At 39.9% G+C, this 60,948-nt stretch overlaps 3 protein-coding genes across 5 annotated transcripts in view; 2 read left to right on the top strand and 1 right to left on the bottom strand.

The window, feature by feature from the left end:
- Positions 1-2,274: 2,274 nt before the first annotated feature.
- LOC5577256 (dnaJ homolog subfamily C member 25 homolog) lies at positions 2,275-8,244 on the top strand. Of its 3 annotated transcripts, none has more exons than XM_021849337.1 (4): positions 2,326-2,959; positions 7,520-7,970; positions 8,043-8,093; positions 8,230-8,244. In XM_021849337.1, exons 1-3 carry the CDS (start codon positions 2,441-2,443, stop codon positions 8,066-8,068), a joined length of 996 nt encoding a protein of 331 aa, XP_021705029.1. In that variant the 5' UTR covers positions 2,326-2,440; the 3' UTR covers positions 8,069-8,093; positions 8,230-8,244. The 3 variants fall into 3 exon arrangements, with proteins under 3 accessions (XP_001656359.2, XP_021705029.1, XP_021705022.1); XM_021849330.1 differs by having other exon boundaries at positions 8,227-8,244; XM_001656309.2 differs by lacking the exons at positions 8,043-8,093; positions 8,230-8,244 and having other exon boundaries at positions 2,275-2,959; positions 7,520-8,021.
- A 477-nt stretch (positions 8,245-8,721) lies between these two features.
- LOC5577255 (GPI inositol-deacylase) lies at positions 8,722-42,477 on the bottom strand. Its single transcript, XM_021849320.1, has 17 exons — positions 42,045-42,477; positions 41,762-41,984; positions 29,503-29,651; positions 29,093-29,437; positions 28,847-29,029; positions 28,628-28,789; positions 28,208-28,296; positions 27,852-28,141; positions 27,636-27,765; positions 19,546-19,668; positions 19,280-19,473; positions 19,032-19,218; positions 18,818-18,971; positions 13,766-13,895; positions 13,520-13,700; positions 13,358-13,456; positions 8,722-10,503 (listed from the first exon to the last, which is right to left on the bottom strand). The coding sequence occupies exons 1-17, from the start codon at positions 42,177-42,179 to the stop codon at positions 10,344-10,346; spliced, it is 2,934 nt and encodes a 977-aa protein (XP_021705012.1). The 5' UTR covers positions 42,180-42,477; the 3' UTR covers positions 8,722-10,343.
- A 16,681-nt stretch (positions 42,478-59,158) lies between these two features.
- Positions 59,159-60,948, top strand: part of LOC5577254 (acidic repeat-containing protein) — a 21,401-nt gene continuing 19,611 nt past the window's right edge. Inside the window, exon 1 of the mRNA XM_021849310.1 lies at positions 59,159-59,337. Coding sequence (XP_021705002.1) covers positions 59,316-59,337 — 22 coding nt within the window. The 5' untranslated portion in view covers positions 59,159-59,315. The remainder of the gene's footprint in view (positions 59,338-60,948) is intronic.

The raw sequence follows: 60,948 nt of genomic DNA, 5'->3' as shown, positions 1-60,948 counted from the left end.
ATCTTCATCCTACAGTACAAAAAATATGTTACGAAAAGAGAATCAGTTTTCTACAATAACGCAAAGAGAGCAACGGTGAAGAGAAATCGATGAATGCAGATAAGCCCTTATGAAAAAACAACACAGAATTATAAATACCTTTCTGTATTTACCAATATTGACCATGATGTCTGAGTTTCATTAATTTGAAATTACAAGCTGCAAAATGGCTGACAAAACGAATGACGGGCTACAAAGCCTTAAGTCTGCTTCGACGGTTTAACGAGAAACTTGATAATGTTTTTGCGTTTGATTACGAATCGAAAACTGTTTCAGTTTCAGGTGAAGATGAATCGAAGCCAAACTTCAAATTTTCAAGAGCACGGATCTGGAGAACCAAACATCCGTTTAAGCTGAAAACTTAATCGATTGGTCACTCGCTGGTGGTGACCAATCGTTTAAGTTTTCAGTTCAAACGGGTGTTTGGTTCTCCAGATCCGTGCTCTTGAAAATTTGAAGTTTGGCTTCGATTCATCTTCACCTTCAGGTCCAAGCGCTTCCTAAGTTGTTGATTAGACTTTTATAACATAAAAATGCTCGCAAGGTCGTAGTCGGAATTGCAAATATGAATATGTTAGAAACTTGAATAAATTAGTAGACCAGTTTTAAATATGCTCTGACAGTAGATCATGAAAAAAATTAATTCTATTACAATACCCGTGAACCTCAACTGATTTTCTTTCTCCAATAAACCTTGTACTAGTTCACATTCTCAGGTTAAGGTGATACATCTCGGAATCTAATGATGGTCGGCACAATGGACTTCTCTTCCTACTCACGTTTTCAAAGGCACAATACTGGAGAAATTGATAACAAACGATCCTGAACTTCTTATTTTAAGCTTTCTGCTAGTGCACAAAGCCAGCATAAAAAGTGCAGTTTTGTGGGAAGCTTTATTCGCGAGATTTGTGCCTTTGAAGTTTTAGTGCAATCTTAGAAGTTGATTCCAAACTGTTTCACCTTAACATGTTTCTTATCAGAATCTAGGACAGGACGTGACAGTTCAACTAAGACTGCCCCGTTGTGTTTCAGTCGTTAACCTTGACGATACAAAAGCCAGTGTTACCAGTATCCTTTTGAAGCAAATCTTGTGAACAAATTCAAATATAAAGGTTCATAATTTAGTTGTTTCTTGTGCGATTCATTCATTTAGTGCATTAAGGATGCTATATTAAAAAAAAATCAGGCTTTAATGGATCATTAAAATAACCAAAACGGCCGCTATGGAAAGGATAGATAGCGCCACCGTAGCCTTGTGTGTTTGACAGAACAGCAATGCTGTCACAATGTTAAATCCCATATAAAGTGGCGCCTTTGTTTTGATGCGGTGAACACTTGCAAAAACTACCTTCAATGATCCATTCAAGACCGACGATATTTTAGAAAGATTTGACTCAATTTCCATTACATTGGTCTCAATTAGGCATTTTTATGTATTTTAACATTGAAGAAGCACATGCTTTGAACCTAACATCGAATATGAATAGATTATATAATAAGATATCGAATATGAATAGATTATAGAATAAGATTTTATTGAAAATTTCCAAATTTTTGATGAAAACTCTAACCAATGAACTAGCAACACGGCAGGGCTAGCAACAAAGTGCCCTGTTGCAATTAAACTCAACGATGTGAAAGTAGGCCTTTGCCAAAACGACCAATGAGAAGTGGTCTTTTTTGACAGGCAATTGGTTTCATTTTTGTACTTTGACCTGTCCGGTCTTGTGTTATTTATGTGGCCATGGCAACAAGTGAATTCGGCACAGCTCGAACGTCAAATTAGTGAACTCGTGCAAAGGTCCATAAGTCTTTATCATTGTAGGTAGTAGCAACTTTACCTACGCATGCTATCTTAAGAGTTTTGCTTAATAAACTTAGCATCTCTGATAATAATTAATATAATAGATTATTAATATATTATTAATTAAGTATAATGTATACACAAATTGCGGCGAATATTTTTAAGTTGTATTTAAATATAAATTCCTTCACAGTATGCTGTTCCGCTCAAGAAAAGTAAAAATTTCTGCCCAAGAAATGGTCAAGAAATTTCCTACAATGAGCTCCATTTGAATTGACATTTCTTTTCAACTGCGTACTGCGATCAAAGAAAAATGCTTTTCTTGAGCATTTCTTGCAAGAAATTTCCCACGCATCGAGATAGGCGATTACTTTTCTGCTGAAGTGCATACTTTGCTTTACATGGGACACTCTTGCTATTATCGTTATACGCTCCACAGCTGTTGAGCTGTCAGAATACGGTGGAATGAAAGATTAAAAATTCCTCACGCGTCCGTCTGTCAGTGGCGATTTCTCGCGGAGGCCGCACAACGTCATCAAGCGCAGCAACCAGTGAAGTAAAATTTAGTTCATATGTAGTTAGAAATCTAGCAGCAAAATGAGGCTCTATTATTTGCTCCTGTTGAGTCCGTTTTTCCTCGGATCGCAGGCCCACTTACTGGAAGGACTGTACTGCGGGAAAGAAAACTGTTACGATGTCCTGGGAGTGACACGGGAAACGTCCAAGCAAGTAATCGGCCGTAACTATCGCCAACTGGCCAAAAAGTACCACCCGGATTTGCACAAAGGCGAGAAAGCGAAACAGGAAGCCGAGGAACAGTTCAAACGGATTGCCCGGGCCTACGAAATACTCCGGGACGATGAATTCCGAGCGGACTACAACTACATGCTGGACAATCCGGACGCGTACTATTCGCATTACTATCGGTACTACCGGCGCCGTACCAAGGTGGACGTGAGGTTGGTCGTGTTGGCCACAATCAGTGTCATCTCCTTGGTTCAGTACTTTTCGCGCAAACAACGCTACGAGGAGGCCATCAAGTACTTCATGACTGTGCCAAAGTATCGCAACAAGGCGCTGGAGATCATCAACCAGAATGGTTCTGTTACAAAAAAGGTAAATTTATGTCCTAAATTATAGACGAGCAGCTGAGCCAGCATTTGCTTAACTTGAGCTAGCTACACTGAGTCAAAAGAACCTAGGTTTTCCATAAATGAACCAGTACAAGTACAAGCTTCAATTGAACGAAGTTTGTGAAGGTAATTGATTCTTGGGCATTGCAGTTGTTCGTGGCATGGAGCTGGGTAATTACGGTGTATTGTATCACTATTCCAGTTCAAGTGACCAACGCTTTATTCAAATAAACTGACTTGAGATGTTTGTAGATTGTAGTAAATTAAATGTTCTTACTGAAAACTTTAATCTTAATTAGTGTGACAACTCAAATTCGAATATATTTTACGCGTACAGTTAAACTCTGATGGATCATGTATGTGTATGTCTAATTTTGAATTTGTTAGTATTGTTTCGTGTTTTGATTTAAAAATAACCGATCATGAAACAATCATAATTTACTTAAAAGATGATGGTAATTGAGTCCACATTGTTAGATTAAAGTGCTTGAGGATATATGCAACACTAGCATATTCGGGTCTTATCGAGAGAAATGTGAATTTTGAAGCAATTACGGGTTTTTAAGAACATAAATCTTATGCCCTAACTGATGTTTTGAAAACTTGTACTAAAGAATTAGTTGAACAAAAAGTTGTACCATAACCAGAACAGCTGGTACAATTTAGATCTTTTGCATTTCAAACGCAAGTTGGATAAACTGTACAAAAAAGTGCTTAGGAATAATAATGAATTATAGAGCTTAGTAAAATTTGAGCACACGAAGCCTAGACTCAAAGAAACTTGCACACGCTATCCAGACTCATCATAATGCATAGGGAAATATTACCCAATTTGAAAAATTTACACCCGGATTCTGGGTGTTTTTCGAGACAGAGTGCATATTGTTTTCCTCTAAGTTTCACAACCACATAAACACTAGGGCACCCATACCATTGGGCGTAATAACCACTATATTGGAAACAGTGGCGACTCGTAACCTCACTTTCTACCTGTTCTACGACTCTAAAAATGACTATTTCGACAAATTTAGATTACAAACAAAAAAGTTTATGATTTAAACCGTCCTTTCTAACAAATCTCTACTCATTAGATACAAATTTGTTGCTGAAGTTCAAGAATTTCTAATCGTGGAACAGGTAGATTTGAGGTTAGGGAATCGCCACTGATTGAAAAAGGTACAAGATCGCGCTGAACAAATATTCACAAACTTTAAAGCAAACACGTTGTGAATGTACTCAGAGGAAAACTTTTAGCTTTTCTATGGAAAAGACAGCTGGCGTAGATAATGTGAATGCATAGATGATTCAAGGTTGCATTCATATTATCGGTGTTACGTGAGAAATGTTTTGTGTGCTTATTCTGCGTGGCGTGTGAGTCGAGACGACTCGTTCTCACCGCGAGTGACGTGAGACGACTAATGTTAATCAAATGGGAGCGAGTCGACAATTGTCACCTCATTCGACTCGTGTCACCTTACACGCCTCGCAGAATAAGCACGATTACATGCTGCGTCTTGCGTCGTCGTCTCCTACACTTCTCCTCGACGGAAGGACTTCAGCAGCTTCACGGAAACCCTTAAGTTTTACAGACTGTAATGGCTTCGTCATCATATCCGCAACCATAGCATCAGTCGGACAGTAACGAATGTCAATTTCGCCATTCTGCAGCAGATCTCGAACAAAGTGGAATTTCGTCTCGATGTGCTTCGAACGGCGGCCAATGGTTGGTGAATTCGATTGTTTGATCACCCCTTGGTTGTCTTCGAATACCACCACTGCTGATGTTAGCTTAGCGTCAAAATCGCTCAATATTCGGCGAACCCAACGGAAACTCGGCAAAGGCCACGTACTCGGCTTCGGTGCTGCTAAGCGTGATACAAGTTTGCTTCTTCGAGCCCCAGCTAATCGAACCACCAGCGAAACGGAACACAAAAATGTAGGGATTATGAGAGGCTAGAAGCAAAATATGCTATAATCAAAATATGCGCGAGGGCAAACGAACTGTCAAGCCAGTATAGATAAGCAATGCAATTCAAATCATAGTAGGCAGATATTTTCAAATAAAAAAAGGATTCAGTTTGTTGATGTATTTCGAGAAGAATAAATGTGTTTTTATAATGATCGAACAAGTGCGTCAGTTATTTATTAAAATTCATTTGAAATTTAAAGAAAAACGTGATCGGGAAAGTGTGCTTTGATTTGGAAGGAAAATCGGCTCTATAAGAAGGCTGGTCACTACAAAAACCACACGTCGATTTTCGGTCACTAGACCTTCAGTGCTGATCCATCAATTCCCAGGACTAACCCGCCGTTCAGCGTGTGCTTCAGGTATCGCAATACCTGTTTTGCTTACAGCCAGTCAGCTTGCGTTGAGCAGCTAGTCTTCCTCCCCAGAATGGACTCTGTGACTGCAATATCCGGACGCGTGTTCACGGCCACTAACAATAAACCCTTACAAGCTGGCAAGTTGGTGATTATTCGGCAATTTGTCAGCATCTCCTTTAAGTGTGTGTGACCGGGACTGAGAGGAAACTTCGATGGTTTGGCATCCGTCATTCCGAAACGCTCCAACAGTTTTCGGATGTACGTCGCCTGATTCGATGCCCAGGAAATGCTTGATGTCTCCCAACGACGTTACTTCGAAATGCTGGATAGCAGAACACGGAATGTGACCTGTTTGACTACCGGGGCGAACACCTTGTCGAAATCGGTACCGTACTTTTGTGTGAACCGCTGTGCCACCAGTCGAGCGTTTTAGCGCACAACATTGCCACGTGCGTCCTGCTTGCGCTTAAATATCCACTTGAATCCGATAGCTTTCCGATCAGCGGGAAGGTTAGTCAGCTCCCACGTGCGGTTTGCACGAAGCGATTGCAGCTCCTCCTCAATTGCAACTTTCCACAGCGCACTTTCGAGACCCTTGAGTTCTTACGTTATAGGTTCAGGTGGCAAATTTCGTACCAAGCTACTGGTTTCGCGGTAACGAACAGGAGGTACACCCTTGATAATGCGCTCCGATACGAGCACCGAAGTGGCTGGCTCATCAAACTCCTTGTCGAAATAATCTTCACCGGACTCATATTCAGCATACGAATCGGCATCGTCATCATCAGGTTGAAGCACCGATTGCGTATCACGCGGTAGCGGTGAATCAATCTCGATAACTTAGGTTGGCTTGATCGATTGAGTGGTCTTTCTCCATCTAAAAAACGTGCATCTCGGCTGAACACCACCTTATCGGTGGACGAATCGATGAAACGGTACGCTTTGTGTTGATTGGGGTATCCCACCAGCGTCATCTTCACCGCTTTTGGCTCCAATTTGGACCTTTTCACCAACGGAATATGTGCGCTTGGGCACTGAACACGTGCAGGTGGTCGAGATTCGGTTTCTTGCCGTACCACGCTGCGTATGGAGTCATCTCGGTCGATCTCGTGGGCAAATGGTTTTGCAGATAAGCAGCGGTGTTAACCGCCTCGGCCCAGTATCGATATCCCATCTCACTGTCGAGCAGCATACAGCATACCAATCCCTCGTGCTTCGGCCCTTATTGTCAAAAACAATCAAGCGTTTTGGAATTTCGTGTTCTGCATATAAATGGTTTCAACGCTTTTTACGATTCATGAGTCCCGTGGAGAATAACCTTGGTATGCAACAGGGAATTTTATTACAGTCAACTCTCCATAGCTCGATATTGGAGGATATCGATCCTAGGATCCAAGGAATCGCCGAAGTAGCGATAAAAAAACAACTTTTGATATGGTTTTCTAACTAGATGTCGAGATACGAATATCGAGTAAGAGAGAGCTGACTGTGTGAACAAATCGAGAGTTCAAAGTTTAACAGTCTATAACAGTGCCGGCCACGCCCAATGTGGTCATCTGGGAAGAGAATGTTAGTTAGACAACCATGGTTACTAGAGACCGAATACACCTCTGCATCTTCACAGTTGTCATGGAAGGGATATTGGGTTAGTGGGATAAGGTGAGATACATGATAAAATCATGGTCCGGTCCAATCGCTCGTTCCAGCAAGCGACACAACTGGTGGACCAAACATCACTGATACGACCACCCCCCATTTTTCTTCGCGCTGTGCGAACCGGACACGACTGATCCATATTGCATCGCTCTTACTTCTAGATGATCAAATGTTTTATGAAAAAGTAATTTTTTGAACTACAATGTACTTTTGGCAGTAATATTGATTTTGTAGTTAGACTTTTGACCGTCATGTCAATTTATTGTTAATAATCGCAAATAACTCATTGAAAAACTTTGTTAAAAATGTCACAAAGGGTGTACACTAACTGTTCAATCTAGCAACTCATGTCCCACAAAGGTTACTCTTTTTGCCCCACCTATTCCCAACTTTCTTTTGACACAGACGGAATGATAACCATAATATGTACCTATGGAAATGCTCTTGAAACACCACTAGGCTGAATTGCAGGCTCTGTCTCAGTAGGGACGTAATACCAAGAAGAAGAATTATCTCATTACTATCGATATGCCTAATTCTCGACCATTTTGTCTTATTTCAGGGGTCATCCAAATCCAAACTTTCGAAGGGCGAACGGAAAGAAGAATCCGAGCGAAACATACGAAAAGTGATCGAAGAAAACTTGGACATCCAGGGTGCATATGCCAAACCTCAAATCACCGATATCCTATGGATTCAAATTATACTCATACCGTATACCCTGGCCAAGTATGTGAAGTGGAATGTGCTGTGGATTTACAAATACGGTTTGCTGAAAAGGCCTTACGACCTGGAGGATAAACTATATCTCATAAGGAAAAACATGAATCTCGGCGTCCATCAATTCAAAGCAATCGAGAGCGATCAAATAGACGAATATCTGGCGAAAGAACTGTGGATAAAAGCAAACTACAAAACCTGGAAGGACGCACAAGAAGAGGAGATGAAACGTCAAATGGCGGATAATCCTAGATATAAGGCGTATCGGCGGTACATGAAAAATCATGGACCGGGTAGGATAACTTTTGATGACTAGTTGAACAAATTATTATTTATTGAATGAGTCTGTTATTGTATATCCGTAGTCATATCACTTTCCAATCATTTATGAGCCGAACGAAGTTCTAAAGAAAATGGTATGTATAATTGCAATTCAACAAATACGCCAAGGGGAAGGGGCTACAGCTGACACGTTGTAATACTCGAATGCTTGGCGAACCATACCGTAAACTTCTAGGAAGTTTAATGTATATCGTGTTTGTTTCCCAGTAGGATATGCTTTTAACGAACAACCAGAACAGCTATACTGGGCGGCCTAGAACCGAGCGGTGTGGTACATGAAAGGGATCAACAATACATATTTGGAATTCTCTTGAAAGAAGGATACGAAACCATTGGCCAGATTTGCTGATGCGGATTGAGCGACAAATACAGTGGATAGACAATCGGTAAGTGGATTCTTGTTTCAGGTTTATGGCAACACGATCTCGTAGTCATGCAAGAAGCTTACAACTGTGGCCACCTCGTCTAGTGAAGCCGAGTATATAGCGTTGAGCGCAAGCACAAGTGTGACGGGATCGACTCGAGTATCCCGGCGCTTACAAAAATTTGGTCTTTGGAGTCAGATTACGTAACGGGTGACTGTGAGCATGTGGGGCTCAAAGGAAAAGGGTTGTCAAATTCTGATCGGTTTTGAGTTCAGGAGACTAAACATTATAATGTTAAATGTACAAGGAAATTTCGAAGAAATAAAATATGTAGATAGATTTTTTAACATCAAACAAATGCATTATTTTATGGATTCATATTATGGTCCAATTTTGTCTGAACAAATTTATTTGAGATCTTTGATAAACATTTTGCAGTGCTATGGACAGATGGACGTGTTTAAAACTATTTTTAACTGTTCCTTTTTGCTTTTGTTATCGAACTTGTATTCTAATTGAAACTTTACCAAAGACGAAATAGATCTTAAACTAGGTACAATTTCTATTACTTAAGTCGATCCCTCAGAACCCAGGTTTTAAAAAAATAGTGCTCTTTGTGTTTAGTTCTATTAACTCACGAACCATGAAATTTTTGATAAACTAAAGGAACTCGATGGTATTTATTCAATCTAAAGGTTTACCTTGAAGATTATGATAATTTGAAAGTTTGTACAGTGAACTATCCCTAACTCGATATTGAAGGGACCATAGATTAAGATTACAGTACACACATTTTGATTTTTTCATAAAAAAATGAAATAGATGACTGTGTGTTAGAGAGGACTTACAGGGGGATCGAAGTATGCAAAATTGAACCGCGCGACTCGATGGAATGAGTTAGGGGAAATATTGAGTCACGTTACAGAATACCGAGTAAGGTAAAGTTGGCTGTATCAGCAATTGTAAATGCGATGAAATATGCAGACAATAACCGAAATATGGCTCTCAGGACAAAGTTTTGATTGGGAACAATGAATTCAATTATATTTGAAAAATATTTGTTTGATATCAAATGCTTTTATGAAAAACTACATCCAAGTAACGCTGGTGCTTATATTGCAATTTATGAATACAATCAAACCTCCATGAGTAGATGTTCCATGACACGTTATCGACTCATGGAATCATACTAGAAACAAAATTTCATGATTACTTATTATTACTATGACCGTTCGTCTAAACAGCTTTCCAAAGGATTGCTGTTCTATGACTCGATGGTCCCTTCAATATCGACTCATGAAGGTTTGACTATACACATGATGTATAAAAGAATGAAATTACTGCAAAGACGAAACAAAGACCTCCATGTTCAGTGCAGTTGCCCTAAATTTTATGGCACATAAGATAATAAAGAAAAATCTAGGATGCCATGAAAAGTGTACTGCGATCTGTTGAACTTGGGTACCTATTCTGAACCCGACTAATTTGTCTCTGATTACTGTATAAATACAATCAAAGTTGATTTCAAATTGAAAAGGGCCTCATAAAAGTCGGGTTGATGTAATAAATTATAACTTTTATATTGCTTTTAGGGGCCCTCTCCTACTTTAAATTAACTTTATTTGGTGTATGCATAAATTGCAAGTTGAGTATCATGGTTACTTGGGCATCCTTCAAACAGAAACAAATCAATGATATGTTTTCGCTGGAATTATGAACCTAAATTAAATAAGGATTGTCGACAAACATTTCATAAAAGTGTCTCCAAGTAGGCTTGTGGTACACTTCACATTCGAATCTCTTCATTTTCGTTGTAGACCATCATTCCAATTGGTTCCTATTATCTTTGGTAAGATATTTGTTTGACTCTATCAGAATTTCTCTAATGTCAAACAAACGTTTTGACTGCTGTTCGATCTAGCCAAATATTTGACACTTAAAGACTCCCAAAAGAGCTCCTCATTCATTATTGATTCTTAAGCCGACTAGTTGATGTATTGTGATAGCAGCGAAAGTGATTGCAATTATGAAGTTTAACCTATAGAGGGAAATTTGGCAGTAAATGATACATACGACTGCAGCCACGTACAGAAATCCGGATAGAAGCCTGTAGCCCGATCTGGAATACAAAAAAAAAAAAAATGCGTTAAAATATTTATACCGATTCCTTAGCTATTTATTTGAGATTTTTGAAATAATGGTCAAAATAAATTTTTCATTTAGTGCTTAAAGCATTAGCTAATGTGTTTGTTTTAGATATTTTTGTTTTTACTATAATTTGAAATACCTAAATGCTATTCTGACTTCAGTTTTAGTTCTATTAACATGTACCATCAGTGCACCAGATTCCGCTCATTTAAGGGAAGTTATGTGTTCAAATGTTTATTATAAAATAACAACTGTGTGGATCAAACTATTTTTATGTCACGATGTAGCTCCAAATATAGGTAATTAAAAATTATTTAATTGCATTTGTTACTGCATCTAAGTGTTCCTATTTCTGCTCACGTTAAATAGATTTCGTGGCGAACTTAGTTATTTATACTGATATTTGTTATGGTCAAACCATAGCTACTAAAGCAATAAAAAAGGCTGTATACTTAAATCGACATCTCTTTAAAATTATTGCAGAGCAATTAAATAAAACGTATAGCTTGACTGATTATCGAATCGCACGGAAATCGGCCTTGCTTCGAAAACTGCGACTGGAGGTTTCTCCACCACATAGCTTCCTGAATAGTGTACGACACAGCCGTATACTCCGCTTCACATGATGAGAGAGCAACGGTAGGTTGCTTCTTGACGTTCCATGAGATAGCACCGCCTTGCATCAGGAACACGTAGCAGGTTATGGATTTCCGATCATCCACATCTCCCCAATCGACATCGCTGTATCCAACAATTTCCGCTGGAGCGCTTGCCGAATACTCCAGTTTCTTCATGGTAGTACCTATCAGGTACCGGATTATCCTCTTCACCGCTTTCCAGTGAGGACGGCCAGGGTGGGCACTGTACTGGCTCACAACGTTGACGGCAAAAGCGATATCCGACCGAGTGACTTGAGCTGCAAAAAAAAAAGCACCCTACCGCTTCCTTAAACGGAACTAACTTCATTCTTCCATTTCAGATTTCGTCTTCGGCGCCATCGATTTATCTAACTTGATGCTTGGATCCGCCGGTGTTGCAACCGGGTGGACATCGGCCCTTACCAAAACGATCGATGATGTCTTCGATGTAGGCTTGCTGGTCCAACCATAGCTTCCCATCTTCACGCTTCCTAATGATCAGGATGCCGAGACAATGTTGCGCTTCTCCTAGGCCCTTCATTTTGAACCGTTTCTGCAGATGAGCCTTCAACTTCTTCTTCAGAATCCGGTCGTTAGAGAAAATTATGAGATCGTCGACGTAGATGGTCACAAACATCATTTTGTTCCCACGCATCGATCAGTACAGACAAGAATCTACGCTCGATCGCTTCAATCTAAATTCCTGCAACACCGCATCCAACTGCGCGTTCCACACGCGACTGGACTGCTTAAGGCCGTAGAGGGCCTTCTTTAGTTTGCAGACTTTTCCATTCGACGCAACGTCCTGTAGTTCTTCCTACCGCGCAGCCTCTCGATCGCTGGTAACGCCACGGAACCTCCACCAACTCGAACGCTCCTAACTTCGGCTGCGGCCCTTCTGTTCTCTCCACTTCCGTTATTGAGGTGATTCAGCGGCATTTTGAATTCAAATTAAACTGCTTGAGGTTTCTTGAATTTAAAATATTTTTCAGACTTCTTCCGGTTATGGTCCTTTTGCTGGTAACCTATTGCAGAGCAATTACATAAAACGTCTAACTTGATTGATTACTAGCAGTGGAATGAAAATTTTATTATACCTTTTTTTTGTTGGGAAGGTTAAACCACTGCGTCCATTGGATTGAACTTTTGTGGCAATAAAATTATACCTTAGCAACTAATAACAAACACATAGCGACGCGTATTATTGTGCTACTACGATCGCAACAAAAATATTGTTTCATTTTTTGAATGAGCGGTTATTGGAACACACAAAAATACCTAGTGATCCAATAACCGCTCACGAGGTTTTCAATATAAAGAAATATTTTATCACATGAAAATAATGTCAGACGACTTCCTTTGAAAGTTATTGATATTGCTAGAATATATCTGTGCGAAAAATGTTGGTTTTTGACACGAAGAATCAATTTTTACACTAATGGGAAATAGAGACATGAGCCGGATACTGGTGCACTGATTGATGGTAATTTGTAAAACAAAGTTGGAAAACCTTCGGCTTCTTTTGTTTAACGAACTTTTTGAGAAATTATTGTAGGGTTTCGTGGAAAAATCCTTTTATGATTTTCTGGAAAAAAACATTTGAGGATTTTATTGAAAGAACTCAGGTAGGAATCTTTGAGAGATCTTAAAAAATCTTTTGAAAAACACTGTGTGCTTCGTAGCCCTGCGGTTAGTGTCACTAAGGCATTTAGCCGCATCGTGCTAAGGAGTGTTGGTTTGATTCCCGCCACAGGCCGAAAAACTTTTCGACAGGAATGTTTTCCGACTGTGCCACTGGGCGTTGCATGCTAGTCCGTTGTCTAGTGTGGTGCTTCCTTCAAAGGGCAAATAGCCCACTGGCAGAATTAACGTGTAGTGTCTTTAAAAAAGTTTGTGAAGGAACTCCTGGGTGAATGTGTGGAAAATCTCTAGAAAAATATAGAAAAATATCAGGGAGGATGCCGCTAGAAGAATTCTTGAAGCTTTTTATCAGAGGAAGAATTCTTGGAGAAAAATCGTCTCTGAATAGAGGCCAACTACAATTACTTGCATAATCAGATTATATGAGTCAAAATCTGTGTTTCAAGCTTAAACAAAGATGCCGACCCCTATATATATATATTGAGGTAAAAAAATATCTGACGTTAGAGGAACTAAACTACGCCGAGAAAAACAATTTTAACTTACATGTTTCTAGGAACGTTCATTTGCCAAAGTACCGACAGGCTTCCAATGATGATGACCGAAGGGATGAGTGATGCATCTGGCTTCAATGATGGACTCAAACTGCAATGGTAAAAATAATAATGAATAACATTCAACGAGTCACGAAATTAAATAGTCACATACTTATAATGTTTAGCCCAAGTCAGGAAGCTTGGAAAATTCAATAGGGAAATCAATATCAAAAGCAAGAAAAGCGGTAGATGGAAATTTATATCGATCAGTCCGTGGTGCACATTGTCGTACTCTTGCCGTTGCACTGCGGCTTCCGGGGATTGGTTGCCGGAGGCGGGATCGTTGGTTTCTTCTGCGAAACAACAAAGAATTTAATGGTCATTAATGTACGATATGTGGCTCAATTTAACCGAATACCTTTGGCTTTAAGTGGTTTTTCTGGTCGGTCTCCTCTGCACCGAATGTTTATTCCGAAGAGCTTTTGCGCGATGCGTTGAGCCGTTTTCAAAACGAAATGCTCTAGATAACTTTCATACATCTTTGTAAGCTGAAATAAGAAAAAAAAACACAATAAAGTTGCGATCATTTGAGAAACTATAAGATGTGAAGACTCTTTTTAGCGTAGGTATTAGTCAAATAACAAGACTTTTCTTCGTTCAAAGCCATTACTCTGGAAGCACTGTTGATGACAATGACGCATTTTACGTGCAGCGTACGACAACCTATCCACGACGATAAGATCATCGTAGGAGTCCTAAACGCTTAGGTTGACCAGGAGGAGGTGTTTAGACTGACGAATGGAAAGCCACCACAGCCACCCGTATCAGTTTAACAAACTGTAGATCACCAGAGCAGACATATTCGTGAATCGACCACGTTTTGATCGATGAACGGTGCTTCCTTGCCATAACCGACATCAGGACCTATCATGCCGCTTCGACCACTACGTGGTGAAACCAAAGACAAATTAAAGACCTCCATGTCCCTTACAGTTGCCCAAAATTTTATGGCTCATAAGGTAATCAGAATGCCGTGAAAAGTGTACTGCGATCTGTCAAACTTGGGTACCTTTTGCACTACCGAGGGACCAAATGCAGTACTAGAAGTTGTACAAAATCTAAGCCCGAGTGGGACGGACCTGGTGGAACTGCTCCCAAAACTGTCCGTCATCAACCTTGTGCGGTACCGACGCCCGTCTCGGAACAATCTAGCGCGACTGAAACAACCACATGTCGCCAAAACATACGCGCAACATCTTGAGGCAGTGGAGCGGGACGAGAGCGAGCTCGATAGGACCTCTCTTGAGTACTGCTGGAGGACAGTCAAAGGAGTCATTAATGACACTGTCTGGGCCTTCCTTAGCCGAGTGGTTAGAGTCCGCGGCTACAAAGCAAAGCCATGTTGAAGGTGTCTGGGTTCGATTCCCGGTCGGTCTGAATCTTTTCGTAGTGGAAATTTCCTTGACTTCCCTGGGCACAGAGTATAATCGCAGACAGACGTTCAAGTTAGACTCAGCCACTTGTGTAAAAACATGGCCGCCACAAATCGCCAAGTGGCAATCAGCTAACAGATGGCGTTAGTGGCGTATTCGTCCCGCCACCACCCCGATCACATTTCGTTGACAACATGACACACAACCGCTCCAACAGCCGGCGTGCTCAACGCTAAAAACTATGCATCTTTTTTTTGCGCTGGGTGGGTGATGTTCCCTTTTGGATTTAATTTCTCATGTAAAAGTTAATTAAATCTATTGTAATTTTCACCACAAGTTGGCATTTAATTTACTCACAGATTCATGCTAGCATGATACCCTTCAATGATCGTTACTCATGTAAAATAAATTGGCGTGAAAGTATCACAACTATGTGAATCATTTTTAAAGTGATTGTTTTGATATTTTTGTTCAGTGGGTGGTGGACTGGGTGGTAAACGAGAAGTTGAAGCCACGTGCTTTTACGAACTGTCACTGTACTGTAGCAATTTGCTCCTTAGGTGACACCACGGTAGAATTTACACATGAATTTTGAATAAATTTGTTCCTGCTTAAACGTCTGTCTGCGGTATAATCGTACCTGCCACACGATATACGAATGCGAAAAACGGCAACTTTGGCATAGAAAGCTCTCAGTTAATAACTGTGGAAGTGCTCATAAGAACACTAAGCTGAGAAGCAGGCTCTGTCCCAGTGAGGACGTTAATGTCAAGAAGAAGAAGAATGACACTGTCAACAGCATTGTCGGATACGGGGAACGAAGTTCTAGAAACGATTGTTTTGAAGAGAAGAGTCAAGAGTTTATAGAGGCGAATAATACAGCGCGGGCTGCTATACTGCAGCACGGTACGCGGTAAAACGTAAAGAGATACAGATTGCAGCGGAAAAAGCACAGAGGGACAAGTGTTGTACGTTGATCCAAATCACGTGCAACGAAGCAACCTAGAATAAATTCAAATTAATCAATGCAATCATGTTAAATTATCGAAATATTTTTTTTCTTCGGTCTCTGTTCATTAGTCATCCAAACCAGTCGGTTTTGATTATGGACCGATGCACGAGTTCACTAATTTGACGTTTGAGCGGTGCCGAATTCACTGGTTGCCATGGTTACATAAATAACACGGCACCGCTAAAACGTCAAATAGTGAACCCGTGCATAGGTCCATTACTGCCACCTGCAACAGGTCTGAGCGATTATTTTTGTTTTCCACAAGCCGAACATTCTGGAAGCAACATGCATGGAAGCCGATTCCGCCTGCAAAAGCTGAACAACGCCAGTTATTCAAACTGGCGCTTCAAGGTGGAACTTCTGCTGGTCCGGGAAGATCTTTGGCGTTACGTGACACCAGGTAAGAAACCGGAAACGGAAGCAGAAGCGGTTTGGGCCGCTGGAGATGCCAAGGCCAGAGCTACCATCGGGTTGCTGATCAAGGACAATCAACACGCATTGATCCGGTCGTCGAGAATCGCGAAGGAAGCTTGGACGACGCTTCAAAACCACCACCAGAGGGTCAGTCTTACGTCGAAGAATCTATGACAACAGGTCGAAAGACATAAGGTCGAATACCTTTTATCAAAGAAAAAAAAATTCCCACCAAGCAAATCATTTTCGACCTTTTGTCTTTCGACCTTTTGCCTTTTCGACTTTTTGTCTTTCTACCTTTTGTCCATAAACCTTTTCGGCATGGAGGAGCTGTTCAGTAGCCTGGCGAATGCCGGATGTCATATTCTGTTTAAGTGGTGATAACCTGATGTTGCGGAATACAATTGTTGCAACAAGAATAAGATATGACAATGTCTTTGTTGCTGCATGTTGGGTGATAATTGATTCACTGTCTACGGGACACCGAGAGGGAAACCAAGCCAGGTAAACCAGTGAAGCCCACATCAAGGCAGGATAGCACCGTGTCGTTTGCGTTTCTGGCATGCGGAAGCGAAACTGAAAACGGAGTCAAGCATTGGATCGTGGACTCGGGCGAGACAAGCCACACCGTCGCGAGCCGAGAATTTTTCGTGGAGCTGCAAGAGAGCGATGTGAAGCACGTTACGTTGGCCGACGGGAAGAAAGCGATTGTGGAAGGGAAGGTCCCAGCGTGATTAAATTACGCTGTCCAAAGCGTTGTACACACCCTCGTTGGCGATGAACCTTTTGTTCGTTCCGTCGTTGGCGCGGAAAAACGAAACTCTTATTTTCGACGTCAACGGTTGCCGGGTGATGCATGGCATCCGAACCGCTGCCATAGTAACGCTCAAGCAAGATTTGTACTACTTGAAACAACCAAGCGAAGTCATCCTCCTGGCGGACGGGAATCATCCGAAGGGCTGCATGCACAAATGGTTTAGAAAGTTTGGGCATCGTGACACCAATACCATCGTTCAAATGGAGAAGAAGCACCTGGTCGACGGTTTGCGTATTCGTAAATGTGAAGCAAACGAAATCTGCAAGTGCTGCTGTAAGGGTAAAAGCATCCGTACGCCTTTCCCCAAGGAATCAAAATTTCGTTAGAAGGCGCCCCTGGATCTCGTGCACACAGACGTGTGTGGTCCGGTGGAAGTACCGTCGGTAAGTGGAAAACGATATTCCATGACGATATAACGATATTTCGAGGTTCTGCGTGCTATACTTGCTGAAGGTGAAATCAGAAGTGGCGGACAAGATCATCGAATTCGTGGAGGCGGTCAAGACCAAATTTGGCCGTAAACCGAAGGTAGTACGCTCCGATCAAGGAGGAGAATACAGCAGCGAGCGACTTCATCCGACGAGAAGGCATCAAGGTACAATACACGGCGGCATACAGTCCGCAACAAAACGGTGTTGCAGAACGACGAAACCGCTACCTCATCGAGATGAGCAGGTGCCCCTATTCGACGCCAAGCTGGAACAGTGCTACTGGGCGGAAGCGTTGAACACGGCGATTTACCTGCAAAACATTTCGCTATCAAGATCGGTTGCAGTTACGCCGTATGAGTTGTGGCACAACCGGAAACCGGATGATAGTCACCTGCAAGTGTTCGGTTCCCGTGCATGGGTGCACGTACCGAAGCAAAAGAGGAAGAAGCTCAATCCAACGGCGGAGATGATCTTTATGATTCGCAAGAACACAAGGCGTAAAAATGAAAATTTGGAATGTTTCGTCGATGCTGATTTGGCCGGAGATGAAGACCGGAAATCCAATTCCGGGTTCCTGATCAAGTTCGGCGGTGGGCTGGAAAGTTGGGGCACTCGCAAGCAAACCTGCGTTGCACTTTCTTCTACAGAAGCTGAGTTCGTGGCTCTGACAGAGGGATGCCAGACACTGCTGTGGATGCGGAAGCTTTTGGAAGAACTCGACGAGCAACCTGATTCTCCAATCGTTGTGTGGGCCGACAAATGGAAAATGTCATGTGGAGATCGGAATAACAGTCGAGAATTACATGAAGCAACAAAAGTCGTACTGGTGGTGCAAGCTTCAAAAACAAAGTATATGCTGATAGATTGAACTGAGCGCGATAGGACCCGCCAAGAAAGCCGTGTTCTGATAGAGAAGGGCACGTTCAAGGTGGTGGATTAGTTCGTCTACTTACTGACGGCTGACAACAACATTAATCGAGAAAAACGAAGGCGCATCATCTGTTAAAGTCAGTGTGTAGTAGTGAAAAATCTATCACTAGCTCACTTAATTCTACGGCGAACCCTGTATTCTAAAGGTGGCTATGGCTGGAAGGATACACTGGACTAGGCACGCTGTAAGGATGCCGGACAACAATCCTGTAGAATGTGAGAGTATGGAGAGAGACGGTCATGAACCGAGCAAAATCACGAAATATTGTTGGCCAGGTTTGAAATGAAAAAAGAAATCACCTTAACTTAGGGTGAGAATAGTAAAGACACAGCTTATATAAAAAAGTGTACCCAAGGTGTAATTTTTTAAAAAAGTGTACGAGTGTAAATTTTTTTGACCTTTTTGCTGAACTATTTCAAACAATTTACTTACAATTATGAAATATACAACGCATGCACATATCAATGCGGCACTTCCGCATGATGCTAACGCAACAGACATCAATATTCCTCCGATTACCATAGGGAATTTGTGTATACACGATACCACAGTCGACGAAAGCGCAGGTATGGGCAAACAAACGATTCTAAAAATATGAAAAACATTTTGAACACTCTGCATTGAGTTATGCTAGTTTGATCCTTACTTGAGTAAGATTTTATGAACAAAATTTCCACAAAAAACTATTGCAGCCCATGCAAAGGCCGTTGATATCAGAAGGAGAGACAAGGATGCTCCGTGAATGATTACGGATATCAGTATGGAAAAATCATACTGTTCCGGTTGGGGGAGCACCTTGAACATCAGAACCATTTTGGTGAACACTCGTGATGCTGAAATAAGGACAGAAAATTATCGAATTTTCAGTTCATATCAAACATTTGATACTGATACCTGTCACGATGAAGAATGGAGTACTTCTGCTCAACGCTGTGTGGAGCTTGCCGCACTTGAAATTTTCATTGTCGGGCGTAACCGATACTTGATGCTTAATTGCTAGAAGCAAAATCGCAACGCAATGTGCCGGAATCCACTGACCGAACTGCTGTACGACCCGCGCCATCATCACGCTCAGCGACTGAGAATAGCTGAAATCAAATAAAAATGTTGAAATTATACTACATAAAGAAATGGTCAAAGTCCAAGACAAGCAGACTTACCTCAACGTATACCGGCAGCTTGGATTCAAATGTAAATCAATCGAAACGGGATTTGTGGTCGAGTTAAAGCCATTTGGTTTATCGTATGGTGTATACGCGTAAATCACGCTGTGGTTCTTTTTGCTAGAATTTAAAAAAATCGTTTACTAATAACATTCATTTTCATTTATTTAGTTAACATCTAAACAGATAATACTGAATCAACAATCTCACGCCACAATACTCGGTTTGTGGCCGCATCTCTCCATCCTGCCCCACGCTCGCCAAATCGATACGCACTTGATCCGCCCACCTAGCTCGCTGCGCTCCACGCTTTCCTGTACCAACCGAATCCGAAATGGACACCATCTTTGCAGGGTTGCTGTCCGGCATTCTTTCAACATGCCCTGCCCATTAGTGTGGGACAAAATTTAGATTCTCGCTCCAGTCCACTTTTTGGATTGCATTTAGGTCCCATAACAACTGTTCAAAATTTCAGCTCGATCAGAAAAACTATATTTTAGCGCCAGCCGATCAAAGTTCGTATGGGATTTACTATGATCAAAGTTTGTATGGGATTTACTATGGGAAAACATACTTTTACAAAGAAAAATCGCCAGAGGTCGCCCATTGTCCTCTATAAAAATTCTGAACATAGACCTCGATATGTATTTTCACGATAAAGAATATTGCCGAAGACCGCGAAACAATCCGACACTTGTAAAAAAAAGTTATTCAATGAAAACCTATTGGCAAGGCGACGTTGATTAACACGTAAAGGAATAACAATACAGTGGGATTCCGTTTTTGGCAACAAAGTCGAAAATTTCAGTTGCCAAAAACGGAACCGTGCCAAAATCGGAACCCATTTTTTTCATTTTATTTTTTTATTATTGGTTTTGAAAACATCATTAGAGTATTATTACATTATCCTTATAGAACCATATGGCATCAAAACTTAGGAACATTACATTTCGAAGCAGATTTTCGTAGGGTTGGACTATGCTATAAATATATTGCTCCGTAATGGTTATTGTAACAAACGTTCTACATTCTTTTTAACGCTTAAAGTTCTTAAATGCTTTTTTTAGAAGCCTTATGTACACTATTTGTATTTGTGGATCATGTGAAATTAATAATCGCTTAAGTGTCCTTTATTTAAGAACCTGACAATTCCTTAGAACAGTGCATGAACACAAAAAAAAACAGTAATAAAGACGTATTTACAAAACAAAGGCGCTTGAAGCACATTAAACATCAGTTTGACTTTTAGGCTCTAGCGTAAAATTTGACAAAATTTGGTAAGTTTAGCAGTGATCCTTTAATTTTTGTTTCTGAAGCAAAGCATCTCATTACGAATTATTGACTGTAGTCAAAAGGGCAAACATAAACAACTACATCTCATAATCCATAAATGCGGCTTATAATTTTGTAGAATACACAAACAAGCATCTTATTAGTTTTGTTTGAAAAGAGTTTTACTTGAGCTTGATAACATACCTAATGAAATCAACGAAAATTTGCAGGATTCTGCTATGAAACTTCAAGTGCCTGATAAGGAATCTGTAGGAACACGCAAGGGCTCTGGAAGCATCTTGCTATTTCAATTCTTAGGCTTAGGATTTCGCTAGAATCACCACAGACAAACAGACGCAACACTCTAATTATTTTCATCGCACAGCAGAATATCGCCCAATTCTAATATATGGTACTTGACCGATGGGCCACTCGTGGCGCTCACATCACTTTTGTTAGAGTTTGACATTTGCTCACTACTGCCACCTAGTTCACGGCTGGCCAAATGAAGTATTTGTAGCATTGGGCGTAAATGTTCACGTGACTAAGTTTTAAATTGTTAATTGTTCTAGCCGTTACGTCTGTTTGTCTGTGGAATCACTATATTTTGTACATAAACCTCAATAACTAATTATACATTCTCACAATAATATGCAGACTTTCTCAAGAATCCGTTGAAAATTGAAAGCTCCGTAAACCTAATAATTATTTTATCAGACCCGTATCCTTGATTATTTTTTTGTAAGAATGTTCAATCGTCTCTTGACAAATCTAGCGTCTTACAGAATCTCCAATGAATATGGAATATAGGAAAAATATTATACACACTTATACCACAGTCTAGAAATTTGTACACTCTCTATCGTATTCATTGCACGCTTCAATTATATTTTTGAGAAAAAAGTGTAAAAGTGTAGTTTGGACTGCGTCCGCATTTTTTTTTTATGGTGGCGGTATCAAACGGGACAGTAGAATTCTTAAAAAATAAAATACGATATAGCAAAATATGCACACTTTTCATGGATTATATTTTGACACTAAAATAATACAATTTACTTTATGAAATTCCCGAAAAATTATTTTGCTTTATTTGTTTCTTTTACTGCGGTGTTTTAACAAACAAATCTAAAGAAAATTGGTTTCATTCAGTGTTTCCCCACTGGCAGACTTAAGTGGGCTGGTCACTCAAGAAAAGAGGTTGTTTTCTAATTGAGATACTGGTGGAGATTAATTGCCTCATGCGAATGCATGAACAATGACCATCCCGATGTTAATAGGCGCGTACGAGAGCCGTTAGTAGTTATTGGGATTTGGGCAAGGATTTGGGGGAAAATCGACGAAAATGGAGCTCAGCAATGCAGTCGGTTTGTAGTTGACTCGCAATTCAAATGATCAAAGCAACAGACACAATAACATTTACAAAAATTTCAAAGCTCTAATGGTTTATAAAAATGTTGCCAAAAACGGATCCACTTTGTTGCCAAAATCGGGGGGGGGGGGGGGGGGGGGGGGGTGCCAAAAATGGAGCATGCTAAAAACGGAATCCCACTGTAATAACAAAATCAGGCAAAATTTTCGAATAGTCTATGCTTAATAACTTTTTTCACAAGCATCGGATTGCTTTGCAGTCTTCGGCAATGTTGTTCATCGTAAAATACCTATCGAGATCTGAGTTCAGAATTTTTATAGGGGACAATGGGCGATCTCTGGCGATTTTTCTTTGTAAAAGTATGTTTTCCCATAGTATATCCCATACAAACTTTGAACGCCTGGCGCTAAAAAATAGTTTCTCCGATCGAGCTGAAATTTTGCACAGTTGTTATGGGAGCTAAATGCAATCCAAAAAGTGGACTGGAGCGAGAATCTAAATTTTTCATATAACCGTGTCTCAGGCTACTGCCCATTGTATCCTTCCAGCTTTGGCCACCTTCTGAATACTGGGTTCGCCGTAGAGTTGGGCGAGCTAGTGGTTCATCCTCCGCCGCCACACACCGCAAAATCCTCCGCCGCCACACACCGTTTTCGAAGACTTCAAGTGCTTGCAAGTCCTCCTCGAGCATCGTCCACGTTTCATGCCCGTAGAGGACTACCGGGCTTATGAGCGTTTTGTACATGTTACATTTGGTGAGGGTTTGAAACTTTGTTGACAGCAGCTTCTTGTGGAGGCCAAGTCTGGAGTCCACTGATGATGCGCCTCCGTATTTCACGACTAACGTTTTTGTCAGCCGTCAGCAAGGATCCAAGGTAGACGAACTCGTTGACCACCTCGAACGTATCCCCGTCTATCGTAACACTGCTACCTAGGCGAGCTCTGTCGCTCTCGGCCCCACCAGCTAACATGTACTTTGTCTTGGCTACATTCACCACCAGTCCAACCTTTGCTGCCTCGCGTTTCAGGCGGGTGTACAGGTCTGCCACCTTTTCAAATGTTCGGCCGACAATGTCCATATCATCCTTCTAGCGCAATATTGAACAACAGGCACGAAAGTCCATCACCTTGTCGTAGTCCCCGGCGGGATCCAAACGAACTGGAGTGTTGATAACTTCCCACGAACTCGCTTACTATAGGTGACAGACGACGGAAGATGATCTGGGATAATACTTTGTAGGCCGCATTTAGAATGGTGATCGCTCGAAAGTTTTCACAATCTAACTTGTCGCCTTTCTTGTAGATAGGGCATATCACCCCTTCCTTCCACTCCTCCGGTAGCTGTTTGTTTCCCAGATTGTGCCTATCAGCTGGTGCAAACAAATGGCCAGCCTCTCCGGGCCCATCCTTATGAGTTCAGCTCCGATACCATCCTTACCAGCAGCTTTATTGTTCTTGAGCTGGTGAATGGTATCCTTAACCTCCCTCAAAGTGAGGGCTGGTTGGTTCCATCCTCCGCAATGCCTGTGCAATCAGCGCCATTCAGATTTTCGTCGAAGTGCTGCTTCCACCTTTCGATCACCTCACGCTCGTCCGTCAAAATGCTCCCATCCTTATCCCTGCACCTGCGTTTCGGGATGCGTTGAGCTTCTAATAGAACTTGCGTATTTCTTGAGACCGGCACAGCTGTTCCATCTTCTCACATTCCGTCTCCTCCAGGCGGCGTTTTTTCTCCCGAAAGAGGCGGGTTTGCTGTTGCCGTTTCCGTCTATAACTCTCCTTTTTCAGCCGGGTCTTTTGCTGCAGCATGACCGCCCGCGCTGCATTCTTCTTCTCCAAAACCTCCTGGCACTCCTCGTCGAACCAATCGTTCCGTCGACACCGTCCCACGTACCCGACGTTGCTCTCAGCTGCATCGTTGATGCTGATTTTACTGTTCTCCAGCAGTCCTCAAGAGGGGCTTCATCCAGCTCACCCTCTTCCGGTAATGCAGCCTCGAGGTGCTGCGCGTATGCCGCTGCGACATCCGATTGCTTGAGCCGAACTAGGTCGGTACCGTACGTTGTTAACGATGGAGATTTTTGGGCGCAGTTTAACCATCAACAGATAGTGGTCAGATTCGATGTTAGCGCCACGATAGGTCCTGAAGTCGATAATGTCGGAGAAGTGCCGTCCATCAATTAGAACGTGGTCGATTTGCGATTCTGTCTGCTGTGGTGATCTCCAGGTGTATCGGTATGGAAGGCTGTGCTGGAAGTAGATGCTACGAATGGCCATATTCTTGGAGGCGGCGAAATCAATTAGTCGTAAGCCGTTTTCGTTCGTCAGCCGGGGGGCGCTGAACTTTCCAATCGTCGGTTTGAACTCCTCCTCCTGGCCAACCTGAGCGTTTAGATCGCCTATGATGATTTTGACGTCATGGTTTGGACAGCTGTCGTACTCGCGATCGAGCTGCGCGTAAAAAAGCAGTAATAAGAAACAATGACCGTGTTTTTAAATTTACTATTCCAACCACGATTGAGCTATCATGAACGCTTTTTATTTGCGTTTTGTTCCCTCTCAATCCAACCGCGTCGATAGCCGAGCGGCTAGCGTTCGCGCTTGACAATCGCCAGATCCTCGGTTTGATTCTGATCTGCTGCAAGTTTTTAACCATGGTATAGTAATTTTTACTATACAAATGGTGCCATGGTAAAATTGAATGCACAAAATATTCTAAATAAATGCGAATTTAGTCTGCACAAATCAAGTGGCGTTGTGTATTTAATTTAACCCTCTGATATAGTATTTTCAACCGCAACGCTGTTCTCAGTGTATCATTATCAGTGCTTCTGGAGTGAGGGCTGTGCACGTTTATTATGCTGAAATTGAAGAACCGGCCTTCGAGCCTCAACTTGCACATTATCTCATTGATCGGCCACCACACGATCACGCGCTTCTGCATATCACCCATCACTATAAAAGCTGTTACCAGCTCGTGTGTGTTGCCGCAGCTTTGGTAGATGGTATGGTTACCTCTAAACGTTCGCACCATTGATCCCTGCATTTTTTTACGGCTGGCTTACAGGGCCTGACAACAACCCCCTAGATTTTTCCATTCCCCCTAAGTGTTCGGAGGACCATAGTGCGCAGTTTAGCTTAGAGTCCTGGCACTCGGACGATGATCAGCCGTTCCTGACATGGGAAACAGACGCTGTTATGAGCCGCTCCTAACATGGAGTACAGACGCTCCAGGTTTGCTGGAGCAAAAGCTAAAGCAAAACCCCCCTTCCCTGTCAGCATACGACCAAAGTTCCCACCGGGGTTGGTTACCAGATCTTCCCTAAGGTTACTCGTACCCCGGCCAGTACCACGAGGAGGTAGGGATAGGAGTTGCTGGGCAAGAGGCTAAGGACCACACAAAGGGGTCTATTTTATTCCTGCAGGTACGCGAGGTACCAATGGTACGCCATGCCCAGCCATTTACCAACCACTACTAACATCTATAACAATAGTGAAATGTTCCCTTAGAGTTAGGGAAATATCAAGTTACCGAACACCGAATCAAGAAAACTGAAATTCGAGGGACCATCATTGTAGCCATGAAAACCAACTACCGTGTACGCACCAAACTTTGCGCAGTTAAGAAATTATCATCGTATTTTTGCTTCAAATAAGGCTAAAATATGTATCTTTTTATTCAAACTTCTGCCAACGATAGGCTTTTAACCCTTCAGTAGAACGCGTGATTTAAAGAAAATAAAAATGATTCACAAAAAATTAAAAAAATGCAAAAGGTGATGCAACACCTTGTGCCTAACATTGCGCACAAAATCTGAATTGTTCCTAACTTTGCGCATGATGTGCCTAACTTTGCGCATGCCTTAAATTGCTCGTTTACTCTAAATAATTTTACTTTCTTACTGGTTTTGTATTAAATAAAAAGGTTACAACTAATATGAGTTTCATCAAGAGTTTTTTTCCGTGAATTTCAATTTAATTTATTCAATCACCTCAAACATAGAGTGCCCACGAATAGTTATTTACTCTGTTCTTATTTTTTTATAATACATATATTCACAAGATTACAATCTGAGCAATATAATTTACAGCCGCAGCTTATGCCTATTTGTTATCGTACGCTGCTTTATATAACTTATTCTCTTGTTTTTTTTTTAATTCTTAAACTGAGAGATGTATCGTTGATATCTCACGATTAATCATTTTTTTTTATCTATTTGCCGCCAGTACGGATATTCCATAATTGAACGCTTTTTGCTAGACAACTGGAGCTTGAATCATTGTCCTTCAACTGGGAAGCCAACCTTTGCGCTATCAATTATCCAAGTTTACAGTAATAGTCTCTTGTACACAGTGGATTTTCCGAGATTTTTCAATGCACACCTTGCCTTCAGCTACATACAAAAGGTACTTTCAAGAATATTACATGTAGCCGCTGCCTTATGGATTGAGTGACCATTCCTGGTAAGATCGACAGATTTTGTTATTTGCAAGGACTTACATGTATTTACGTGCCATTCCGAATTGCTAGAAGTGCGCAAAAATTAAGACCCTCGTGTAAAAAATGGGTCCTAACATTGCGCATCGCTTTTTTCAAATAAAAATTCAACATATTATATGGAAAATAAATGGAATTACTAGAATATTACCTTTCTTGCAAATACACCGCAAAAATACTTCTCACAACACAGTTTTGTTCATAAAAATGTTGATTTTTTGCAGAGCCACTCCTTAGCGCTTGTTCTAAAACGGTGTAAAAGTACACGTTTATGCGTATGACGATAAGGTTTTTTGTTTATTTACTAACATTAACAAGGGTTTCTTAGTAAACAAATACATGCCAAATACTTATTTCACATAAACGAACATGTTACTGAAACTGAATCGTTAAAAAATTCAATGGTTAATTATCATTTTTTCGTGCTTCTTTAAAATGCGCAAAGTTTGGAGCTGCGCAAAGTTGGGTGCGTACACGGTATGGTTCTATTACTCGATATCGAGATATGGAATATCCAGTAATGGTTTCAGAGTTATTTTGGAATGAAAATGGGTGTTTCAAAATGGGCAATTCAAAATAAGTGGATTTGTAATATAAAATTACAGAACCTGCTTTTCAGCTTAGTGTTCTACGAGAACTTCCACTGTTATTAGCTGCCAAATGAATGCATTTGTACATTTGCTTGCTACACGCAATCGAGAATTCGAGGAAAAAAATCAAAACTACCAACGAAATTTCAATTGACCACCTTCAGTATGCTTTTAAGAACCTTTTATCATAATTGAATTGAAATATCATCATTTCAAATAAAATTATGAAAGATATCCAACTTTGAACATATACACTTTTGGCCCATTCATGCCCAAACGATGGTGGATCAGAGAATTTTCACTAAACTTATCACAAAAAGCTTCACGTTATAGCAATGAACGTATTGAATATACTTACTAGTAGTATGAATATTTAGTAAATCCATCAGTCCACGGCACACTGATATTTGCGACTACAAATGGAAGTTCAGCATTACAAGATCGTACGTCGATATTGATTGCCAACGTTTGATAACTGTTATCCATTCCTGAAACAGAAGAAATCGTTAAATGGACATAGTTCAAACATAAGCCGTCGATTTACTCGAATGGTGTAATTTTACCAACAGCTTACCTAATATTCGTAGTTTATAGAACGAGGCGCCTAATACTGTGTCGTCAAGTAGTTGCGATTGGCTATATGAGAACCACTTTGGCATCTGAATGTCCAGCACTCGATCGTCAAGATTGTTAATATCTACGGTAAACTTGAACGCTTCGTTGGTTTTGAGGAACTTCAGCAACAAATGAGTCCAGGACGGGTTTTGTGCCTTGATGTCGTGAAGATTTATTTCCGCAAATTGGCGATCATTTTCGGCCGGTGGCAGTACACTGCTGAAGTTATACAATGGCGTCGCAGTGGAGCTGAACGATTGAGGGATGGTTGTATTAGTTTTAGAGGACGACATAACTGTAGAGGTTTAGCATTACCAATAACGCATGTTGATGTCCATTTCGATTGCAGAACAGCCAAAAATCCAGTTTTCAGTGTCCAGATTTATAACCTCTGCTTTCATGTACTGAAAAATTGATTGTTAACATAATTAGGTACTAGTTTTCACTAGCACCGAGAAACTAGAAATTGCAAATTTAGTCATTGTTATAGTTAAGGCATATTGAACAGACATCCAAATCCAATCTTAAAACTGTAGAAAGAAATCCAACGAGTGTCTGAACTTGTACCCTAGCCTACAAGGCTGATGCACAAAATTCAAATTGCTCGTATTCGAGCATATGTCAATAGTGTTTCATGAAATTTAGAGAAACGTTTTACTATTAGTTGTAATTTCATGAGTTATACGGATTTATACAGCAGAGTGATAGGTTCGACTATGCAAATTTAATACTTACTCGATACAACGGATTCGAATTCAGTGGTATCATTTGAACACGTGTTCGGTTCAGACCCGTTTCAAAAGTCAGCTGAAAATTCCTTCGTATATCTTCAATCCAATCTTCGAACCTGACGTCGTTTTTCACCAACTTCTCAGATGATTCCATAAACTTAACATTCTGTGAAAAAGGAAATAATTAATAATCGCCAACGCCATAAAGGCCATTGCAAGATACCTTAAAATAAAACAGAGCATTTTTGTGTCTCATATTCTTATTCTCGAGAAATTTGTTTGCCACTCGTTTGTTTTCAACGTCCAATAGACTGTACAGGAACCGATTCATCACAAGCACAAACTGTAGGCACCATACCGCACATTGGTGATCCACTGAAAGCCACACATTTGGTACGTTGTAAGTCTACAAGAACGATATGATGAATTAACATTCCTGCAAACTATTCTTACCAGGCGCAGCACAAACCATAGCGTGGACGTCCCCGAATATCGAATTGGTTAAACTATCGTGAACCATTGTGTCACGGATTCCTCCCCCAACGGTTACCAGCAGGATGTGATCCAACGGTCTGGATCCTTTCTCCGGCGTTAAACAGTAGTCATCTTCGACTTTCAACCGGGCAGCCTTACCAGGGCTAGAGCAAACAGTTCGGTTCTGCTTCCATTGACTGTTAACCGAGTTGTAAAAATTCTGCAGATAATGGTCCATGGCAAGTACCGGGACGTCCATTGGAGAAGATATGGCAACGATAGAATTTATCAGGGGCGCCATTCCCGGAGATGTCGCCACTGCCTGAGCTATTTTACCTCCCTATAAATTAATCATTCAATTCGGATTAAATATTCCGTTTATTGAAGATTTTAAATGCAACTCACCATAGAATGCCCAACCAGTATGACTGTAGGAGATCCTCCAGGAACGGATTTGTATAGGCTTAAAACGCGATGAATACATAGACTTACAAAATCCACCTGGTAATTCAACACACCGCCATATAGTCCAGAATATTGCTCGTTCAGGTCAACTGCAACGGAAATACGTGACAACGCTTCATTATTCAAGGTTTCGTTAATTAGGTGCCGTAACCCGGGGGCAAATTTACAACTCACTTTCTGATAAACAGTCAAACCTCCTTGAGTCAATATTGAAGGGACCATCGACTCAAGGAAATATCGAGTCATGGAACAGATATTCCTTGGAGAGCTGTTTCAAGGGACCATCAAAGTAACCACGATTTCTAGTTTTTAGTAAGGTTCCATGAGTCGATATCGAGTAATGGAACATCGACTCATGGAGGTTTAACCAAGGTACCTGGAATGCTAGGTAAAGTAATCTAAGCAGTCAGTGGATGCGGGGTGTGCTACACTGTGGGGGAAGTGGAGGTGACAGCTGGTGAGTTTGTGTGCATGATTGTATCTTCAACCCCTTGGATACTGAGTTGCTAGGGGATATTTGTTTTGAATACACAAGTGAAAATTTTTCGCGCATCAGCTACCCTCTTTATTTTGCTGAGTGATTTATTTGGCTAGAGAAGTAAGTTATTCAAAATAATTATCTTGTGGCATTATATTACATGTAAATCTTCTTATATTTTAGAACTTGATACTTGTACGTTATGAAGATGGCCATCCTGGAATTGAAACACTGGCAGAGCTCAATTTCCAAACGCTATATGAAACACATCGCGAAACGTAACTGTTTCACTGAAAGGGCACAGAACTGCATACAATACAAGTGACTTTCGATGTGGAATAGTTTATTGTATTCCATAATCAACTTGCAGTGCATTAACTACTAATAGGGTAACGACTGTTTATTTTGTTCTCAAACGCTAACAGTTGGCGCCAGCGGCAAAAACTACAGACAACAACCTTTCGAACATTCAGTTTCTATTACCGAGGAATAGAACACTGATGTTTGTATTCCGCTCACTGATCGCGCTACGCTGGATTCTCAAATTTCGCAAACTTTCAACACAAGCGCATGGAAGAATGGTAGTCGGAGAACTGTCAAAACGTATGGAAAATAATTAAAATCGTAAATTGCTTGCAATTAGGAAACTGAATCGAAAAAGTAGTGATTAGAAACCAAGTGTAAAGTGAATACATAACTTTTTGTGTTTAGTTCATCTTCCGTGGTGCTTCCTTTGCTTCAGGATTTCGTTTTTACTACCATTGAAAAAGAGCCATCTATTGCCTTTTGAGTTTTAAATATCGCCCTATTAAGAGCGCTACCGTAACACAATCCAGACCTTTTGCGGATATTGGAGGGAACTGAAAGCTGGGGAGTGCACTCAAACCGTGTTCTTATTTTGCTTCTACATGTAAATTGAATGAATCGTGAACTAAAATAAAACTTCCTTCGGGCCAAATTATATAAGTAAGCTCCAAGGAAAAAATAATAATAACATTTTCAATGATTCGAGTTTTGCGTTTGGAATCTACCGCCAAACAATGTTTTCAATTTCATGGCATGCTAGTCTGTCTTATCAAAACAAACAAGCCAGCTGTCATATACGTGTCCAACATGGCGGAATGAGCAATTCCACACATTGATCTACCTCCCTTTTAGATACCTTGGGTTTAACTGTATTATGCCTAGGAATTGAGATATTGCCAACTGAATTTCGGCAGTACTAGTTCGTTGATTTCTTTCAGTGCACATAATTGATTTTTCATGAAATATCATTGAATAACGAATCAACAAAAATATGAGAATGATTTCAATACCTTTCTGTAATTAAAGTATTGCGATTTTTTTCACCACTTAGACTTTAGTGATCTGAATTTCGTCTTTCTCAGATTTCGCCTTCGATTTCGCTGCCCCTTTTCAATCACCGCCGCCCATGCAACTATCCTGATATTCATGACAGTTTTCTCCGGCCGGCTCAGTGTTTACCATTTTCTCTTTGTTCTTGACTCACCAGCTGGTCATGTTTACACAACAAAACCAGCTGGTCTTCTGATGTTTTTCTGATGTCATCGTCATAGGCCAGGAGAAGTGGATGATCTTGTCATTCATTTTTCTGTCAAATCTCATACAAAATCTACTTTTTCTTTGACAGAAATTCACTCTAGGTGAACCACTTCCCCTGGCCTATTGTTCTCGTGCTCCAGCTGATCGTGCTCTCGTCTTAAAACCAGCTGGTAGGGACTGAAATCAAGGATGAAAGGTGAATGGTGTTTGAAAATGAACCATCGGTACATTATTGGCAGCTTCACAATTTCGTCATGAAAGTCTAATCCTTTGTGAAAATTACAATAAAGAGCGTAATTTTTTTCTCTCCACTCAAAATAATCTAAACGTCAAGACTACGTAAAAACATACGTAGTTTTTTTTCCATCGCACTTTTCACGTAGCTCTTACGTGAATCAAAGGTGATCATGAATGAACGCATGAACCGATGGACTTCTTCAATAGGCCAGGGGAAGTGGTTCACCTAGAGTGAATTTCTGTCAAAGAAAAAGTAGATTTTGTATGAGATTTGACAGAAAAATGAATGACAAGTTCATCCACTTCTCCTGGCCTATGGACCGATGCACGAGTTCATTATCTGACGTTTAAGCGGTGCCGTGTTATTTACGTGACCATGGCAACGAGTGAATTCGGCACCGCTCAAACGTCAGATAGTGAACTCGTGCATCGGTCCATTGCACTGATGGGGGCTACCCCGTTTGGCATAAAGCCATTTGGCATAAAGTTGTTTGGCATAATGGTCATTTTGCATAATGGTCATTTGGCATAATGGACGTTTGGCATAAAATGAAAGAAATTAGAAATTTAAATAGTGCTACTTAAAAGAAGATCTGGTGATCAAAAGAAAGGAAAATCGTCGATGAAAATGTTAGTAGTTATAATGCCAACGTAGGAAAGAAGGCAAATTGGCAATGAGAACCACTAGTTTAACAACGTAATGAGAAAGAACAGCTTATGACCAAAAGAAGGGAAAATCACGAATGAGAATGTTAGCAATGGTAATTCCAACTCAGTTTTCAATGATTATGCCAAACGTCCATTATGCCAAATGACCATTATGCCAAATTATTTTATGCCAAACGGCTTTATGCCAAATGACTTTATGCCAAATGGCGTTCCCCGCACTAATGTATCCGGTAGCTGTACGTGTTCTTTTCGTACACTCAAAAAAATCCAAACGTCATTGCTACGTGAAAAATCACGTAGATCATTCCAAATTCATTTTGACTCCACTTCACCTGACTAAGATAAAGATCACTAAACCATTCATAACCACCAAATAGTGACTCGCTAATGTTTACTGAGGTTACCTATCGCACTTACGTGGAATTCACGTAGGTGCCTAAGTTCATTTTGATATCTGCATCTGCACGTACATTCGGTGTTGTGCTCAAATCCTAAGATGGCGCCCGCTTGATTTTTGAAGAACTTCAGAAGCTTGCACAGTGTTTAAGTGCAAGATTGATTTCAAGGTAAATATGCTTTGAATACCGAAGAATCCCTGCATTACTTCATATTTTATTCCTGATTTATAACCTCTATCAATAGACCATTTCCGTCAGACCTTACCCCCTATTTTTATATTTTTCTTCGAAAGACGATTATTTTTAATGATTATTGACGCTTTCAGATCTAATTTATATGCACTCCTGATTTTATTGTAAATTTTTGAAAATTCGAGAATTTACCAATTTTGAGTAGTGCGGCACAGTTGTTTCAACCCTGTGGGTAAACAAAGTGGAGATTTTCCCACAACTTTCAAAACCCCTGCGCTGAGTGTTTGTAGATATGACGAAATGTCAATGTCAAATCAAGCACACGAGACGACACGACAAAATGGAGAAATTTGAGAGAAATCTGAGGTCCGATGGGCAAGCTTCGTTGTAAATGAAGCCCATCCTTTACTATTGTACTTATAATAAAAACTTTTACCGGAAGACGACTGCTAATAGACCGTTTTAAGCTTAGCAAGTGATGGAATTCTCCTTGGAAGCATTTCTGCAACGCTGCGGAACGTTTTCTACAAGAGGGGCATATTGGCCGGTTTGTTTTGAAACGTCAAGAATTGGACCGTTTGCAGATAACGTCTTGTACTCGCTTTAGAAGCTACCTGGCAAGAGAAAGTTGCATGCAAAGCATGATTAACTAAGTAAATAACACTTTGACACCAAAAACTGTATAAGTAATGGATTTGCCACTGCGATAGAGCAGTTTTTCCTTAGGGGGGCCTATACCTGTTTACCCTACCGTTTGATATCTGCTGCTTATGTCGTCAAGCTGTTCCGGAACCATATGACCAATGGATTATACATACTTCCCCATTTTACCACTCTCGTACACTCAAAAAAATCCAAACGTCATTGCTACGTGAAAAAACACGTAAATCATTCCAAATTCATTTTACCTCCACTTCACCTGACTAAGATAAAGATCACTAAACCATTCATAACCACCAAATAGTGACTCGGTAATGTTCACTGAGGTTACCTATCGCACTTACGGGGAATTCACGTAGTTGCCTAAGTTCATTTTGACATCTGCATATTGTACGTACATTCGGTGTTGAGCTCAAATCCTAAGATGGCGCCCGCTTGATTTTTGAAGAACTTCAGAAGCTGCTGCTGATTTAAACTCTGTGTAAGATTGATTTCAAGGTAAATATGCTTTGAATACCGAAGAATCCCTGCATTACTTCATATTTTATACGTGATTTATAATCTCTATCAATTATAGCACGCGAAGGCTACAACAAGACAAACCAAATTCACAAAATTGGAAAAACAGGATTCAAAATGCTCAGATTGACAATAAAAATATCACAATCCTTTAAGTTTGTTTACATTTTCTAATTAAGAATTAGTTTTCGTCCAAAGCCTATTAGAAATAAGATTGGTCTTCATTACAGTTAAATTTAATGCAAAACCATCTAGGTCCTATTGAAACGCTTCGTAAAGGCTACCGGAAAATCCACGTAGCTCTTACGTTTAGCGACGATGGAATGGACGAACTTCCAATGTTCATGCGTTCATTCTGGGCTACCTATGATTTGCGTAGGAGCTACGTGAAAAGTGCGATGGAAAAAAAATCACGTATGTTTTCACGTAACAATGACGTTTGGATTATTTTGAGTGTAGGTCTCCCCGAAAAATCTGCAAACGGTCCAATTCTTGACGTTTCAAAACAAACCGGCCAATATGCCCCTCTTATAGAAAACGTTCCGCAGCGTTGCAGAAATGCTTCCAAGGAGAATTCCATCACTTGCTAAGCTTAAAACGGTCTATTAGCAGTCGTCTTCCGGTAAAAGTTTTTATTATAAGTACAATAGTAAAGGATGGGCTTCATTTACAACGAAGCTTGCCCATCGGACCTCAGATTTCTCCATTTTGTCGTGTCGTCTCGTGTGCTTGATTTGACATTGACATTTCGTCATATCTACAAACACTCAGCGCAGGGGTTTTGAAAGTTGTGGGAAAATCTCCACTTTGTTTACCCACAGGGTTGAAACAACTGTGCCGCACTACTCAAAATTGGTAAATTCTCGAATTTTCAAAAATTTACAATAAAATCAGGAGTGCATATAAATTAGATCTGAAAGCGTCAATAATCATTAAAAATAATCGTCTTTCGAAGAAAAATATAAAAATAGGGGGTAAGGTCTGACGGAAATGGTCTATTATAGCACGCGAAGGCTACAACAAGACAGACCAAACTCACAAAATTGAGGAAACAGGATTCAAGATGTTCAGATTGACATTAAAAATATCTTTTAATCTTTTAAGTTTGTTTACATTTTCCAATTGGGAATTAGCTTTCTTCCAAAGCCTATTAGAAATAAGATTGGTCTTCATTACAGTTAAATTTAATGCAAAACCATCTAGGTCCCATTGAAACGCTTCGTAAAGGCTACCGGAAAATCCACGTAGCTCTTAGGTGTCGGCCAGGGTAGACGCGTCACGCGAAGCGACGCGAAAATCCTTTGGAGTTTGACATTTAATTATTAATAATTGTTATTCCTTCCCGTGCAATTTTCGCTTCGCTTCGCAATTCGCGTCTACCCTGGCCGACACCTTACGTTTAGCGACGGTCGAATGGACGAACTTCCAAAGTTCATGCGTTCATTCTGGGCTACCTATGATTTACGTAAGAGCTACTTGAAAAGGGCGATGAAAAAAAACACGTATGTTTCCACGTAACAATGACGTTTGGATTATTTTGAGTGTACGTTTCACAAATTGTATCAGTGAAGGTAAAGTTCTAGTTCATTGTATCAAACATTTAGATACACATTACGTTATTTTACATTCATTTTCGTTAACTGTCCCAAATTCGGATTAGTTCAAATGATTTGAACTATTTTTTTAATAATTACATCTTTATTCAAAAACAATAATGCAAGCACATAAGAAATCCATATTAATGCGGATCTTGATTCTCACATGCCGATGTCATCTGCTGAAACCCCAAGAGCAGCCGTAGCGTAGAAAGTAGCAGTACCTTCATTCAAGGCTTGTTTAGCTCAATAGTCTGGATGGTCACACAGGCGGCGCACTGGATCTACAGATATGTTGTTTATGGAACATGGATTGTACCGATAAGTACCAATAGGCCAATAAATTCACTCTGGGTGAACCACTTCCCCTGGCCTATTGCTTGAGGAATGGTTTTGGAAAGTGCGAGTGGGTTTGAGTTAAATCCACCTAAAGCCGTAAGTCGCAATCGGTAACCGGCTACTGGCTGTAGCTTTGGCCGAAGAAGCTTCATAGCTAGAAAAGAAAATAGAATTTACGAAATCAGTTATCAGTTAACTTCTTAGCAAAACTCATGAATGTATTTACAATTCAAACATTAACTTACTTTCATTTTTCGCCAAAAAGAAAATACTTTATACATCAGTATGTGCTAGCTCAAATGGTTAACTGCCAGCCATCCGTTTCAATCATCAACAAATACTAACACACGAACAGGAAGGATACAGAATGAACACAGTTGCTGTATGTATGCGCTCAAAACTATCGACGGTGACTAGAGTGTCCATTTCCTGACCATTTTGCTCGTCCCGGGATTCGGGACAAAAATCTAAGCTTATCCCGGGAAATCCCGGGAGTCCGGGATTTATCAAATTTTCAATAAAAATAGCGTTTTAGATGAAATGGAAGTATTGTCGCGCGCCCACCAAATCGGAACGCGCGTGTGGGACACGCGACGTGTGACTCGTTCCCGACATAACTGCCATAATGACATGTGTGGCACTGCATTCTTACGATGTTTATGAACACAGCGCACTATTCAAATATTAGTCGCGACGCTTGGAGATTGAGAAAAAATATATTTAAAAAAATGCTTGTCCTTATTTCTGTCGGATCCATAATACAAGTTTAGCAATACTTTTTTCCTTTTAAACAAAATAAACATAATTTGTCATTTTTCAAGATAATATGATTGGCTATAATCATATTTCAGATAAGATTTTCCTATTCTGATGAAATAACCTAACACAAATCAAAATTTAGCTTGATTAGTTACGGGTTTGTTATGGATTTTTTTCAAACTCGCTATAACACCTATTAATTAAAGTATGGTTAAAACTTAAGTAATAATTTTAAAGCAATTTGCATCAAACATTTGAAAAGTCATAAAAAAATAACAACAAAAGAAACGATTGAAGTTCATTGAAGGTATTGTAGATCATGCTAGAAGTTAATTACTGAAAATTATTGACTGAAGTTTAGGCGTATTTTCAAATTTTTTGTCTCAGCATAGGGTCATAAAAACGGCTAATGTGGAAAAGACAAATAAAAATATGTGTTGCTTACTTGGTAAATTGGTCTTTTCATGAAATTAATTACAGCAGTTGGAAGTGGACCTACCAACGGAAGAGCAGCCACTCTTAACGATGGCTGGAGGCACATAAGATCCGCCATAGGTAGCACCGCAACGGTAGCGCAAGATCCAGCGGCCCCGACTGGTACGACGGCGAAAGCGAACAGTTGAAGAATGAGAAGAATGCAGCATGAACGAGAATGCTGCAACACCGCAAGAGAGCGAACGAGGCCCGGTATAAACAGGCACGGAACAGACAAAACTCGATTTTCCGGAGAAAGAAGCGCCATCAAGAAGAACGAGATTACGAAGCGATGGAAGAGCTGTTCCACACTAAAGACACACGGAAGTTTTACGAGATGCTTAACGTTCAAGCAAAGGCTTTGTGCCACAAGCCGATATGTGCAAAGACTGTGACGGAAATCTTCTCACGAACGAACGTGAGGTGGTCGAAAGATGGCGGCAGCACTACGTCGAGCACCCTAATGGCGATGTGGCCAGTAGCGAAGGTGGCACGGAAATAACTTTGGGAGCACGCGCGGTGTCCCATCCACAAAAAGAACGACAAGTTGGATTGCGCCAATTATCGTGCGATCACAATTTTGAGCGCCGTCTACAAGGTACTCTCCCAAATTCTATGCCGCCGTCTATCATCAATTGCTAGAGAATTCGTTGGGCAATACCAGGCCATCCGACAGTTGTTGCAGAAAACCGCGAATACAATGTACCCACGCATCATTTATTCATCGATTTTAAATCGGCCAATGATACAATCGATCAAGAACAGCTATGGCAGATTATGCACCAATACGGTTTCCCGGACAAACTGATAAGATTGATCAAGGCGACGATGGAGCGAGTGATGTGCGCAGTCCGATTATTGGGGACACTCTCGAGTCCCTTCGAATCTCGCAGAGCTTTACGGCAAGGTGATGGTCTTTCGTGTTTACTGTTCAACATTGCGTTAGAGGGTGTGATAAGAAGAGTGGGGATAGACATGAGTGGCACGATCTTCAGAAAGTCCGTTCAGTTACTTGGTTTCGCCGACGACATTGATATTGTTGCACGCAACTTTGAGACGATGGCGGATACGTACATCCGACTAAGGGCTGTAGCTAGGCGAATCGGACTGAACATCAATGACAAAGTACATGATAGCGAGGGGCTCAAGAGAAGACACGGCACGCCCCCCACCTCGAGTTCATATTGACGATGATGAAATCGAGGTTGTCGAAGAATTCGTGTACTCGGGCTCACTGGTGACCGCCGACAACGACACCAACAGAGAAATCCAGAGACGCATCGTTGCTGGAAATCGTGCCTACTTTGGACTCCGCAGAACGCTCTGATCGAGCAAAGTTCGCCATCGCACGAAGTTAACCATCTACATGACGCTTATTAGACCGGTACTCCTCTATGGGCACGAATCATGGACCCTGGAAGGCGGATGTACAATGAATTGCACCAGCTGCTGGGAGAACCAACCATCGTCCACCTCGCAAAAATTGGGAGGCTGCGGTGGGCCGGGTATGTCACCAGAATGTCGGATAACAACCCGGTGAAAATGGTGCTTGAAAACAATCCGACCGGCACAAGACGACGTGCTGCGCAGCGAGCAAGATGGGTCGATCAATTTGAGGACGATCTGTGGACTCTTCGCAGAATGCGTGGCTGGTGACGGGTTGCCATGGACCGAGTCAAATGGAGACGTTTCCTACGTACAGCAGAGGCCACCCAGGCCTTAGCCTGACTGGTAAAGTAAGTATTGTTAGACGACAAATGTCTTTTATCAAGGATAGTAATAGAATGAACCACAATTCGTATAACGATATTTTAATAAAATTCATTCAATCAGTCTCAAAACTGCGGGGTTCTCATCTTGTCCCGGGTGGCCATCTTACCTCGTCCTTCAGGAGGCTGTTGTATGCTCAGCCGGCAAACCGACCAGCCTACTTTAAGTATGCCCAAGTTCTTCGCTTTGTTAGCCTCTGCAACTGGCAGTCTTATCGCTGTAACCTGGGTTCCCTGCGGGCCTTTTTTTAAGGTGGATGGTCTTACTGGCTACGTCGATGACAAACTGCTCTTTGAGGGTACCCGAGACCTCCACTGCATCGGTGACCTCATCCAGATTTTTACACTGCAGAGTCACTTCTGCAGTCAGGGATCTTATAAGTACTTCTTGTGATAGTTGTTTATAGACTGCATCCTTTTGCTTGGCTTCCTTTTTCAAGACTTGGATCATTTTACCAATCCTAGTCCGCCTTATGCTCTGCACATCTCCTTGCTTCGCATCGCCTCCAGAACCTCGGTCTCCTCTGTTTTGATAACGAGGGGCTCGCTTAAGTTCCTACGTTTCGCTGTTTCCGGTTTGGGATTCTGCTTGGTCCCCGTTTCCGGTTTTCTCCTTTCTTTCTTCTTCCCGACTTGTATCCACGGGTTGCTATTGCTTTGCACCCGTGGTTCCTGTGGAAGCACTGCCGGATTCGGGCAATCCCGTGGCTCCTTTTTCTTGGCTTTCCTGACTTTAGACGTGTTGGCCTCTCCACTATTGCCAAATTCTCTTGATCGTGGAACTTGGCTCGTACCAACTTTTCCGCTCTGGAGGACAGCCGCGTAAGAGACGTATTCATCCTCGGAAGGTCCCCTCTTTCACATCGTGTATCGAATAATATCATCTGATATATTCGCGGTGCCTCACATGTTGCACTTGAGCGGCTATTGCCTGCCGTTGTCACAGTGTCTAGGCTTTTGTCAACACTGTTCTCACTTAATGATGTTGGTCGCCTCTATTCTTGGCGGGAACCTCAGCCGGTTAGTGATGGGTATAGAGGCCTCTTCTTCATACTCCGCTAGTTGTTTGTTTTGACGGATCATCTCTTATGGGTCCCCCTAAGAGCCGCTATCCATCTCCGCTGGAATAGTCGTCTTTGTGATCCGTTAAGCCTTTGGAATTTCGTTCCTGCTGCCCCGATAGATCTTACCTCGTAATGCACCAACCTTGCACGTTTTGCGGACTCCTAAAGATGGATGTTTTTTAAATCAATGTTTATGAAAATACGAAATCACTCACAATAATTTAACCTTCTGATCGCGAGGTTTTCACAACTGTGTTGTACAAAACACACATTGCGACTATTGAAGTGTTAACTGGTGTACTGGGCAGATATCGGTCGAAAATTTCACTAAACACATCTGTTATAGATTCAAAAGAGTTCCAGGAATAGTTTGTGTGAAAGCAGTGAATAAATATACTTTGTTCAATTCAACCCATCCAATAAACATCAAAGTTTTGAGGATTTTTTAGAGGATCTCGTCAGTAAGCAGACAAAATTTACAAAGGATTCGTGAAATTTCCTATGGATACATCCAAAAATGATATAGCTTTTGATTTTTAAGATCACACTAGATTACTTAGAATCAGAATGGATGCGCGTTGAGTAATTATAACTGACTTGCAATCCTTAGCTGACAGGATGCCAGTGAAGGTAATTCCCAGTATTTTCACAGTTGACAGAATCAAAATAGGTTTTAGTTTAAAAATACTTCAAAGATCAAAAATTTGCAAGTCGGTAATAATGTTCACCTAAGTCGTCCTCGCCTTTCTAGGATTAAATAATGATCTGAAGAAAGTTTCCAGACATTTTCCACATCATTTATAGTGGTTGCCGTGTATTACAATGATAAAACCATAAGCCTTTCGAAATTCTCGATTTTGAAAACATAGTATAAGCGTTGTTACCAAAATCGGTAAGAACCTTAATTGATTACAATTTATGACTAAAGCTAAGTATGCTGTTTCGCTCAAGAAAAGTAAAGAAATTCCTTGACTGAATGGGTCAAGAAATATCCCACATAGAGCCCCTTTTGAAATGACATTTCCTTTCAACTGCGTACTGCGATCAGAAAAAAGCGATTTTCTGGACCATTTCTGGGAAGAAGTTTTCCATTCATCGAGATAGGCGATTCCTTTTCTTGTCAGTAGCAAACCAGCCTTAGAAGTTTATTTAAATCAGAATACCGAAGACATGTCTAATAATATCTAAATGCCACTTAACACTTCTCCTGTTATTTCATCAATTTTTGCTAGAAATGCTGAGCATTTTGTGTACCAGGTTCGAAGCACTCCGTACAAAGCTCGACAATCAGTCGTTTTAAATTTTTGCAAGGGATTTACATATTTTGTTTAATATTTCTAAAGCTATGCTTTTTATTATTCGAAACAATTTTCCCGGTGAATATCCCAATATTCAGCTTTTTTCGTTTCGGTGGGCACCCATATTTTCAAACTTTTGGTCGGCAGTGTTACGACGTACATAAATGACATAAATCAATACATACCGGTGAAATAATCGAGATGATACCGCAGACCGTTGTCCAAGCCCTTCCGGAGGGCAACCGATGCCAACGAGCGCACCTGCTTGTATGATCCCGCATTGCCCGGTATGAAAATCACGGGCGCACCCCGGTACAGCATATTACGAGCATTCTGGGCCAGCTGACCTTCCGAATAGGCGTACAGGCCATACGCCGGATATTGATCGTTTTCCGCAAAGTTGATCCTCTGCGGTAGAATATTAACGTTATTTATGGTCATTATTAGTTCACAAATCCAGGAACTTACCACAAACTGGGGATATTCGTACATGTAAGTTAGCTTACATCGATTTTCTTCGATTTTGGTGATATTTATTAGCAGCCCATACATGACCAGCAAAAGGCTGCCCAGCGAAGTTACTACTACACATTTCGATAACATTTCGTATAATACTACAATTTAATTATTCACTTTCGACCCCTTCGTCAAATATTTTCACCAAAGAAAGAATAATATTATTAGCAAAGATCACATAATATAAAAGCGGTTTGTTTTGATATTTTTTGTTCGGTTTCTGTAGCTGTGTTCAATGACTTTGATCGAACTTGCTCGGGGTTGGTTGTACTAGCTCGTATTTTTTGTCAACAAATAACTGTCAAAGCTACTTCGAGCAACTCCAAGCTGCTTTCTCAATGAACGCTCTTTTTACTCTTTTTACTAATTTACCGGAATTCCACGTGAAAAAAAATTCGCGCACTTAACAATCCGTATCGCTTCGGAATTTTGCTTTTTTTCTCAATGTTTACGTTTTTAAACGTCAAAAACACGAGCTACTGCGAGCTGGTTGAACTAGCTCGGACTCTAGCTTCCAACCTGTTTCGAGCGACTCGGAGTTGGTTGGACTCGGCTCAATGAACACAAACCCGAGCGACTCGAAGTAGGTTGGAGTGGCTCAATGAACACCAAAAGCTGACTCGCAAGTGGTTGCAACCAAGTTCGAGCAGCTCGTTGAACACAGCTTGTTTGTTTGCTTTTTCTTTTGAACTCCACTTCGGAACAAAGTCTTCAATCAAAGGTACGTGAAAGCAATGTTACTCAGGACAGGTTTGGTTGGACTAGCGATTCTTTATGGGTAGTATTGTCGCATCGCCACCAAACCGGATCGCGCCAGTGAGACTCGCGACGCGCCTCAACTCACCGCATTTTGAAATCTGTTTTTAGTGTGGCGCTGCATTCTTACGATTTTTATAAACACAGCGCACTATTCACATACAGTATGCAAAAAAAGTTTATCCACCTCCCCTACCAATTTAGAATTCTTTTGTTTTTCTGGTGAAAATCATGTCAATTTAATGAGTGTTTCTCCATGATTTATCAATTTATGTTTATTTATCACATTTTCATTAAAAAAATGACGTTTATATATTTTTTTTGAGATTTTCTGTGATAAATTATGAAAAAGGGTAAAAAATATCGCAAAAAAGTTTATCCACCCCCAATCGGATACTAAGATTTAAGTGTGTATTACAGAGTTTTAGTGTGTATTCTGCAACTTTCTCGAATGTAAACATTGTGTCTAGCATCCATTTTGTGCTCTTGAAGTTTTCGTGCTCAAAATTTCTGTTTCGTGTTAAAATTTGAGGTTTTTTGTTGCAAAATGCCCAAAAAAGCACAAATTTCGATCAGCTTCCGAAATTTGATTATTGAACATCACAAAACTGGCAAAAGCTACCGCAGCTACTGGCAAAAGCTATTGCCGGAATGGATCATTGAAGATAACTTTTTTCGGTGCTCACCGCATCAAAACAAAGGCTGTACATGGGATTTAACATTGTGACAGCATTACCACAGACAAACAGACGTATCACTTAGAATAAATCTCGATCGAAATCATAGTCACGAGGACATGTACGCCCAATGCTAAAATCGGTTTGTTTGGCCGACAGGCCAACAGATGGCGGTAGTGCGTAAACGTCAAACGTGAACAAAAACGATGCAAGCGCTGCAGGTGGTGGATTGGCCACCTACCATATTTTTGAATCGACCGTTAAAAAGATGGTCGATGCACTATGATGAGAGTGTGACGTTTGTTTGTCTGTGGCATTACTGTTCTGTCAAACACACAAGGCTACCGTGGCGCTATCTATGCTTTCCATAGCGGCCGTTTTGGTTATTTTAATGATCCATTGTACAGCTCCACAAAGATACGGTCGCTAGGATTGTGCAGATGTACAAAAAGCGTGGTTCTATCTTACCAGCTAAGCGATCGGGACGTCCTTCAAAGACAACTGACCGAATTGACAGAGCTATCGTGAAGAAGGCGGAGCTGGACCGGGGACTATCAGCTCCGAAAATTGCGAAACAATATGAAAGCGAGTTTTCCATTCAACTGACATCACAATCCGTACGGAATCGTCTTCATAAGAAAGGTCTTAAGGGCAGAGTAGCACTTAAGAAGCCATGGTTGTCCGCAAAAAATATCAAAAAAAGATCGAATTGAGCCAAGGACCACATTTCATGGACCAGTGATGACTGGAATAAGGTGATTTGGTCAGATGAGACGAAAGTAATGCTATTTATATTAGCTTTACACTAAAATCCGACCACGAAACCGTACTAGGGAATGGAATTTTCGGACTAACTATGAAGGGTGAATACGAAACTTTGAATTCAACGATTTATTCGAAAGCCGCGTATCGCAAGAGGACCGGTCCTTTGCACTTCTGTCTACTGACTGTCCTCTCGATACAATCTCTAACAAAACTTCGAGTAAGAGAGTCACTTATGGTCAAAAGGAGAAAATATAGAGCTCACTCAGAAAAATTCAGATGATCTTAGGGTTGTTCTAATTCACAATCTCACAATCGGCCCACCTGACCACCATCCGGCCCGGATGGTGACGGCCCGTTTTCGTCCTCGGCAGAAAATGAAAAGTGGATTCACTTGGAAACTTTTGCAAAAGGATGGCACCGAATCCAATCCGGCTAGCATCGGTGTGTAGCTCGGTCATTGCGTTTGGGTGGTACAAACTTAGGGCAGGCCTGGAACATAAAGCTGACTTTAACGTCTCCATTGCAGCACGCTGTTCAGAACCGAACACGAAAGATGCATCCTTCTTAAGTAAATCCGTAAGAGGTTTTGCTATGATGGAGTAACCCTCAACGAACTTCCGGAAGTATCCGGTGAGCCCCAGGAATGGATTACATGCATGCCCTGATTCGCTACTCGCCACACCGTAACGCACATGCGCTAGTGTCTATGCACGAAAAATCGCTAAAAGGTAACGCGAAAAATATTTGTATGGCGAAATGCATCGAACGAATTATTTCTCAAAATTGGGAACTATTTTCGAAAAAATATTTGGTACCGGTTGTGCGTAATGATGATGGCTATCACGCCTACCAAATATTTTTTCGATTAAATCTTCCATTAACAAGATATTCAAAGTTAGATGCCATTCCCCATACAAAATAAAATGAGAAAACTCCTGCTGATCTACTGTGAGCAAGAGCAAAGCAGGTAATCCATTGTTGAACTTCACGATAGCATTTGGGTTCTGGGAACTTCATCACAGCTTCAGTTTTCTCCGATGTTGGGCGAATTTCTCCATCACAGATGTTGTAACCGAGATACTCAATATTTCGCTGCAAGAACTGACACTTTTTCCACTTAACACGCAATCCATTCTTCGCAGCAATGTCTAACACCATCTTCAATCGACGCAAACCTTCTTCTTCGTTTTTAGCGAGGATAAGCAAATCTTCAATATAGATCACGACTATTTTCTCTCGTATCAATTCACGGAACACTTCATTAATGAATCTTTGGAAAACGGTAGGGGATGTGCATAACCCGAACGGCGTTTTCAGAAATTCAAATTGTCCAAAAGGAGTCACGAATGCGGTGTACTTCACACTATCTTCATCCACTGGAACATGGAAAAACCCATTCTCCAAGTCCAACGTTGTGAACACCTTAGCCGAGTGTAAATCATCGATAATATCTTCGATAAGCGGAATGGGAAAATGGTCACGCACTATTACTTTATTGATACGACGATAATCGACACAAAGTCGTCTGCTCCCGTCCTTTTTATGCACCAGCACTATCGGGCTACTGAACTCCGAGGCACTAGGCCGGATGATTCCCTGCTCTAACCATTGGTCCACTTGGTTTTGTACGATATCTTTCTCCAACGGGGCTAATCTTTGAGGTAGCTGCTGAATAGGAGACTCGTCTTTCAACACGATCTTGAGATTTACTTTTGTATTCACTACCGCTTGTGGAAAATAACTGGTGGTCACTGTACGATATTGAAAGTTGGTGTGTTTGAGATAAATTTGAATAAGTAAAGATTTGTAGATCGTAGTAGACATGGAATAAACGGTCTCTTATTTTGGTCGCGATTCTGACGAACAGACGTATTTTCTTTATGTGCATCCGACACTACATTTTGGCGACGAGGTTCAAATAAGGAAACGTGTTTAGCATATTTTAAGTAAGAAAGATATAGTGAACTTCTAGTATAGTTTGATAATTTTTATGTGGTGTTATTGGTAGTGGAAGGTTGGTAAGTGTAGTTGGCGTATGGCGGTTGTGTTATTTTGGTGCAGGACTCAATGACAAACGACGCATGGAAGAAGGTATGTGCTAGTACAGATGACAAAACCGGCTCAATACTATAACCATCCATAACGGAACGGTAGGTGGCCGTAAAAGTGTCTCCGGTGTGATAGAATTTTGTGGATGCTGAGCTATAATAAGTTTAAAACAGGCTTTAGCAAAATCATTTTTCTTACTAAGATTGCTTCCATTATTCAATTATTTTGAATAAAGTTGAGCAGTAGCGTATGAAATTGGTTAATTAGTGTAATTGAAAATGGCAAGTTTTGCGTGGGGTGTGGTTAATGGTTTTGAGGGATTTTGAAAATAATATAATATGCATAATTTTCATACAATATTAGAGTACCATCTTTGCCGTTAAGCTTTGCGTTCAAAAGCGAATGTGATATGGTATAGTTTTCGAAAACTTCGAAACTTCGAAACTACTACTATTGTTGTTATTATTTGATATATTTCATCGATATGGTTATTGCTTACATGTTCATGGTTTCATGTATTGTATATATTCATGGCTTGAAAGATTAAAAAAAAAATTAAATAAAGTAAAATTAAGTCATGGGATATATGGAGATGCTGTATGTATGAGAGATGGCTTTAAAGGAGATATAGCTCAAGTGTAATACTCACTAGTGTTAATTGATTTATTCAATACAATTAACTAGTAAATGAATCAAGTCAGTTTCAAATATGTGTAATACTGGATTGCCGATATGATGTTATATGTGATATGCTGTTTCAGTAATAAGAATGCAATATTATATAAGTTTCAGCAATGAGTAAATAAAAGAAGTTGTTGAAATTGTACATTATTGAAATGTTCAAGTAATCTACCGGTTTAGCTATTCTGTCATGAGAAGTATTGTAAAAAAAAGTGAAAAAGGCTTGCAACCAACACAATATTATATAATTGCTTAAGTCTACCAATTGAACAATTTATTGAAAAATGATGTTAATCACGATAAATCCTAAGAGATGCAAATGGTTGCTGTGTTATGTCAAGCAGAAGTGTGTTTGGAAATAAAACGGTAAAGAGTAATTTTGGAAAAAAGGCGGAAGTGGTTGAAACTTGGCGTCTATGTGCCTGTCGGAATAACTTGACAGAGTGTGTTATTTATAATTTATGGAGAATCCCAATAATCAATTACAAATGATTTATCAGTGATTGTGGACCAGGGAGAGCAACTCTTTTATTAATATGTATATTTATGTACAGTTAAGTGAGCAATTGTGTGAATATATTTGATCGACAACTATATGTCATGGAGAACAACTGTATGCTGATTTTGATCGGTATTTGTAGATGATGCAGAGCATCTGTATGATATTTTAGAAAAGAAATTGAAATCTATCAAGAAAAACTGCGTGTTGTTTTCTATGTCAATGAGAGCAAATGTGTGCAATTTTTTATCAACACGTCTAAAATATGGAGAGCTATATATTGATAGGAAACTGTGTGCCATGAAGAGAAACCGTGTGCTATTTTTGACTGGCAATTCTATAACGTGGAGAGCAACTGTGTGCTATATGCTGGTAGGCAATTACATGCTATGGAGAGCAACTGTGTCCTATTTTTGTTTGACAATTCTAATACGTGGAAAGCAACTGTGTGCTATATGTGGAGAACGGCAACTGTGTGCCATGGAGAGCAACTGTGTGCTATTTTTAATTGTCAATTCTAGACCGTGGAGAGCAACTGTGTGCTATATGTGTAGATCGGCAATTGTGTGCCATGGAGAGCAACTGTGTGCTATATGTTGATAGACAACTGTATGTCATGGAGAGCAACTATGTGCTACTTTTGAATGCTAATTCTAGAACGTGAAGAGCAACTGTGTGCTGTATGTGTAGATCGGCAACTGTGTGCCATGGAGAGCAACTGTGTGCTACTTTTCGTCAGTAATCATAAGCCATAAAGAGAAACTGTGTGCTATTTACTGAGCGGTAACGGTGTGCTTGGAGAGCAACTGTATATAATTTTGGTCGGTAAATATGGAATGTGGAAAGCAACTGTGTGTTGATTGGAATTTATTCTGTGTACTGTATTGAAATTTATTATTCTGTGGAATTTATTTATTATACTGTGTACTGTGTAGCAACTGTGTGCTACTCGTGATTAGCTATTTTGAATAATCAACAGAAATTGTGTACTTACGGTGGTTGATATATGTGTGCTACTAGGAGAAAACTATACATTATTCACTGAGCGAATTATATGTACTATTTATATTTACAGAAACTGTGTGCCATATTATTATTATCATCAACAACTGCATGCCATTAAAAATAGTCGTGATTTTCCATCGATATCAAAACCGTCATGAATTATCACCGTATATCAAAAAGCACAATTGAAGGGCTGAATAAAGGACTACGTTGTGATTAAGTAAAGGAATTTGTCATGGTATATGCTGAGACCATCTATGTGCGACAATTTTGTGTCATGGAGGTAATGTGGTCAGAAGAATCATGAATAACATATGTTTACTAACATTATCAAAATATTTTCTATAAGTTTCGATTTATGAATTTTGATTACAAAAGCATAAACATATGCATCAATTATATGTAAAATCAAACAACATTCTTTGGATATAAATATAAATGAGTTCTCATATGTCATAATTCACACAAATAACAAGTTGAAGATAAGGTAACATTTTTCGTTCATTTTTTCATATTAAAGTAAGGCGTTTGAAAAAAATGAACAAAGCAAGCGAAAAAGTAAAATAAAAGAAAAACATTGAAAAGTTGTTTGAAAAGTGCTTTGCACAATAGTTTTGAATATATCATGTTAACTTGTGTCGGCAAAACTAGTCTAAATTAATGCTCATTAAAATCACATTTTAATTTACGTTTGAGGAAGAAAAACTGATTGAGTAAAGACAAGGTCGTTTATCTATTGAAAGCACGAGTGAACATTTCAAAATAAAAAAGACTGTAGTGTGCTCAGTTAAAGAAATATAGAAAGTGTGTGCAAACTAAGTATTTGCATAAACAACAATGCAATGATATTTCCCAGACAACCAAAATGTACGTATAACGAAATCACCTGGAGGCTCTATATGTGCAAAATTTCACTTATAAGATGTTGCGAAACGGCCTTCTACGTACAAAAGTGGAGGCGACATGCATACATATATTATGTGATGAATAATAACATACAATGCGAGTGTATAAATATTCTACCGAACTAACGTGTAACATTATGCGACTTAACTTATGATAACAAATGACGATTTGACAGCTGCTACGGATTAATTCGACTTACTTTGTACGTGTGTACGAGACGAAACAAAATGTACAAATGAACTCAGAAAAGAAGTGTTTTATGCGAGGAAACTCATCAATCTGACGAGCTTATCCACGGTGTTTAGCAAGTTTGATGTAATTAGTATGAATAAACGAGTTGCAACGTGAACTTTCATGCGATTTCTGGTTGTCTGGGTTAAACAAAACCCAATCAAATTTAAACGCGATCTTGATTTGGATACATTAAATTTTCTAAATAAATAAATGGTAAACAAATTACTCAAGTTTTCGAATACCAGTTTCTCGTTAGGAAATGTTATAAACTTTCATGTGAATACGACTTATAAATAGTTAAGTAAAGAAAATGAAGATTATCCAAGATTCGATGGATATAAGAATGAAAAATGCGCACTTAACGTCTTTGTAAGAATGTATTAAATGTTAAATTAAAACAAGGTTCCTAAGCCTGAGCCAAAGTAGAATAGTAACTTTCCAATTATCAGAAATCTTTCAAGAATGCTAGTTTAGATCGCACGGCTTTGTTGTGTGTTTCATTTAACTCAAATTGTATAGTAGAATTATGCTGGAAATTACACGTTTTGATTCCATAAATTAATGTTTACCAGGTTAGTTCATCAATTTAAAAAAATAACGACTTGTATAAAAACATTTGTAATTCTTGTTAGATTGCGGAAAAAGAAGAAGCTTCAATGCCATATTCAATTGCACTCAAAATAAACTTTTTAGGTATGTTTTGGTACTGCAAATTACATTTATGAAAGAGTCAAAGTTGGTCTATATTACTGGATATAATGCATCTTAGTTTTAACAATGCTGTAAGTTAGGAAATAGTTAAACCAACAGGGATAATATTAAACTGGGAAAAGAACAAGAGTCAGTTGGAAAAATAAAAAAAGGTAGAAAATTAGAAGAGACTTATAGAAGAGTTCAAAGCAGATTTTGTTAATATATAGGAACAATAAACAAAATACATTGGAAATAGTGAAAACATCATACTGAAAACAAGAGCAGGTTTGAGCAAGTAAGTCATGTGGAAGAATGAAAAAGTTCTCAACGACTAGACGATTTCAAATTGAAAAGGAAGAAGTTCGATGAATGTTAAAAGTTGTTAATGTTAATCATCATGTAATAGCTGAGACTATTGCGTCCACGACTATGGAAACCATGTCCTCACCAATTCAATTTGGCATTGTTCCATATCAATTAAGGATTTCTATTGAAAATTCGTTTGTATATCAAATGTTTACCTGTTGACGGATATGATGCTGGAATGGACAACATGGCAGCAACACACAATGCTTACAATACTTTTGTACGTCAAGAAAATTGAAATACTTTTGGAAGCAAACATGAAAATTGTAATACTGAAATTAATCTAAAGAAAAGGAGGAATTGTACGATATTGAAAGTTGGTGTGTTTGAGATAAATTTGAATAAGTAAAGATTTGTAGATCGTAGTAGACATGGAATAAACGGTCTCTTATTTTGGTCGCGATTCTGACGAACAGACGTATTTTCTTTTTGTGCATCCGACACTACAGTCACTTTTCTAACTTCTTCACGAATATCCGAATTTTGAATGTGCGCCAATGCTTCGTCACCACCATCCTCTACCATAATTCTCATGGCAAAATGATCATCCTTCGGTTGAAATTTTGCTCCTTCCGCCGTAACATTTACATCTCCATGGAGCAGCATATTTCTTCCGATTAGAACTGGCTGAGGCATTTCTTTTGCTTCGAGGATGTCGAATACGATTGGTAGAATCATATTTTCCACTTCAACTTCCAAACAAACGGTACCCATCGTCCACACCGATCCATTCAGAGTGGTTAACTTCTTTTTTTCCTTAGTGTTCACTGACAAACCAAATTTATCTCCCCAATCCGCGCGCATCAACGAAACATCTGAGCCAGAGTCGAAAAACGCTCTCACTGGCATCGTGTTGATCTTCACTTCCATGAAAGTTCCCTTCATTGGCACCGAAAAAGAATGGCAAACATTAACAGCTCCATGAGACAATTTCTTTACACAGTCCTTAGCAATGTGCCCTTCAAAACCACATCTGTAACAAATTGTGCTCCTTGAATAGCCTGACTTGCTTCCCGCAGGCCTAGAATAGGAGTTTCTGTTGTTTGTGTTTCGGCAACTAACATATTTTTCTTCGGTTGGAGGATTGTGTTGCCTACCCTCTCTACCAAACTTAGAGTCCTTCAAGCTTTGATACATGCGCAACTTTTCTCGAAACTCTTCCCTGGTTCTCGCACCATACAGCAATGTCTTGTCTGGTCCGTTGTCGTTAATGCCGTGAATAGTATGGGTCATAATGGCATCGAAATCCAAATTTGCTTTCGCTCCGATCTCACGGATGACCAAAAAGTACTTTAGCACATTTTCACCAACTTTTCTCTTTCGTGAGCGTAATGTTTCGTGAACGACCGCACTGTTCTCTTTCTTTCAAAACTCTTCTAGCAAATACTCTTTTAGCATGTTCCAACTAGTGATATGGCTTACAGTGCCCAAAAATAACTTCGCCAAACCAGTTAGTTTTTTCTTCGCTAGCACAAATCTTCGCAAATTCGTTAGCCCAATAGAATCAGCCATTTCATCAAAATCACTTATCCACTTTTCAACGGAGTACACTTCCGTACCACTAAACTCATAGAAGGCGGATTCTACTTCCGTAACCGTAAGCAATTGCTCTCCGGTGGTTTGTCTTCTGTCGTAGTCAGAAAATCTTCGTTCACGACGCACTCTTCCATTTTCTCCACCATCCAAAGCACCGTTTTCCACTTCGTTCATCGCATTTTCGCCGATAGAGCTAAGAGCCTCTCTACGCACCGCACCACCATCAACGATCCTTTGGTCGTTTTCATAATCAAGATCGCCGTGCACACTTTCACTCCACCTATCACGATTACGATTTGGAGTACTGGCCATCGGCTGCGTTGGATAAGTGCGGCTTACAAGAAGTTCGTTCGACAAGCGATTATTGTCAGCCCTCAACGCCTGCAGTTCAGCACGCATTTCGCCAACTTGCTGAGAGAGGTTTGCGATCGTCATATTAGAGAAATTCAACTGATTCACCAGTTGAGCGAACGTACTGGCCGGATGGTCACTCATTGGTGGCGGATTACTCATACTCTGTGGGTGTGGTGGAGGGAACGAATGGTTTCCGTAAGGGTTGTCCATTCCTTCTTCTTATTTGCACTTGTTCAAGGTTTAGAAGATAGAAACCAACTCCACAAATTTCGAGCTATTGTTCTTTGTACTATTGTCTTCGCAGATTTTTGTGGAGCACCGTATAATCACTTCTGGGTGCTAATACACGTTGTGGAGTGGATAATTATCTAACCACTTCCTATTTCAGCGTTTTTAGCACTATGTCCGACCGTCGCGCTTTCCACTTCCCGGACGAGCCCCCAAAAATTGTTAGCTTTACACTAAAATCCGACCACGAAACCGTACTAGGGAATGGAATTTTCGGACTAACTATGAAGGGTGAATACGAAACTTTGAATTCAACGATTTATTCGAAAGCCGCGTATCGCAAGAGGACCGGTCCTTTGCACTTCTGTCTACTGACTGTCCTCTCGATACAATCTCTAACAAAACTTCGAGTAAGAGAGTCACTTATGGTCAAAAGGAGAAAATATAGAGCTCACTCAGAAAAATTCAGATGATCTTAGGGTTGTTCTAATTCACAATCTCACATGTATTTGGATCTGATGGTATCACAATGGTGGCGAACCGGTGAAAGTTTGAAAAAGGAGTGTTTGCGGCCTACAGTCAAGCATGGCGGTGGTGAGTTACTTAACCAACATTGATTTTTCAACCAACTGAACATGACTTTGATTTTTTTTCTGCAGGTAGAGTCATGGTGTGGGGATCTATGGCTACATCCGGCGTTGGAGAACTTGAGTTTATCGATGGAATTATGACCAAGGAGGTTTACTTGGACATTTTGAAGCGAAAACTACCAGCGTCTGCCCAAAAGCTTAAGTTAAGGCACAGATATACGTTCCAACAAGACGGAGATCCGAAACATACATCAAAGCTGGTTTCACAGTGGTTCAAGGAAAAGCGTATTAAGGTTATGGAGTGGCCAGCACAGTCTCCTGACCAGCAATTGCGGCAGGTAATCTCAGGTGAATGGGACAAAATCACCCCGGAAACAACTGCTAAGCTTGTTGAGTCAATGCCCCGGCGATGCCGAGCAGTTATTGAAGCCAAAGGTGGTCACACAAAGTACTAAAACTATGTGTGTTAGAGGGGTGGATAAACTTTTTTTGCGCCATTTTTTAACTTATTTTTAACATCAGCTCTCAAATACAAGAGAATTTGTTTTCTTTTACATCGAACTCGCACGAATTGAACTTGTTTTTACCTAAATAATAAGAAAATTACCAACAAATAGCCGTGTTCTATTTTTTTAGTGGGATTTTTGGAAGAAATCTAATTTTCCACTGGGGGTGGATACACTATTTTGCATACTGTATTGGCTGCGACGCTCGGGGCCCGAGAAAATAACAATTTCAAATAAGTGTGGATCTTGATTTCTACCGGATGCATAATATGCACCTGAAACGTAAAGCGCTCAAGTAAAATTTCTCTTTTTTTACCAAAGTAATTTTGACAACCGATCCAGTATGAGCGAAGTGTCACTTTTACTTGCGGAATAATTGAGCGATAATTTTTTTCCGTACGGAAAAGTGACAGCTCCATTTGATTCGCAAGGCAGGCATTACCGACGTTATGAAATAAGCTCTACTTCTCAGCAGCGTACAGCTCAAGTAATTTCGGTAGATGAATCATTCCTTGACCGTTTCTTGTCCTATTCTTATGCAAAGTACTTATGATCAACGTACCTGCCATTACACAGAGCCACAAATCAACCCAACCTTGGACTTCATTTGGATTTTGTTTATTAATACCCAAATAACCATGGACCTATGCACGTGTTCACTATTTGACGTTTTAGCGGTGCCGTGTTATTTATGTGACCATAGTAACCAGTGATTTCGGCAACGCTCCAACGTCAAATTAGTGAACCCGTGCATCGGTCCATGGAGTATTATATCATTGCTTAGGGTTCATTCATTTATTGTGTATTTCTTTCACTACTGAACTGCGAAGTGCGGTCTCAGGGCGAAAGTGTGAGTAAAAGTGCGGGATTGAATTGAATCCTGTTGGTGTCTTCAGAGCACTATTCTTTGATTTACGAAGTATGAGCCCCCCGAAGACACCTATCCGATTTGATGCAATTGCGCACTTTTATTAGCGTTTCCGCAATGGAAATTTTTTTTTGCGATAGTCCAGTGGTGAAAGAAATGCGCAATATTTCATAACGCCTAAAATGGCCATTTTCGACACCCACCCACCCCCTATGCACTTCAACAGAAAAGTAATCGCCTATCTCGGTGCGTGGGAAATTTCTTGCAAGAAATATTCAAGAAAAGCATTTTTCTTTGATCGCAGTACGCAGTTGAAAAGAAATGTCATTTCAAATGGAGCTCACTGTAGGAAATTTCTTGACCATTTCTTGAGCAGAAATTTTTACTTTTCTTGAGCGGAACAGCATATCTAGCTTAACTGTTTTTGTATGAACATTCTACCAATTTTGTATGAGCCGTAACATCTTGAGGACACCCATCCACCCCCTTTAGCGTTATGACATTTGTGAATGAGCCATTACTTTTTCGCGACTAAAACGGGTGAACCAACGTGCGAACCGATGTTGTATTTAGAGGTGCGGGCGAACATCAAATTAGTATATGTGATAACATCAGTTTTGAAGTGGTAGTTGTGCAATGCCAGCCAACTTCGACGAGCCGAAAGTTCACGAAGTAGCCGAAGATGACGTCACGTTGCAAAAGCTGTGACCAAAATTTTTCGCAGCCTTGTCGTCACCATCAGCTGATCGTTTTGTTTACATCTTTTTCGTGACTAATACAAGCAAACACATACTAAGAGCCGGACCTGTTATATATGACATTGCGTGCGAACTTCGAACTTTGCCGCGTCACCACACTGAGAAAAATCTACACGCCAAGGTCGTGTGTTTTACTTATAGATTTGCGCAATGAGGAAAACCACATGATTTGAGTGTGGTAGCCATATGGATTTCATTATTGATTTCACGGTATAATAACATGTGTATCAACATTAGGTTGTCATGTGAAACAAACATGAATTTCCAAATATTAAATCATGAAAACCAACTGATTTGCTTATTGAATTCGAAATGTAGTAGCTTTAAATAGTCATGTGTGATAGAACATACACGGTTAAAAATATATATGCTTAACAGCATAGAAGTCATACTAAAACCATATTCGGTCTATTCACCCCATGTTATGCATTTTCCAACATTATGATTTGCTAGTATAAATGGCAATTATATTTCAGCATGCATAATGAATAATTATTTACGGAATCCATAAAACGATAAAATTCATTATATCTATTTAAAAGTTTGTTTTCGATTTCTTTATTTATTATTATTTATTTATTTATTAATAATAAAACGCAAATTTGTACGATGGATATGAATTTACTAAAAATTTTATAAATCTCTCATTATAGTGAAACTTATATTCCTTTTTGACGATATCCTCGTAGTATCACTCAATCATTTCCACCCATGTCGGTTCCGGAAGCTCTGCAGATCGTACATAACACATCGATTCTGGTTGGGCCACGCCATTTGATGAACTTGATTAGCTGCCACTTGTAGTAAAGATCCCGGCATACCGTTTCGGGATCGTAAAACGGAGACATCCGTGATTCGTTCTAATGAGAGGTCTGAGGGAGAAATAATTGAAACATAATGACATTCGGAACAGCGTTTTTAACTGACTGGAAAACTTACCGTGAATTTATTATCATGATTCATGATTATTTTCAGGTGAATTATCGCGACATTTAACTTGAAAATTAATTAGATACAAAGGCGTGAACATTTGACGACTTTCGCGATGGCTTCGGTTTTTTTATTAAAGAAAATGGCCAGCAAAGTCGCCAGAGTATCATCTCCTATGCAATATGCACAGCCGGTGATATCTCTCAAATAAGATTAGTAAAGTATAAAACAAATTACAGCAAAGCATAATTGTTATCAGTTGCAATGATTAAAACTGACTTATATCTAGAATGTCATATATAATATGTTAAATAGAATTTCCCGTTTTCACCGTGTAAATGTCATGGGACTGAAAGAAGAAACTTGGTAGAAAAACTTTTGCTCCCCAAAATATGGATCCGTGGCTCCTCTGCTTGTCGCAAGCTCCCTTGATTTTTTTTTCAAACCCGTGAGCCAGCAACAAGCGGGGCGCCGCAAATCCGTAATTTGAGAAGCCAAGGATAAGCATATTCCATTTTTTTCGAAACTGAAAGACAGGAAAATCTGTTAGTGGAATCCGATTTTTCTACTAAACTATACATTATAATCAATGTTTTCTTATAGAAAGGTAGAATTCTCTTTAAAATCGAATTCAGAAATTTTCATCTAACACTTTCAGCTTCAAAATTTGCTTCTTCTCTTTGGAAGCATGATGATGACTGTCGTTCGACACGAGGTCCAACCGCAATTCAGTTCACTATGCATCCTATGGGTTGATCACAAATAATTTAGAAGCTTTGCACACGGAAATCGATAGCATAGCTCATGAATTTCATCATAACAATCTCATTGCGCAAATCAATGAATCGGCCAACTTGAACATGATGATTATGACACAAGATAACCATAAGCAAAACACACTGAATCCGTGTTGAAGTGATGATCTATGCGTCCATAGGTTGACACGTACGAATCTGAAGAGAAAGCTTCGGGAACTTATGTGGAAAAAATATGGAATCCCTGTTGTCGGTTGATGAATCAATCCATGAAGCAAAACACAGGAATTTAATGTGTAACACACACGAAGTTTGCAAGAAAATCATAGCAAATCGATATGGACGTTCATGAACCGATCTATAATTTTAAACACACAGATCGAGCGTGTGGATTTTTATCAGTGCAGTCACTTCTCTATAGTGCGCATCTATGCCCTTCACAGTGTGCATTATGCGCACTATTGAGAATCGAGTTGCGATGCGGTGAAGTTTGTTAAAAATCGAACTTCGCACGTTGGTTAACCCATTTTTCAACGCAAATCAGTATATAAAGCAGCTACATTGCCGTAAGCCTATCATTATAATAGTTTAAAAGTGGAAAAAGATCCTGATATAGTCGAACTAATGCATTAGTGTTTATAAGGCAACCAAGCAATTCATAAAGTAATATTAGTGCATTGATACATTTGTGATGTAACGTTAATGCTCTTTTGTTTGACAGCTCTTGTAAGTTGTTGAATAAAAGCAATGTCACATCAGTATTGTTGATATGCAGTAGAATACTTGCAATGCTATAATGCTTGGTGTTACTTGGGTATATTCACACTCATTACTCCTGCTATTTACGAGCGCTAATGGACGCCTCGAATAAGCTCGCTATCTTGTAGGCATTTAACGATCTGACGTTTGACTTGGGTTGTCTGACTGCAAATCGATAAGTTTGATCATTAAGCTAAATGTTAAATCGTGTAATCCCTACTAGTTTGATCATCAAGCTAAATGTTAAATCGTGTAATCCCTACTAGGGGTTTATTCGCAAATTTCATAACGCCAAAAATGGTCCTTTTCGACACCCACCCACCCCCTCGTAACGCTTTTTGTATGAGCTTTTTACAAATTTTGTATGAACCATAACATCACGAGGACACCCACTCACCCCTTTCAGCGTTATGAAATTTGTGAATGGGCCCTGGAAAGCAAGCTTAAGCCAAGTACGGACCTGAAACGTAAATCACTCAAGTAAAATTTCTCCTTTTTACCCAAGTAATTTTGACAGCTGATTCAATATGAGCGAAATGTCACTTTTACTTGCGGAATAATTGAGCGGCACATTTTTCCGTTCGGAAAAGTGACAGCTCCCTTTGATTTGTACGGCAGGCGTTACCGACGTTATGAAATCAGCTCTACTTCTCAGCTGCATACAGCTAAAGTAATTTCGGTAGCGGAATCATTCCTTGACCGTTTCTTGTCCTATCTTTTTGCACAGTACTCATGATCAGCGTACCGACCATTAGGGACCATTCACAAATTTCATAACGCTGAAGGGGGTGGGTGGGTGTCCTTAAGATGCTACAGCTCATACAAAATTCGAAAAATATTCATACAAAATGTGTAACGAGGGGGTGGGTGGGTATCAAAAATGACCCTTTTAGGCGTTATGAAATTTGTGAATAAGCCCTTACCGGCCATTAGCGCCTCGTAAAAAGCTGAATATTCAATAGAAATAATAAACCATAGAAGAATAATGTCGCTGGTGTTCCCTTATGGTTTATTATTTACTTCTATTGAATATTCACGTCGAACTCAATCTGAGAATTGGCCCTTTAGAATTGTTACGTGCGCCTGAATTGTGTGTACCTTTTTGGTAATTTACCTTGGTACATTATTTGTTGTCAAAAATCCGGCGCCGGCGTCGTGCGGCTTTTGACTTTTGGAGGTAGTCGTTTTGTTTTTCGGTGCAGTGCGCGTTCAAAATAAACCGTTGTCGGTCGCTCTTTTAAACTAAATTCTCGATTAAATCTGTTGATCAATAGTGTTTGGTACAAGAAATACTAAGAAAATAGACCCATGATCAGAATGTCTCTCCCAGGTAAGATATTTTACTTTCAAATGTAAGCCATTCATGTTTAAAAAGTGCTAACGACGGTTGGTGGAATGTTGATTGTATGGTGTGGTATGGCAGCGCGGTTGCAGTCCGGTTGCAGTTCTCGAAAATTTGTAATTTGTAGTTTTTTTTATTTATTCTTACGGTAACTTGTTAGTTTACACTTTTTATCAAGTCAAGGAAATTTTGAGGAAATTAAATATGGAAGTCAAACTAACAAAATTACTTAATAATGCAAAACAAAACGACTAAAGGAAACAAAAAAATAACATAATTGAAAAAAAGGAACAAAAGAAAGTTTGAAATCGTCTTATTCTATAAAAAACTTCATGATATCGAAAAAGTTGCGTTCACCGGAATCATGTAGACAACTGAATAAATAAATAAATAATTGATTGCGGCTAACTACATATTTTTCTTGATACAGGGCTAGTAGCGAGCTGAGGGATGCGATCTCCAACATTTTTGTCAAGTCGCTTTTGGGCTTGACACCATTCTTACGAAACCAGTCATTACAGTCTGACAACGCTGGTAGCGAGTCACTTTTTAGTGACTTGGTCACATTTTTAAGCTAGTCTCTTTTTTATAGTCATTTCAATCGAAGTCAATTATTTCGTCGAAAAGTAACATTTTTTTAAATTATTTTGAGCTAAATTTTTGGGAGTAAATTATGAATCGGCATTTTTTTCAATTTAGGCTAAGTTTTAAGTTAGGTCATACCTGAACAATTTCATATCAGTATCAAAATATTGTTTTATGATTTCGTTGTGAAAACAGTTAATCTTTCTTAGAGTTTCTCGTAATTTGTCATATGTAAAACCATATTTTGTCAACAACAAAATATTATCTCTTTGATTAAAAACTATAATGTTTTTATTAATTTCCATAAGTTTTGTTCAATCTAAAGCTGATATTACATCAATGTTATTCAAGTTTGTACTGATGGAAGCGCAACCGTTTTATTTTAACTGCTAAATCTTCTATACTTATCAGTCCTATTTGGAAACAATCAGTACATTGTACAATCTTGGAATGATTTTCACCACCACCTTTATATTTAATGAATCTTAGTAGCTTTGCAGAGCAACCTTATGAATAACCTGTCATATTTAGGTATACTTTTTAAAAACTTTTAGTTTTAATAGGAGAAATGGCCAATTTGTCTGGGATCCCAGCCGAGCACGTGGATTTTTTTCATAATTTCACCCATAATTTGTCCATCTTTACCACGCGTAATAAGTTAATTAATTTAATAACCATGCGGATTGGATTACCGAACAGCTCAATATAAGCGTCAATATAAAGTAAAGAAGTTTATAACAAACAACAGATGTACAGTAGCCTGGGACACGGTTATATGAAAAATTTAGATTCTCGCTACAGTCCACTTTTTGGATAGCATTAAGGTCTCATATCAACTGTGCAAAATTTCAGCTCGATCGGTGAAACTATATTTTAGCGTCAGCCGTTCAAAGTTTGTATGGGATTTACTATGGGAAAACTTACTTTTGCAAAAAAAAATCGCCAGTGGTCGCCCGTTGACCTCTATAAAAATTCTGAACACAGTCCTCGATAGGTATTTTTACGATGAAGAAT

Source organism: Aedes aegypti, chromosome 1 (assembly GCF_002204515.2).
Source record: "Aedes aegypti strain LVP_AGWG chromosome 1, AaegL5.0 Primary Assembly, whole genome shotgun sequence".
NCBI classification, from domain to species: domain Eukaryota; kingdom Metazoa; phylum Arthropoda; class Insecta; order Diptera; family Culicidae; genus Aedes; species Aedes aegypti.
The sequence above is the reverse complement of the archived record's forward strand: the minus strand, read 5'-3'. Positions and strand labels throughout refer to the sequence as shown.

Bases quoted from the DNA above. Each gene is read 5' to 3' on its own strand.
- LOC5577256 (XM_021849337.1), top strand. From the start codon at position 2,441: ATGAGGCTCTATTATTTGCTCCTGTTGAGTCCGTTTTTCCTCGGATCG. The intron at 2,960-7,519 runs GTAAATTTATGT...GTCTTATTTCAG, and splicing joins ATGGTTCTGTTACAAAAAAG to GGGTCATCCAAATCCAAACT. The intron at 7,971-8,042 runs GTAGGATAACTT...GTATATCCGTAG, and splicing joins CATGAAAAATCATGGACCGG to TCATATCACTTTCCAATCAT.
- LOC5577255 (XM_021849320.1), bottom strand. From the start codon at position 42,179: ATGTTATCGAAATGTGTAGTAGTAACTTCGCTGGGCAGCCTTTTGCTG. The intron at 13,457-13,519 runs GTATGTGACTAT...TTACCATTGCAG, and splicing joins ACTTGGGCTAAACATTATAA to TTTGAGTCCATCATTGAAGC. The intron at 10,504-13,357 runs GTAAGTTAAAAT...TTTGTATTCCAG, and splicing joins ATGAACGTTCCTAGAAACAT to ATCGGGCTACAGGCTTCTAT.